At 33.1% G+C, this 72089-nt stretch overlaps 3 protein-coding genes across 8 annotated transcripts; 2 read left to right on the plus strand and 1 right to left on the minus strand.

Moving 5' to 3' along the window:
- The first annotated feature begins 10386 nt into the window (after positions 1 to 10386).
- Positions 10387 to 13976, plus strand: LOC18604376 (uncharacterized). Of its 2 annotated transcripts, XM_007036808.3 has the most exons (5): positions 10387 to 10594; positions 11697 to 11845; positions 12309 to 12395; positions 12756 to 12914; positions 13656 to 13976. In XM_007036808.3, the coding sequence occupies exons 1-5, from the start codon at positions 10480 to 10482 to the stop codon at positions 13752 to 13754; spliced, it is 609 nt and encodes a 202-aa protein (XP_007036870.3). In that variant the 5' UTR covers positions 10387 to 10479; the 3' UTR covers positions 13755 to 13976. The 2 variants fall into 2 exon arrangements, with proteins under 2 accessions (XP_007036870.3, XP_007036871.3); XM_007036809.3 differs by lacking the exon at positions 12309 to 12395.
- Positions 13977 to 14282: 306 nt separating this feature from the next.
- Positions 14283 to 25695, minus strand: LOC18604377 (Outer arm dynein light chain 1 protein). Of its 5 annotated transcripts, none has more exons than XM_007036810.3 (11): positions 24835 to 25687; positions 24336 to 24593; positions 22166 to 22408; positions 21849 to 21998; positions 20158 to 21641; positions 19543 to 19616; positions 19332 to 19413; positions 19124 to 19249; positions 18648 to 18754; positions 17602 to 17759; positions 14283 to 14789 (listed from the first exon to the last, which is right to left on the minus strand). In XM_007036810.3, exons 1-11 carry the CDS (start codon positions 25273 to 25275, stop codon positions 14544 to 14546), a joined length of 3369 nt encoding a protein of 1122 aa, XP_007036872.3. In that variant the 5' UTR covers positions 25276 to 25687; the 3' UTR covers positions 14283 to 14543. The 5 variants fall into 5 exon arrangements, 4 of the variants coding, with proteins under 4 accessions (XP_007036872.3, XP_017973309.2, XP_007036873.3 ...); XM_007036811.3 differs by having other exon boundaries at positions 14674 to 14827; positions 24835 to 25692; XM_018117819.2 differs by lacking the exon at positions 14283 to 14789 and adding an exon at positions 15797 to 15934 and having other exon boundaries at positions 24835 to 25692.
- A 20147-nt stretch (positions 25696 to 45842) lies between these two features.
- On the plus strand, positions 45843 to 46813 carry LOC148763543 (zinc finger BED domain-containing protein RICESLEEPER 1-like). Its single transcript, XM_088804575.1, has 3 exons — positions 45843 to 46172; positions 46285 to 46594; positions 46713 to 46813. Exons 1-3 carry the CDS (start codon positions 45843 to 45845, stop codon positions 46811 to 46813), a joined length of 741 nt encoding a protein of 246 aa, XP_088660701.1.
- Positions 46814 to 72089: the final 25276 nt, after the last annotated feature.

Genomic DNA, 72089 nt, shown 5'->3' on the forward strand with positions numbered 1-72089 from the left:
GCATAAGTTTATCCTTAGTATACCCTTTTAAGCATACTTTTCCTTTTCTTTGTTCAACACATAATTATTCACCCTTGCTTATTAATAATTTTCCAATTTTGCGTCCTTCACTCTTAAGTATATATATCATTTTAGGATTTCTATTGAGCTAAAAGTTGAAAAAGGAAAAAAGAGTGGAGTTGTTGAAAAAGTTCAAGAATTGTGTTAATATTCACCCCACTACTTACAAAAAGAAATAATTTTGGGGGTGTAAAATTGTGATGACAAAAAAAGAAGAAGAAAAAAAATAAATAAAGTGTTTGATAAAAGAAAAATTTGAAGTAAAAAAGAGGGTGTTACTTGGAGATGGAAATTTAAAGCTCTTTATGGGTCATAGAATGATTATGTACTTTGGGTGATTTGAGCCTTATAAATATCCTTTATCATACCTTGATCCTAGCAATACATTATAAACTTGATAAATACCTAATGATCTTTGACCTAATATTAGTTTATATTAGTGAGAAGATAGATGAAAAGTAAACCTGTGAAACTCTAGTACTAATGTGAATTTTGCATTAGCTTAAATTTATCCCTTTGGCATGATGTTCTTGGTAAAAAGATTGCACACATACATGGGAATCTATTCGAGAATGAGCTTGCACTTGAATTGTAATGTGAACTTAAATAATATTTATGTTACTCTTTAAGTTGAGAATATGCGATAACTTACGAGGCTATTAAATGTGATCATTGATTTGGTGCAACCTACTTCTAGTTAGTTGATTTTTTTCATTTATGTTTTTCATTTTATTTTAAATTTTGCTCGAGCATTAGCAAAATCTTAAGTTTAGGAGTGTGATAACTCTATTATGTAGAGTTATTTTTGCCATATTTTGGGGGCTTAAGTAGCTAAGTCTTTGAGATTTTAGGTTCAAAATTACGTATTTAAATTGTTTTCCTTAATTAAGTTTAATGCATGTTGAGTAGTTTAGATTAAGTTATTTTAGTTCAATTTTATGTTATATTGCTTTAAATTACTTTAAGTTTAGTTATTGTTAATCTTTTTTACTACTTTTAGAGGAAATTTTATGAAAAGGCCTCATTTGGTGATAATCCATGCAAGTCTGGTGATAGTTTTATTTGTACATGATGTAGTATTTTGAGCATAACTTTCACTACAGAAGTACAATTGATGTGATTCTTAAACCATTAGAAATCTAAGAGACTGGGTTACAACTTTCATGCTTACCACTTTGCCTAGTTTATCCTGAAAAAGGAGAAAATTATGTCACAAGAACAAGTAGTGTAGTAGAGACAACATAAGAAAAGACATCCCATACATTGACCCAAGATCAGGGCATCGTGGTGCCAAAAAGGCCAAGGCCGTGGCACCAAACATGCTTCCAAAACTTTTTTTTTATGGGAATTTTGAAACTAGGGTTTTTTAGGATGATTTAAAGAGTCTTTTTTAGAGGTTTCAAAAGGGAGATAGAGATTAATTAGTTTGGAAAAAAAAAAGGTCAAAAACAAAGCAAGAAAGTAAGAGAATTCAAAGAAGATTGGAGATTCAAAAACTTCAATTCTTTCGTTAATTTTTTTTTTCATTTACTTCCTTTGACTTGGATTAATGGTTAATTTTCTTTAGATGATGTTTTTAGTTAATATTATAAACTAATTTCCTTTTTCTAGGATTTTGATTGAACTCAACATGTAATTTAAATTTTTTATCAATCTTTTGCTTATTTTCAATAGAATGTGAGTTGTTTATTCCAGTTCTGTGTTCAATGCTTCTAATTGCTTGATCAACAATTAGATTGATTAAGACATCTAAATATAACTTGACTAAAGGTGTTTAGATTAGGCTAGGAATGGAATAGCAAGTGGTCAAATTCACTTAGTTGATTAGGTGATTTGATTTTCATATATAATAGAAATATACCTATGTGTCGCATGTAGCTAAGATTAGAGCACAAACTTAATGAATCTATCTTCAGTTGAATTTACATAGACATATAGTAAATTAATTGTGATAGATATTTTTATGAGCACCTCGACAAAGACTTTTAAATAACTTGGGACTCTATGTTAGCAACTCAATCCATTGAAATAATTCTAGAGAGAGAAAGAGGATTCAAATGAAGTGCTGAGGAATATCATAATCCTAGGCTTTTAATCAATTGTTTTTCTAGTGAATTCTGCCTTTCAAATATTAATTTTAGTTTGTTAGTTTAATTTTGGTTTTGATTAATTTTTTTAATTTGGAATACTTGGATAAAATTAGTTTGCCACAATTTTAGTTATTAGCTTAAATTGATGCAATTCCCTATGAAATTTGACACTCTATTTACCTCTATATTACTTGTTGCGATATGTGTACTTGCGTGAAAAAATTCAACAACATTACTCATGTTGGTTTTAAAAAGTTTACTTCTTGTCTTCAACCTTTGTTTAAGACAATTTCTAACAATACGATTAAAAAGGACATTTACAAGATTTATTGTTCAAAGAGGTCCCAGCTACAACATAGATTTGAGAAGTTAAAAAGTCAAATAGCAATCATGACGGATATATGAACTTCAATCAAACTAGAGGTTACATGCCCATCATTGCTCATTATGTTGATGATTCTTGGGAGTTGCAAAGATGTATCTTGAGGTAAACAATTTTTATTCTAATCCTTTAAATTGTGTTATGCTATACATTAATGGTTTGTGAAAAAAAAAATTAAGCAAATTCATTAATGTTATTTTGTTAACATGCAGTTTGTATATGTGCCAACAACTACACCATGGATGTTCTTGCTCAAGAAATGATGAATGCCTTGACTGAATGGTATATAGAAAGCAAATTCTCTACTCTCACCATGGATAATTGCAGCTTTAATGATGATAGGGTTTTTATCATAGTGAATAACTTGTGTTCTGAACGTTTACTTGATGGAAGAATTCTTCACATGAGATGTTGTGCACATATATTGAATCTTGTTGCTAGATATGGATAATTTGTGATAAAAGATGTAATTGAAAATATTCATAATACTGTAGTATATTAGTCAACTAGTCCATCTAGATTGAAAAAATTTGAAGCAGTGGCTTGTTAGGCTAATGTGTCATATTTTAAAAAGTTAAGTCTAGACTATAGAACCAGGTGGAATTCAACTTACGTGATACCTCAAAATGCTATAGGATACAAAGATCTTTTCCTTAAGCTGAAACTTAGAGATAAACATTACTCTTGTGTGCCTAGTAAGGAATATTGGAAGAGAGGAAAAAATATTACTTACAAGTTGAAAATGTTGTATGATCTCACTAAGTTGTTTTTTTTTTTCTTTTAGGATAGAGCATCTTACTACATATTGTTATTTTGTCAAAGTTTGTAAACTTTAAATTGAAATTGTGAATTGGATGTGCTCTGATGATGTGACAATTAGTGCAATGGCAAAGAAAATGTTTGACAAGTTTGAAAAATATTGAAAGGATATTCATATTGTGTTAGTTGTGGTGATTATATTGGATCTTAGGTATAAAATGAAGGTGGTTGGGTATTGTTTTCCTTATGAGATTAAACAAGTTAAGAAAACTTGTTATGATTTACTTCATGAATACTAGAGTAGATCCACTAATAAAAAATCAAAGTCTTCTCATAATTCATTAACAACAACATTTGATGAATCATTTGAAACAGAAGAATGTATGTTGTATGAATATCTTAGTTCTTCTAGTGATAGACATGTGAAGTCAAAATTGGATCACTATTTAGATGACAAAGTTTTGCCATTTTTTAAAGTTTTTGATATTTTGAGTTGGTGGAAGACAAATAGGATAAAGTATCTCACTTTGCAAATGATTGCCAAACACTTTCTTGCTATTCTTGCTTCTACAATTACATCTGAGTCAGCCCTTTGCATTAGTGGGAGAGTGGTGACTAACCATCAAAGTAGGCTTAATCCATACACTTTGGAGGTATGATGTGCACCCAAAATTCGTTGAGGAATGAAACAAAAGGTAAATAAACTCATTAAATATTTATTTCATTTATTTTATATAAAAATTATCTTTTATCTTAAGTGTTACATATATTATTATCTCTTTTATTTGTGTAGGATCATTTATAACAATTGAAGATTCAACTGCCACACTACTGACACTGACACTTAAGATGATTGAATTTTTCATGAGTTTTTGCCTTGTTGTGGAAATTAAATAATGGTTGTTGAAAACTTGTAATGTTGTTTAAGTAGTTGTTTAGATATTTGTTTTTAGTTATTGAAGTTGATATTTGAGATATTTGTTTTTGATTATTTAAATTTAAAATTTATTATTTGTGTGCTTATGTAAATTTAATTATTAGTTAATTATATGGAATATGGATGGGAAATATAATTTATTATTGTATATGAATATAGGTATAGATTCGGGTTCAAGTAATTGGATACCCATGAAGAGCACTTTCATAATTTTTTTATATAATCAAGTTTTAAATGGGTTCAAATAATTATCAAGTAGTGGGTATACATTAGGGTTTGGATTATGGTAGTAAATTTCAAAAATATCCAAATAGTTGTAGGGTTTGCATACCCTACTTAATAATAAGGTTTAGGTTTGAGTTCGAGTATCTCAAATTTAACAAGTGCCTTACCCATTTACAATTCCAACCCCGTATAAGATTCAAAGGTCTCACATTTAAATTTCAAATTGATTTAGTCCTTAGGATAAGGCTTTGCTACTATCTTTTTCAGATAGGGAATTTTAAGGTCAAACTCCAAGAATTTCATACTTTCATTATTTTTTTTCTAACATCCTTTGAAGTTCTTCTTTTGTAACAAAAGAAAACAAAATCAGCATTGGCTTGAGGGGTTCCAATATGGATCTTGTAAGTAATGGCATCTTTACCATGACTATCCTTCCCCAAATCAATGATAGCTAAATGTATATCCTTGTTCTAACCAAGCTTTGCAACCCATCTGGAAGGGAAGGTTGGCTTGAGGACATAGTGGACACATAAAGAAGAAGTTTAGTGAAGGTATCCATCATCTTTTTGTTATTCTCCTCAATCATCTTTTTAATGGTTTCTAATATCTTTTCTTAGGAAATTTGAAACATCCTCATCATCTCTCGTATATAAGGGGTTTTCTCTGTTGGTTCTTCGTTGAATCATACATGTCTCTTGGCCATGAATTTGAGGACGAGAGCATTTGAAGTGTGGGTATCTTTTCTTAACTTGCATTAACTAGTGTAATCACTTCTCCCTATTGGAATTGCTAAAATAATGGAACAAATAAGAAAGTAAAGGAAGAAATGGGCAATCTTTAAAAGTTTCAATACGGATGGCAAGTGACAACAAGGTTGATAAGGTAAGGGTAGTTAAGTGGTGGTGAGGAAAAGGGTGCTCCTTGATAAGATATGGATATTTTGGGAAAGGTGATAGGTAAAACTAAGGACAGAAGCTCTGATTGTGTAGATCTTCATTTCTTGAAAAATAGGTGCTTCTAATTATTGGGAGAGGCTAACTATTTATAATAATAGAGAACTTCCATGATTTAATGAGAAGGTGACAATTGAAAAGAAAGCAAAAGAAGTATATTTAAAAGTTTAAGCCATTATATGTCAATAATGCCACATGGAAGCTTTCTTAGAAGGGTTAAGGAATAATCTTAACGAGCCTCACTTTAAGTTTACCAAGTCAAAACTCTCAACATCTTAAGGAGGCTTTTGGTATTGCGGAAGTCCTTCGCATTCCTTGCAATTTAAATGAATGTAATCTTAGTATAAAGGAAGGGAATGTTATTACAATGAGTTAAGGGAATGTCATTTCTTTAACTCACGGAGGGAGGGAAAGTAACTTTCTCTCAACTGAAAGAAAGTTAAAATATTTTTTTTTTTCAAAATATCCTTGACATTCTCTCTTCTATTTATTATTATTATTATTATTATCCTTCTTCTTCTTCCTGCCGAGGCTGTTTTCCAAAATGAAATTAAGAAATTCAAGCAAGTCACACTTGAACCTTTTGAGCGTCAATGTGGGTGGCTACAGAATACCCAAGAAATAGAAAGCTGCACAATAATTTAGTAGGCGTTCTTTGAGGCAATGTTTGCTAGAAAAGATATGGAATCCTAGGTTAAAGTTGAGAAAATGACTCATCCATTTGCTATAATGTTTACCTTTCTTTGAGCCTATGTTTGCTAGAAGAGATGGGTGCAACGAGGAAGGTGAGAAAAAAAAAAGAAAATAAAGAAAAAGAAGAAGAAAAAAAAAAAGGAAAGTGGAGTTCTATGTGTTAAAAAAAATTAATTATATCTGTTGAATAAAATAAATAAATAAATTATATATAAATTTTAAAATAAAGAGCATATGAATTAATTAGAAATGACGATTGATTATATAAATGTGTGTTTAAATTAATTAATTAGTTAATTAAATTAAATTATTTATTTATTTATTTAGTTATAAAATAATTTAAATTAACTAATTTAATTTTTTAAAAACTTAACTAATTTATAAAAAAATAAATATTTAGTAATTTTACATATTTTAATATTAATTTTTTCATGATATTATTTATTGCTTTAAGAGATAAATTGAATAGTTCAAAATTTATATTAAAAAGAAGGTAAGTGTTTCCAAACCAAACACTATAACGTAATCTTCTCAACATTCCTTGCAATCATTACTTTTTCATATTATACCAAACATTGTAAAACTATTTTCCAGTCATATTATACCAAATGCTGCAAAATTATTTTTCAAAAATCACATACTCTACAATCACATTTTCAGTAAAATACCAAACACTACCTGAGTTTTTAAGTTTAACTTTAGAATTTTACTACATATCTTAGAGTTAAGTTCACATGATTATACAATTATTGCATGTAAATAAAACGTTAAAGTATAAAAAAAAATATAAGAATTCATTCACAAAACGTAAACACAATAATGAAATAATATGATAACAAAATAATGCATGTGCTAGAAGAAGTTAAAAGCCTCCTCCGTGGACCATACCAATGAGGGGTTCGAGAGAATTCTAGTCCTCATTCTCATAACCAGTAGCTTCAATAATTCCACCATAGTCATCTTGACCTGGCCTTTCAAGGAATTCTTGGACTGCATCTTTTACACCTAATATAGACTATTCACGATCCCCTACTCTAATTTAAATTCACTAGCATTATATTTATATATAAATCCGTCCACTTCCCATGCTTCTCAATTAAATGGTTGTTAATCATAAAGTCAATTTAATATGTGTAACTCTTTTGCCACCTATAGCTGTATGTGTCCTAAAGTGACGAGGACAATATTATCCAAGATGTTTTGGAGTTATGATATGCACATGTCCTAATAATAGGTACTCTCTATACTATGCTTTGCTATAATTATCTTTATGTTCAATACCACATGTTACTGCGGTTTGTATGAACTTTATAAATATGATAAGTTAATAATTACACATTTAAAACTTAAACTATAGTAAAATGTTAAATTTCATATTTGAAATTAAGTATTTAAATTTTATTTTTATTTATTAGTTTGCACACGAAATTAGCACCATTAATCAAATAAATGGCGTGTTCAAAAAGAATCAATAAAAACATCTCATGTGCCTAAAAAGGTCACATTATTTTTTTTATTTTGAATTTTTTCTATTTTTTAATTAAAATTTTGGAAAAATAAAAATAAATAAATTTAGACAAGTTATAGTTTTCATTAGCTCTTTTTTAACATATCACTAATTTTACTAATAAATTTCAAATACGTAATTATAATTTTTAAAGTATAGATATCAAATCGAGCATTTAATTATAATTCAAGCACCAAATGTGTAATAAGTTATTGTTATTATTATTTTTTTTTTTTTTGTGATCATCTCTGAGGCCCTATCAGGATTGTTAGCAATGGTTAAAGCCTCCAAGGATATTTCGGGTATTGAAATTTGTAGAGGAGGTTCGAACGTGACTCATTTACTTTTTGCGGATGATTGCATGCTTTTCGGGAAAGTTAAAAGGTCAGAGCTGATGGCTTTAAAAAACATTTTTTAGAGGTATGAATTAGCCTCTGGTCAAAAACTTAATTGTGATAAATCAGTAATTCTGTTTAGTAGAAACACTTTTGGAGTGGAAAAAGAGGTGGCTTGTCAAATGTTGGGCATCAAAAATGAACAATGGGAAGGTTTTTACCTTGGAATGCCATTAATCAGTGGAGGATCAAAGAGACAAATTTTTAGTTATGTGAAGGCAAGAGTCACGAAAAGAGTTCTGAACTGGAAAAATAAATTCTTGTCAGCTGCTGGTCGAGAAACGTTGATTAAGGCTGTAGCTCAAGCAGTGCCTAACTATGTAATGAGCTGTTTTAAACTCCCAAAGGCCATTTGCAAATATATAGATTCAGTGATAGCAAGGTTCTGGTGGAATGGTGATGATTCAAAACGAAAGGTACATTGGAAGAGCTGGAAATCGTTGTGTCTTTAAATTCTCTAGAGGATTGGGATTTAGAGATACTCGTTGCTTTAATTTAGCTTTGCTGGCAAAACAAGGGTGGAGATTACAAATGCAGCAGCCGACTCTTGCTTATAAAATTCTTAAAGCAAGATATTTTCCAAGGGTTCATTTTATGGATGCCCCTGTTGGGTCTAATCCCAGTTACCTATAGAGAAGCATCAAAGAAAGTCAGCAAATCCTTAAAAAAGGATTAGTTTGGAGAGTTGGCAACGGCAATGATATTCAGGTATTGGAGGACTCTTGGATCCCATATGAAACACCTCGGGTTGCAATGGCATATGAGGAAAATGTGAGTAACTCAATGATGGTGTCTGAACTTATCGATGCGAGAGGTGGGAAGTGGGATGAAGTGAAAGTTAAGCTGTGTTTTCCTCTTTATGAGAGTAATTTAATTTTGTCTATCCCTCTCAGTGTGAGGCTTCCTGTTGATAGACAGGTGTGGGTTGTCAGTAAGCATGGACAATATACGGTTAAGTTGGGTTATCGCTTGATTTCGTCTCTCCTGGATGATTCTGAACCTGGCTGTTCGTCCGATTCGTTCGATGGCTTTTGGAAGGAAGTTTGGAAGCTCTCTATTCCGCGTAAAATTATCTTCTTTATGTGCAAAGCCTTGAAAGGTGCTCTTCCAACCAAGAAAGCATTAAGCCATCGGAAAATTAATGTGGACAATATATGTGTTTTCTGCCAAGAGGATGAAGAAACTGATTTTCATATTTTATGCTACTGTCAATTTGCGAGAGCAACGTGGTTATCTTCAAAATGGGGATTTAGAGACATAGGCGCACATTCCACCTCTGTTTTTGATTGGATTTTCCAGGTAAGTTGTAATCTTGGCCCTAAATATGTTGGAGAAATAGCTTGCATATTGTGGGCTATATGGAAAGTAAGAAATTTAAGAATCTTTGGCAACCAGATTATGAATCCTGTTCAGGTTCTTGAGCTGGGACTTGACATGAATAATCAATATCATATGGCTATGGAGGTTAGTGCAACAGAGAATCGAGTATTGGAGAGAGAAAATAGAGGTTTTCGTTCGAGAGGACTAACCTTGCATTCAGATGTAGCAATGGACCAAGTTGATGGAACTACGAGAGTAGGTGCTGGATTTATCATAAGAAGACTGAATGGTGGTTTTTTTTGTGCTGTCGGAAGGAAAATACAGTATTGTGCAAGTGTGGAGGAAGTTGAGTTACGAGCTTTGGTTTGGGCGTTAAGTTATTGTGTTAAAGAACAAATTATGCTTGCTGATGTTTTTCTAGACAACCAAGTAGTTACGGGATGGATTAAAAAGCAGCAATTTACTGGAGCTTTGGAACATCTTATTGAGGATTGTACAATTTTGATGGAAAGAATAAACTGTCAAGCCATTGATTTTTGCTCAAGAGAGACCAACCGGACAGCACATTCAATTGCCCAGATTGCTAAAAGAATAATGGATGAAATGATAGAATGGAAGGACTCTTCACATCTACCAGTGTTGATTCAAGAAGCTGTTGATAATGATAGAGTTTTGTTCCTAAGACATGAAGGGTAATTTGAATTTGATTCCGAGATTGTTCTATCTCATGATTGATGAGTATTTTTTTTTTTATTATTATAGGTTTGTCCCACTAAGTTTACTATGATAAGGTTTTTAACGAAGCTCAAATCCATGGGGTGAGTAACAAATGGGTTGGGATGTTTGTTTTTCGGTCGAATATTGTTAATTCTCTATGATTTTTGACAATTGTGGTATTATTGAAATGTAATAAGTTGTTTTTAACAAAAAGAAAATAGCCAAAAAGAGCTGCAAATCAAAATCACGAGGCTTAAGGAGTACTTGGAAGAAGAATTCACGTGCCATGCACGTGCATCATGGAATGACGAATGGATTAAATAATAAATAGGGAAGGCGCTTAACTGCTAGCCACCCGCTTTCGATTCATCCAATTACTCACCTGAGCTGATTTCTCTTATTTTTTATTTGTTTTTTCCTCAGAAAAAGAACACTACGGAGATGTCTTCTCCTCTGCATGGACACCCAACTGTCAGTCCCACTTCTTTTCTGGGTGTTTCGGCTTTTCAGTTCTTGCAACCGCCAACACGATCAGCTGCTGTTTCTTTCTTACGGGGTAATTTCTTCTGTTGTCATGAGTCATTCATATGCAGGTTTTGCTTTCTATGTGTAACTTCTTTTGTTTTATTGAAGCAAACTTTTATTCTGTTCCCAGTAGCAACTTTATAATCATTGGCCTATCATAAATTGTTCGTTTCAATCATTCTTTGGGATTTTACCCCCAGGCATCCTCATGCTTGATTTGCCTAGCTGTTATTGGTGGATTCCTTCTTCGCATCTGAATTTTATGTCTTGAACAAGCTTGAGTACTGGTGAATTACGCTCCTGTTCTGTTGGTTAATGATATGTTTAAGTCATTATGTTTGTGCCATACAGGGGAAACAATTTTCATTTCTCTTTTAAGGTCAATTTCGTTATGTAATATTGTTCCACATTGATTAAGTTGGGAGTTTGCTGTGGCACTACAGTCAAGTTGCGCTTCTCCACCAATTACTATTTGCTTTTAAGTTGGAAGCTTAACCTGATATAGAAGCCTTGGTTGTTCATTTCCCCATTTCTTTTCGTGTTTTTCGCGATGTTTCTATGTTTCATTGGTTTTGTTGGACCTAATTTTACCCCAAATCCATTATATTTTAACTTCCTTCTGGCCTTGTATTCAAGTTAAGCTTCTCTACCTATTACCAATTGGTTTTATGTTAGATACTAACACATCTTTCAAACATGCTTTATTGAACCTTAGACTTGAATCCTTTTGTGAGACTGATAATTTGGATAAACAATTCAAAGCTTGTCCGCAAAAAAATTCTTTCTTGCAACGGTAACTCTGCTTGAAGTATTAGTTGATTTAACGCTTGTTTATCAGTTGATCGAAATTTGTTGACATTTCCTTCCAATTGTCATTCCTTAAGAGTATAGCTGCACCGTGAAACTGTGAAACATCAATGCTAAATTACTTCTTCTTCCATTGATTTTATAATGCACATACCAGTTTACTGGTGATTGTTTTGTAGGGAACATAAGAAGTCCCCTTTATTTTCTGGTGTTCTATTCAATGTCAATCAAAGAGCCTGCTATAGAACTTAAACTTCTATGCTTGGTATAGAAAACAACACCTAATGCCTTATTTGATTGTGCTTCTTTCTGCTCAAATTTCTCAGGTACAGCTATAGCTCAGATCTTGTATAAAAAGGGAACTTCTTTATATCTGCAAAACAGGTTGAACAACTCAAGGTCAAAGAAACTGATCTCTGTTGCTCCCAGATGTAGCCGTTCCTCAAACTCCAATGAAAGTAAAGATCAAAGCAAGGTACATACGCCATACTACTGCTAGCTCAACGCGTATCTTTTCCTATATCATGCATGTAAAGTTTGCCCTCTAGCTTCTTTTGCAAGAAAAGAGACAGGTTTATAAGATGTATTGAGATTAGGAATATATCAGGTCTTCTGTTTTTAGACCTTTTAGACCTACAAATGTTGGACGAGACATTGTTAGCTTACCTGAAATTGTACTAAAACTCGTTAGTTGAAACAATTAGCCCTCAAAAAGTTAAAAAAGGGAAGAAGCTCTTTGAACAATGTGTCAATTAGGCTAGTTTAACAAATCAGAAACACCTGATCACCGAACTTAAGGAAAAGGATTGCTCACTTTCTCCTTCTTCATTTAAATATGCTTAATCTAATGTATGGTTCCTTAAGTACCCTCAACTTTCATTATGGGTTCATATGGTTGGCTTGGATGGTGAAGTCATATCCTGCTTGTTCTTGGGCAGACACCTTTTGGATACACAAGGAAGGATGTTTTATTGATTGGTGTTGGAGTCACTGTTGCTGGGGTTGGCTTGAAAAGTGGATTGGAGGTATCTAGGTTCACTTGTAATATTTATTCTTACTTTTGGCTCTCAACTTTGGCTTCTTTTGCAAAATTCTATTCTTGAAATAAAATTAGACACTATTTATTCTACATGCATGCTTTTATTCTTTATTCTTGGAATAACATAATCCAATACGTTGTGACAGAGATGAGACATTATTTCAATTAATTCATTTATGGACGTCCTTACTCTTGTCTGTTTTATAACAAAATTAGGCTCCCTATTTTTGCTTTATCTTCTCAAGTTTTTCGTAGAACTTATAATATGATTGATGAGCACCTTGCACCAAGATGGTTTAGTGAGTAATTCCTTTCTGTAAGAATCCCTGTGATGATGGTTATGCAGTTTGCCGGAGTTGATCCTTTACAAGCAGGAAATGTAGTACAGTTGGTATTGGTTTTGGGCCTCACAGTTGGATGGATTTCAACATACATCTTTAGAGTCTCAAACAAGGAAATGACATATGCTCAACAATTACGTGACTATGAAGACAAAGTCATGCAGGTTTGCATCTCTACACTTTTCTCTTCCAATGTTTAGGACTAATATCTTCCAAATTGGTTCTCTACTCGTTGCCACATTGCTGTACTGTTTTTTAGGCATTTGGTTTCATCTTGCCGCAAAGAAGTTTTATTTCCTTATCATGCTTCAGAACCATGCAGCGTTTTGGCTATAGTAAAATTATCAACACAATAGCTCAGTAAAATACCTTATCTTAGATTGTTTGTTAATGGAGGATCTGCCTGTTTGAAGCAGATGCTATGAAATTGACATTTGAAATAGTTCCAATCTAGGTTGGAGGAATCTTGGGGCTATATTGGATTTATTCCTAATTGGTTGGACTAGATCAGTGATATTTCACTTGGAAACATTCTGAACTTTGTTTCTCATCACACGGCTACACAAGGGCAGTCTATTCAACAACTATCAATCTTCAGCAACATGTAAATTAGCAAAGCCTAGTAGTAGTGGCAATGAGACAGACTCGGAACCTTCACTGATACAGAATAACGGAAGATGGTATCATGGCTAGCCTATGACTTGGTCTAGGTAGTGAGAAGAAGAAGAAAAAGAAATGAGAAATTGGCTTTAGTTTCCAGTCATATCCCAATCAGCATGCATAACCTTTCCAGATCTCCTATGTGTTTTGTTCCATGAATCCCTTTGTTGTTGCAGTCGATTGAGTTTAGGATCCCAAAATCTGACTCCTTGACCCTAAACTTAATCTTATATACCGTTTTGCAGAAACGTCTAGAAGGTTTGACTGAAGCTGAGCTGGAAGCATTGCTAGAACAAGTCGACGAAGAGAAGAGGAGCCAAGCAAGTGGAGAGCAGGTTAACTGAAGCTCTTTATATTTTATATCCCATTAAATTTTGACAGGAATCAAGGTGAGAGGCTCATTGTAAATGGTAACTTTTGGAGGATGCTCTGAAGTTAGCCTCATTTGTTGTTAACTTTTGGGCAAAAGGAAAATGCTTGTGTATGTTATTTACGGAAACCCAGAATCAATCACTGGACAACGCCAAATAGTTTCAGGTCAACAAGGAATCATTTTTATGGCGAAATAGGTTTTTTTTCTTCTTGCTTTTGGGTGCATATGATAAAGCAACCTGGATTAAGGATAATCGAGTCTTTATCGAATCGGATTATCGGATTACTACACATATCGGGTCATTCTAAAACTCGAGCATTATGATTAAATTATTTTGGGTTCGATCTTAAATACCACTTAGACACAGCCAGACATAAACACATGAAAATCTCATTTATTTTCTGGATATAGGCACCATAATAATGGTGTATTATAATACAATCACTCTCCAAGGTCAAAGCAACTTGTACATCTTACCCTTGAGAAAACATCCGAAAAATGACTCAACATCAATGCATTTCTTTCTATACTGTACAATCTGTACATGGGAAAGTTTAACTTAAAACAGAATACAAATCAAAGAATACTGACACAAAGTTATCAACTTGCCACACCATGGTAGCCAACCAAACAAAATTGCAAATTTTAAAGCAAAAAAATTTTTTAAAAAAAAAGTTGAGAAAGAAACAAGCAAATGAAAGCCCCAAATCAAAAGAATGAAATGAATATGAAACGTGCAAAACCGAAAACTAGAAACTTTTCATGATACACATCTTACAAGCAAGGGAGATAAAGCCATCCCTAGATGGATTGCCTTCATCAAGGCCACAAACTGGAATAGACTCTCTTCTGAGAACCACTTCAGTTTCCACCTCCGAGCCCCTGCTACATTCTTTTCTTTCTTACTTGCAGCAACCTCCTTTTGCGCTTTGGTTGAGGAGCAGGCCCCTGATGTAGTGCACTCGAGAGCTAATGTCACACAATGGCTTTCCCTTCCCTCAATGACCTAAAAGTGGAAATCAGATTTTATTTCTTTTCCTGAATCTGATAGCACGTAAATCAAAACACAAAGAAAAACTGTGCATGTCAATGGCAGAGATAATCCACTTTCTATATAGACTGAAATTAAACCCCCCCCCCCCCCCCCCCCTTCAAAAAAAAAAAAGAGATGATGCTGTATATCCTGAATGGACATGAAGTATCCCTCTATAAGCCAAGATGAAAGTCAAGGAATAAAAACTAGAAAGAGATCTACTCTGCTCCTACTCATCTGGGAAACCAATCCCTGAATATGCTCACATACATGATGAGGTTCTCATTCTGGTCCACCACTGAATTCATATCTTATTTCTAGTCCAAATACGAAAGGAAAGTCTACATCATATCATAATAATTGACTTCTGTAAATCTAAAATTTCACATGACGTTTAAAAAAGACAATGGTGCAAGGACAGAGCAACCAGGTTCAAGAATAAGCTCCCAAATGAGGCAGAACCATTCTTAGAGCATTCAACTTCAAAACAAAACGTTACTACTCCTAACACCTCCAAAGACAGCCTCCATTAAATATGCTTGCATGATCAAAGGCCAATAAGTTACCTCAAACCTTAACTTTTACGAGTTATTATATCATAACTCCTAAAGTTACAGCTTCCAGAGAGTTGAAGATGGACAACTATAAGGAACAACCACAATTATATCTATTCACTAGCAGCTATGAGATTTTACAAGTGGTCAGTTTACCCAATGTGCTTTGTTCTATTTAAATGTACCTATTTGACCATGAGGAAGAACCCTCAAAATTTACAAGGGAGGTGATGCAGCACAAAATATGCTTACTGAAGGATTGGACTATTCAGATATCTGTTTAATTAAATTCAACATATTTTATAGATCAATGCAATTTTTAGTATTTAGGGAATGATTACAACCCTTATAGGATATTTGGCATTAATATTTTCATTAGGGCTTTGGACGAAGGCTATATTTGCGTTATTTTTAGATTTTGGCCGCTTTTGATTGTGGACTTTTGAGTTTCTCCCTTGGTTCCATCTCTTTCTTTCCCAATTTCCTCTATTTCTACTTCAATTTCTTCAACTTTCCCTCTAATTCTTTCTGATCTCCATTTCTCTCTCATTCCTTTCCCTAGTGCTGCATAAGGAGATGAGAAGGTAGAGAATACAATGAAATTAATAGAAAGGTTAAAAGAAATTCTCAGAGAAATACAGTAAAGTGGAGAAAGAAAAGACAGAACCAAGAGGGAAAATCTCAATAATCCATTATTAAAAGCTACCAGAAACTAAAAATATCATGATGGTATTAGACTAATCTGTAACCCTAACATAAACACAAAATACCAAATATAACCTAAATGCGGTAAAAATTCTCTGAACACTGAAAATTACAAAAACACCCAAAAAAATATATATTAATCTCTAATCATTCTCTCCCTAATTGATGCAAAACAAGGGCGGGGAAGAAGAGGCGAAGAGAGCTAGAGAAAAATAAGACATAAAGGGCAGAAACACCATTAAAAATAAATAATCTCTACATAATTTAATTCCAATAAGCATGATCTTGTTCTGCATCAGTCTCCCTAATCGATGCAAAACAAGGGAGAGGAAGGACAGACAAAGTAAGAATGAAAATTCTCAGAGAAATACAGAAAAGTGGAGAAAGAAAAGACAGAACCAAGAGGGAAAATCTAAATAATCCATTATTAAAAGCTACCAGAAACTAAAAATATCATAATAGATGGTATTAGACTAATCTGTAACCCTAACATAAACACAAAATACCAAATATAACCTAAATGCGGTAAAAATTCTCTAAATACTGAAAATTACAAATGCACCCAAAAAATATATATATCAATCTCTAATCATTCTTTCCCTAATTGATGCAAAACAGGGGTGGGGAAGAAGAGGCAGAGAGTGATAGAGAAAGATAAGACAAAGGGCAGAAACACCGTTAAAAATAAATAATCCCTACATAATTTAATTCCAATAAACATGATCTTGTTCTGCATCAGTCTCCCTAATTGATGCAAAACACGGGAGAGGAAGGACAGACAAAGTAAGAATGAAAAAAAAAAATTAGACACAAAGTGAGGAAACAGAGACACTTAGATGAGAAATAGAAGAAACAAGGGAGAGGAACTAAAGAAAACCAAGGGAAAGGGAAAAAATTTTCATTACTCAATGCATAATGTCCCAATAAACAAAAAGCTCCAATAAATAGGAATAACATAGACATATAGCATACTCCCTAAACGCTGACACAAACATAAAATATAATCCAACCATAAATGCCCTAATAATTCCTTAAATAGAAAAAATTACAACTGGACAAATAAAAAATATACAAAATTAATGAAACAAACCTCTACATGATTTTGTCCTTCAATGAGCATGACTTTATCTTGTATCATCTAAATTCTCATCCCTCTTTCTTATAATAAAGTTCTTATTCCCATGAATTTCAAGAGAGAGAAGAAAAATAACATAAAATGCAAATAACCCATCTGCATTGATGATATAAAGCAACAACAAAGAAAAACCACAATAGAAAAATAAATCTGATAATATTGCATATAAATAGACCTATCAATTGAAAAGTATCAATGACTTAACATGGAAAACAATTAGAGGAACCTCTTCATGATCTTCTAATAAAGAATCATTATTCTGCCAACATCAAACAAGTATGAACTGAGAAGTATGACCATCTACTGAAATGAGGACTATTAGAGCAACATGTTAAAAATAAAAATAATATAGAAGTTGCAGAATGCAAGACTAGAAAGCTAGGAAAGTTACCATCTCAGATATATCTGTGATGTTGCAGCATGAATCGAGTGAGAAATATGGAGGGGAGCTTGCATCATTTGGGAGAGAGCTGAACTGAATAATATCTTCAACACACACAAGCACATGTCCTCCGATAACAAACAGTGATCTTGAGTTCCATGATTCCTCTGTCCAGTTATGACATAAAAGAAGGTTAAGCATAACAAAGCACTGAGAATAAGATTTGTGTTTGCATGCTTGTGCACGCCCACACGAGTTGGTGTGCAAGGCAAGAACATGAATTTGCAAAGATCAAGCGGTGTCATATTATCCCAAAGTAAAAACACAAACTGCCGAACATAACCATACAACAAAACTTTCTCTTATGAAAGTATGTACACTCAGGAACACAGAAGTCAGCATCCACAACAACAATAGAATGCACAGCAAGCAAATTAAGGATAGTCGTGCAGACAAAATCTAAACATATTCTAATACTGTAAACTATCAAGATACTTTCTCGCTAATTAAAGGGATTTTACTTTTAGCTCTCAGAAAAGGTAAACTATAACATGTCCTACAAGTTAGTCAACAATTCTAGACTAACAAACATGCAAACGCACACACACACACACACAAACACATTCTACAACAAACAATATTCATTGGTAACCTCTGCATCCTTTTTAGACATATGTGCAAGCACACAAGGTTTATAAATTGTACACTACAAGCCTTATTACAGTAATAATAACAATAACAATAATAACAATAATATTGATGCCAGCCATACCTTATTCAAACATGACACAAAAGGGAAAAATTCAAATCCAACAGAGAAATTGGCAGGACATGGATTCTAAAAAAGTTTATCAGGAATTGAAAGCACAACAATTTTAACAATAAGCACAATTCACAATTGACTCTACATTATATTGCCACTTGTTTTTCTACCTTTCACATTTTCATTAGCATGCACCTTCCCAATTCCATCCACAATTATAAGAAACATGTGAATTATAACAAGCAAATTAAATATAACAAATGATAACCAAGGTGAAATTAGGTGAAACTACCTTCATTGCCACCTTGCTGAAAAAGCACCATGGAATACTGGAATATGCTTATTTTTGAACCTCCGCATATTTCATTCTCAAATAACTGAGCCTGCACCTTCTCCAAACTGCCATTTAAATTTCCAAAACCTCAATCTACCATCACAAAGAAAATAAATGATAAAGTTCAAAAGTAATAATGGTTATATTCCTCATTCCATTTGATATAAGATGGTTGACCTATAGTTGTTCTACGACCAGTGCATGCAACTTAACCACATTCACAGACATTGGGAAAAATCAGAGAGAGAGAGAGAGAGAGAAGAAGAAGAAGAAGAAAAAGAAGAAGCAGAAGAAAGATAAAGAAAACAAAACTAATATAAAATTCATTTTTGGAAGTTCAAGAAAGGTATTTATATCACATAAACTTAGATAGAGGAATACATATAATAAGTTAGGCAGTAGGTTTCATGTTTGAGAGAGAGTATTGAAATCACCTCCTTAAAGAAAATTTATTATTTGGCGCACATGAATCAAAAACTTTCAAAGTCTGAAGCAATTGAGTTGATTTCTCGATGCTACGTGTAATGAACAAGTAGGCTACACTCCCCTCAATGTATGCCCTAACCAACAATAGAAAGAAGAGACAGTTTTAGAGAAGCAATTAGTTTCTCAACTTATATAGAATTATCATAAATCACCAACCTCACAATCTGAAGACCCAGACCAACTAAAACCTCTCTTATATCTTCAACCTTATGGCAACCTAATAAATCCAGGATAGTATCTGCAAAGCCATTGTAAGTCAACACCACAATGATATTTGACAATCAGCAGAAGAAATTATTTCGAAAAATCACCACCAATACAATCAAGAATAGCATGCCTCATGCAAAAGACTACTTCATAATCCAACCTGATCCATCAAATGCAACACCAACAAGCAGCACATACAACTTTTCCTCACTGCTTAATAGTAGAGCTACTTCTCTGCAGATGGAAAGATATCAAAAAAAAAAGAAATTACTTAGAATGCCAAATTTTCCGTTTACAAGAAAGATACAGTTAGTGCAGGGTTATGAAAATCATAATCAATAATAAAAGAAAAACGTTAAAACAAAATCAAGCAATACAAGATCGAGGACTTCAGAAATGCCCAATTTAAATATTATAATTCACTACAGGCAATCAAGGAATAACACATGATACTACATCTATCCTGAATCACATATTAGAAAACCACGAAGATTAATACCAAAAAGAGAGTAAAATTTTTATTTAAAAATGACAAATTCATTAAAACACATTGGCAAGGGCAAAGACAACCACAAAAGAATAAAACAATGATAAATGATGGGTATAACTTCACATAAAACATTTCAGATAAAGATATTAACACAAAGTTCTCTTGTGAATCAAAACTCAATATCAATGGTTTTAATCTTATTCAAGTGATGGCATTTCGTATTCTCTAGCAGGAGACTGTAAAAGTCTCATTACAACAAATTATAACCTCCTTTTTAATGCCTACCTTTCTTTGCAGACAGACTGGTCAAGTATACAATTGCAACGCATATATAGCATACAAGTCTCATGAACTCTCAAATCTGCAACATTTTTATTGAAGTAGTCCTCAATAAAATCATTCTTCCCCTGAGAAGAGCATTTAGCATCAGAATATCTAGCAGCATCATCAAATAGAGGAGTTGAAATTGCATTTTTCCTCATCTGATTTTTATCAAAATCTTTCTGATCAATCCCATTTAAAAAGTGCTTCCCCTGCATGTCTTCAATATCAGCCCCACAAGCATCATTACCATTTGATTCTTGTGGCACCTGTTTACGGCCAACCATATTATTCTCTTCCAGCAATGAAATCACCCTTCTTTTTGTTTTCCTTCTGCTTTTTCTCTTCTCCAACCAATCAGCCTCTTGATTTGTAAACGAAGGTATGTCTAGATCATGAGAAACCATATCTAAGTCTTTAGACAATTGCAGGGGTTGGTTTGCAATTACAGTTTTAGAGGTGCTAAAGGTATGTTCAGCACATGAATCAATGAAGCAGATGCCATTTTCACTTCCATCTGAAACCTTGTTTCCTTTTTCATGGTAATTATCCTCAAAAAGATCCGATAGAGAATGCCCTTCAACACTCCTATTGAGATGTCCCAGGACTGGTAGCCCAACTTTACAGTAATCATCTTCACTACAGCTGGTATCACTATCAGATGATGCCATTGAATAGGAATCCGCAGATAACTGCAGAATTTCTTCCACCAAATTGTGGCGGCGATGCAAAAGGTCCTCTTGATAATGAGGCGGTGATCCAGGGTAAGCAGAGGAAGAATTAGACTCAGTTATATCATTAATTGTATTCAACTGTGATACACTGGCATTTTCAACCATCCTATTACTTCCTTGGACAGTAACAAAATTATGATGAGAACTCTCAGCTTGCATGGATCCACTGCTAGTCTCATCATGCAAGTAAGATTTCTGATACTCCTGTTTAAGATCCACTGTCCTCAAGCCTGGTAGAGAGACCCCACCAGTAATACCTGAGGGAACAATATGGTCAGAGTATTTGTGGGCATGCACACCAGTAGATGTATCTGCAAATGAATTATCAGATTCTAGGAAATTCATGCTACTTTCATCTCCTGAAGCTTGAACCGAGTCTGAAACATATCTTGAACTTTCGCTAAGTTGCCTCTCACTTTTCCCACTTTTCTTATAATTTTCTTTTCCAAGATGTAACCTAGCCCCACCATCATCTGCAAAATTCTCAGAAGCATGATCCATCCAGTCCTTGAACTCCCGCAACCAAAGAATGGAGCGCTCTTTCTTCAATTGTTCTACTCTGTTCATCAAATCAACTATTTCAGCTTCATCCTCAGATATTATATTCTCCTCTCTGCTTTGAATTTCATTATCACATGATACAGAATCCAGATCAGAACAAATATATGTGCTCTCTCGTTCACCCTCAATGCAAGCAAGTCGAGACACCTTTATCTGCAATAAGAAATAACCACCTATTAGCACTGATAAACAAGGTATAAAATATAAAGTACATTCACTACCAAAAATAACCATAAAAAATATGCTTTTAAAAGACTAACCAGGGTGCCAAAACCATTTCACCACAAGGAGAGAGGGAGGATGGATGACTGTAAAGTTAAAACAACATACAAGTTCAAGAATTGAGGAAACTTTACGCACCCTCTTTTTGTTGATACCCCCCTCTCCTTCAGCATCAACCTTTGCAGGAGAATAGAACCCAAAGCTGGAAGGTCGCTTCTGTCTACTGGCAACAATAATTTTTCTCTTCCAATACTCTCTGGTGCTGATTTCCTTGTCATCTAACTTCAACTAGTCAACAATACAACAGAACATCAGGAGAACTGTAACATTAGCAGAATAACAAGACAAAAAACAGAATTATGAAATGTATACAGAAAGGAGTATGATGTAAATTGAAAGATAGAAGTTCAACAACACAAACATGCCAACTGCTAAGGAATACCTATAAGACTTACATTTTCTGGATGACTGAAGTAGCTGAACACTTGTGCTCGATACCATCGGGCACCACATAGTGGATTCCCTTCCAACCACAAGCTTTGTAGAGATGGGAGGCTCGCAAGGAACTCCAACTCTGAAAAATTGGAAATAATATTGTAGGAAACATCAAGTCCTTCAAGTGACTTCAAAGTCTCAATCCCGCGCAATGTAGTTAGAGCATTGTTCCTCAAAACAAGTTTAACAATACGACAGGAGACCTGCATTTGTCCAACAACAATGATGTATAGATCCAAAGCCAATTCCTATATGAGAACGTTTGAGAAAGGCAAAACATTCCCGACATAGAGCATGTTACTTGAAACTTAAGCAAAGGAGATGTTTTCCCAGAAAAAATGCAAAATAAATGTCTGATAAGTAAAATTTTAAACAGAGAAATTGTGAAATTTTCCATTTTTTTACCTCAGTTAACTGGAAAGCCCCTTTGTTTAATGCTGGGCTCATTCTCTTTTAAGTTTAAGAAAAAAAAAACAGAAGTGCAAAGAAAAAAAACAAAAAGAGTCACAACCAAAGTACTCAAGGAGAACACAAGAAAACAACCAATGAACAAAAATACAAAAAAATTCCTATCATGTGAAGTCAGGTAAAAGAATCAAATTAGACCTTTGTCTTCTACTTAAAACCATATAACTTGAGTACGAGCACTAAGAGCAAGGTCTTTTTACGATACTTTCACATCTAATTTCCTCTCTCTCTCTCTCTCTCTCTCTCTCTCTCTCTCTCTTCCTTTCGATGTCTCAAATGTTCAAACCAACTTAGACGTGTCCATTATTTGTTCCCAATAGGTGCTACCATCACCTTTCCTAAATGCATGCAACTTTATCTAATCTACATTTTCTCATATATACACATATTCATCTCAAAAGCCTCATGCAGCTACCATCATTTTCTGCACATATTGACATTTAAGTACCCAACATTCAAGGCCACATTGCTTAAGTCATATTGTTAACATCTCCATAATAACTTCCATCTTTTTGGTGATGAAGCCAAGATACTGAAACCACTTACATTACAAAATAAGGCTCCATTTGGTTGTTGCTATTGTGCTTTGCTTATCGTTGCCTTCCTCAATAAGTTATTAAAAAGCGAAAGCAAATGGTATAAAAAAAATCACAATGCATCAAAAACGAACAAATGACTAAGATGTAATATGATAGAAAAAAAAAACATGATTTTGTTATCAAAACATTTTACATTTTTAGCAAAAGTAACAACTACATTATACCTGAAAAAAATTCAAAAAGGTAATCTATCTTTCAGTCTATTTCCCTCTGTCTTGGTAAAGTGAGCATAAAGGTTCAGCAATTCCTAGTACAATCTTCAACAACACTGCAGCTTGCTAATACTTTTTTCATATAAAATATCAAGCACTTGTGAACTAGAAGTTACAAGATTGTGAGAGATGACCACCCATGCAACATGGAGGACCAATAAAAATAAGTTGCATGACACTATCACACAACTTGGTACTAATAAGACAAGTGATAGGTTGACATAGAAAGGAAGTATCAAATCTTTGCTACTTGATAGTATCAAAACTTTACTGAATTCCAACCACTTGCTTGCAAATATTGCAGCACTCAACAGTTAAAATACACAACCCAAACTCATCCACACCAGAACAAAAGTATGAAATCCTAAACCCAGACCCTAACAGACAAGTCAAACCTGAAAAAAGAGGTACTGATATAAAATATCTTTTCTGAAATTCTCTTTTCGGAGAGTGAGAAAGACCATTGTCCTATAAACAAAACAGAGAAAGGACGTTGGAACAACATTCAGATGCCATCAACTCAGTTAGCTCAAGATACAACATCAGACTTTATACTAGAGCTCATTACTTCCTTATTGTGTTTCTTAATGAATAAAGCCTAATAAGCTTCTCTCATCTATAGCATGAAAAAACTTTAAAATTTGTTTTAAGCAAAACAACGACTGCTACTATGGAACTCTGACAAAATGTAGTACAGGCTATTGTACAATTACAAACAAAATGAAAATGGGCGAAATCAACAAAAGTATTCTGCAAACAACAAGCTATCTACAATTGAAAAATACAATACTAACATATGCCCTCATTTAAGACTTTTTGAATACAATACTAACAATTCCAGTGATTCCTACCTCACTAAAGGATGAAATGGTTTGCAGTTGATTGAATCCAAGGTCCAAGTGTTTCAACCTAGCACATTTCCGAAGATTATCCACCTTCGCAAATTTGTTTCGACTTAAATCAAGGGTTTCAACAGCAGGAAGAAGTTGCAAAGACTCATCCATTAGTACCAATCGATTACATGCACAGGAAACAAAGGACAACCGGTTCCATTGTGGAGAGCCCTTTATCTCAGCAATTCTACTCGCAAACACATGTCGCAAAGCATCCTACATAATTTCCGAGGACAATCATAATCCATAAAATCTTCTGAAGTTTCCAAAACTAATTCACCAACTGTTGATTAAATAAAAATTGAGGAAGAGAATTTGTTCACAGAACCCAGCCGTAATAGCATTAAATGGTACTTAGGACAAACAAAAGCGAATAATAAATTAATTATTATTTTGTTTGAAAGTAAATGCAAAACACCCAAGGAAATTCACATATTCAGCTTAAGAAGAGACTCACAGTTGAATTATGACAGATAATCTTCTCCAAAGTATGCCTCAACTCAAGTAATCCTTTGGCTGCTGACGTTGACAAATCGCACCCCCTGAGTTCCAGAACCTTAAGTCTTCCAAACGGCAGCAGCGAGAGCGGTGTGGGATCACGTGCAGGCGGGGGCAAGGCAGATACCACCTTAAGAGTCGTTAGGAGCCGTAGAATCCGGCGAAGCTGCTCGAGAGCACGGTGGTCCCCAAGATCCGACACGTAGGCACGTAGATAGTCAACCGGAGCTCCCGCGAGAAGTCTCTCGAGCTCCTGCAACGCCTCGAGCCGAGACTGCACGTAGTGGAGCCCCGCCGGGTTGAGCTTCAGCACCTTTGTCCCTTCGATCAAAGCCCCCGCTTCCTCGTCAACGAATTTGACCAGCTTCTCGAGGTAGCGATCCCCTGTGACAATCGCCATTGGGCAGCAGAATAAGGGTTTTTTTTTTAGAAACAGAAGAAAATCATCCGCCGGCTCATACCCAAGCTTACAAAAGAACAGCAATTCATATCCCCCGTGTACACATATGTGAAGAAATCAGAATTCTCCAACTGTTGATAAAAGAAGCTTATTTACAAAACAAAGTGCGAAAAGAGAAGGAAAAGTAAGTGGAAGGAAATTGCTTTGAAGATTGAAGGTGAAGTTTCAAAAGAAGAAATCGAATGGATAGGGAAGTGAGGGATGGAATTGTATTATAGGAGAGAGAAGGGAGGTTTAGGGGGAATAGGGGAGAGAGAGACGGCCATGGGCAGAGGATGGAGAGAAGACAGAGATTGAGAGGGATGTCGTGGGTTTTGTAAGTTTGTAGGGGTAGGGGTTGGATGTGGGGAGTCATTAATTGGGATCTAATCATTGGGTTAGACTTGTGCGTTCGTCAAGTGAAATTTGAGTTAGATTTATTTATCACACCTGGCGTACATGCACGCAACCTTGGGACCCCACCTACAGCGTGTTTCGCTTGTGTATAGCCTACGTGTGTTGGCTTTCGCCCACATTTCGGGTTTGGTTCCGGAACAACAGTTTGTATGTTGGTACAAACCGGGAAGTCCAATTAAATCTCGTAATGGGAAGGGGTGAGTACGGTTTGGTTTAATCGATTTTTAATTTGGTTTAATCGGTTTTTGGTTTCGTTTCGATAAAAATCAACTAAAAAGCTTTATTTTATAAATTGATTTAATCGAAATATATATGAGATCGATTTTGATTGGTTAAAATTGATTTCGATTCGATCGATTTTGGAGATAATTGTAATTTGGGTTTGTGAGAAATACTTTTAGACTAAAAAAACTCAACTTTGAATAAAAGGATTTTCTCAACATCATATAAAAGTAACATTGGCCTCTTCTTGGAGATGGTTGCAATTTGGGTTTTTGAGAAACCATGGGTCTTGAAAAAGATAAAGATATAGTCAAGCTTAATTGGGTTTCAAAGTAAACAATTTTAGAGGCATGCAAAGTAGATTCCAAAGACAACCAATAAGTATTAATGAGGTAAGAAACTGCAAAAGATTGTTGTTGATTTGAAGTGGTGGAGAATAATCTGAGAGATAACATCGATGGGTTCTTTTGAAGAATGCAAAAAAGTTTCAAAGTTTGAAGGGCTGTGATCTTGTCCCTCTTGTGAAGAAGAGTTTTGCTAATAAAACAAAACATGGGAATTGAAATTAAGGCAATGAGAGAACATAATCACTTGAGGCAAATCAGTTCTGAGATTGCTAAGGACCGAAGTTTTGAATTCCAACAGAGAAACTCACGTTAATCCACTTGGACTGAAGGGTTTTTCTTCGAGGTAAGACCAAAATGGCAGTGCTTTGATCCTTTGTTTGGATTTGTATTCTAGCCATACACGTGTAAGTTATAGCCTTGATAAGGCTTATGTGAGCTACTTAATGTAAACAAGATCAATAGCAGTGCTGACTTTCTTTAACACTCGAAAAAATGAAAAAAAAAAAAGAAAAGGGAGTCTATTGTTCGGTCAGTTCGGGGGGGAAAAAGTTCCCCCCAATGATCGAATCGATCGATCGACGAGGCCGATCATTGCAGTCGACAGTTGCAACAGCAACCATCAAGTCGAACCGTTGGTTGCAATTGATCATTGCTCACTACTAATTGGGTCAAATTTTATCATAATACAGCAAGTCCAAAGACACACATATATATATATATATATTAAGTGAAAGAAAATTTTGTTATGAAATATGAACATATCACACTATTTTTTTTTTTAAATGCAACATATCACACTATATTATATCAATTCAAATTAGAGTAAAATTGTTAAATGATAAATATATTATCCACATTCTAGATATTTCAAGATTCATTTACATGTGGATATTATCTAGGTAATGATGTAGGATTTATCAAGAAAATAATGTAATTTAGAGATGAATCTTAGTAGGAGATTGTGATAGCCATTGATCTGTAAAGGGCTTCAACTATAAAGAAGGAGTCACCCTACCCTCATAGCACGTTTGGTTCACGGAATAGACAGGAATAGAATATAATAGCTATTATGTGGTAATAAAATAAGGTGAGAATAGAATAAAATAGGTATTATATAGTTTGGTATAACGAATGGAATAGAATAAGAATAATTATTATGATTTATTGCAGTGTTTGGTTAGTAACAATAACTTTGAAATAAGAAAGGAATAAAAAATAAAAAGATAAAAATACCCTTTAATATATATATATATAATTATATATTTTTATTTTATTTTTTAAATATTAATAATTAATAATTTAAATATTAATATTTTAGTATAGTTTAATTATTAATATTTTATTTATAATTTATATTATTATGATTTAAATATTAATAATTTTTTATTTTTTATTTATCCTCATTAAAAATTTAATATATTAATAATTTAATAAATAAAACATTAATATTTTAAAATATTGATATTATAATATTTTAATCATATTAATATTAATAATTTTTAAATTATATATAATATTAATATTTTAAAATTTATAAATAATTTTTTCTTTTTTATTCTATTTTTTTCCTTTTTCCTTTCTTCTTCTCCATGGGTCGGCCATCGGAAAGGTGACCGGTGTAATGAAATGCTGATCTGGAGCACCATATGCCAGATCTGGCCACTTAGGCCCTAGATTTGTACTTCTCGCGACTGGATTTGGCCATAGAGTGCCAAATCCAGTCGCAGGATCTGGTCAAGAAGCACCAGATCCGGTTCTTCTTGTGGCCAGATCTGGTTGGATTTTCGTTGAATCTTGTCAAAAAGGACTATATCGACGCTTTTCGACCCTATTCGATCGTGAAATCGCTGTCGTCACTGTTGTCGCTACCGCCAATGTTATCTCCGGTGATGAGTGCAAGTTAAAGAGAGAATGAGAGAGGAAAAAACGTGAGAAGAGAGAGAAAAAAAAAGGGAAAATGAGAAAAAAAAGAAATATTTATAGGTCTAGGGTTATAATATTTTTAAGTTATAAGGGGTATTTTAATTTTATCACATTTTAAGGCTATTCCCTCAATCATGGAATAGCAAAACCCATGGGGAAGCTTGGGTGTAGTTAAACTTGAGTTTTTCCCTTGTCATAAGGAATAGCTATTACTAGATGATAGTTATTCCTTATGACATTGCTTACCAAATGGAGGTAAAGCAAACACATGGGAATAGACAAGGAAAAGCTAAGCTATTCCTTGAACCAAACGTGAAGTCATTGGTATCATAATTATTTTTCATTCCAAGCATTGCTACAGTAATCTATAAAGAGCATTCTCTCAATATCTCCCTTTTCTTCTTATTTCTATTATTTCTTTTACAACACATTATCAGCATGATCATTAAAAGTGGAAGTCATTTTCTTGGTTCTTCATTAATCAATTAGATTTTGATTTTGTATACCATCAAGTCGACCTGAAGCTGAAAACGAACTTATAGTATCCCTCGGGACCCTAAAGCGACAGTGGGCCTCCAAGAACCCCTATAGTTGTCATAATTAATTTATAGGTCTATTTTTTTTGTATTTAGAATTATGGTAAATATCGAAAAGCCCACGTTCCATATCTTGAAAGTGAGTTGAAGCAATTATCTAACTTGGTACCTTGATGTGAAGATGCATCTCCAAAGGCAAGGTCTTGCTAATGCAATTATTATAAATGAGAAAGCAAATGACAAAAATAAGGCAAATGCACTGATCTTTATTCATCATCATCTACATGAGAGCTTGAAGACTCAATGTTTATTCATCCGAGACCCTAAGATCCTATAGACGAGGTTGAGAAAGAGGTATGATTATACTAAGACAATTATCCTCCCTTAGGCACAGTATGATTAACAGAATCTTAGGCTGCAAGACTACAAATCAGTGTCCAACTACAACTCAATGTTATTTGATATTGTTTTTTGGTTGGAGTTATGCAGTGTTAAGCTCACTGAATCAGATCTATTAGAGAAAACTTTTTCCATCTTCCATGCTTCAAATATTGTAATACAACAACAATACTGGTAACGTCAATTTAAAACGTACTCAAAGTTGATTTCTGTTCTCTTGACTGTAGAGCAGACTAATGAACTACTGCTCAAGAATCATGATCTTAGACTTGTAGGCTTGAAAGCATTGCCTATTGCAAATGCTAGCTTTAATAAGAGTACAAATCGAATTAAGGGCCGTGAACGCAAGCAATGGCATAACCCATGTAGGGGTAGCGAAAGACTTAACCACCCTAAGCAATTGAACCTTAGCCCAAATCATGGGAAAGGAAAGCAGCCCGTAAAGAAGCATGATGAACATATCTACCACCACTATGGCATGGTTGGACATTGGTCACATACCTATCATATGCCGAAGCACTTTGCTAATATTTACCAAGCACCCTGAAGGATAAAGGCAATCGTGTTGAGACTCACGCCATTGAGAATTCTACTACCATGACCAACGTTGAAGCTAACAATGCCTTTGTTAAGATGACTCCCCATGCTCTTGCAGAAGCATGAACATCCTTGGAAGTCTTCGATTTCTTCGAGGACCTTGATAGCTAAGATAAGGCACCAAAATGATGAAGGATAGCCTAAACTTAGGATCTTAAGATTTTAGTATTTTCCTCATTTTTTCCTTTTTCTAAATGTATTACCCTTGGTTAATTATTCCCAAGGAAGAACAATATAGTCATTTAATAAAATTATTATGAAATTGAATCCATATTTATTATTTGAAATTTTTAGTCGCATGACTAATTTGTAAATTTTTATGTTACTTGACACCTGCAGCTGTCAATACAAGAGCAAATGGGAACCACCGAGAAAAATAAAGATGTTTGTTTGTTTGATAGTGTAATGACAAATACCATACTTTGTGGCAAGCACTTTTTCTTGAGTGTGACCTTGCGTGAGGCAAATGTTCGTACAATATCAAGTCTCGTTGAGATTATTGATAACTTTATGAATGCCACAATTGTTCTACCAAATGGCACCACCTTACATATCGAGGATCATTACAAAGTAGTAGATCAAAGAGGAATCTACTTAGCTTCCAAGATGTACATCGTAATGAGTACCAACTTAAGACATTTTATGAGTAAAATAAGGAATGTATCTACATCACCTCTTATAAGGAATGTATCTACAATTTTTAGAAAGTATGTTAATTTCATGGTTCTCTAATAAGCGAAATAGTGTAGCTCAATCCATAATCGAAACTGAATATTTTGTTGTTGTTAGTTGTTGTGCACAAATTCTATGGATGAAACAACAATTAGAAGATTATGAAATAACTTTTAAAAAGATTCACATAAAGTGTCATAACACTAGTGCTATAAATCTCTCCAAGAAACCAATACATCATTCTAGGACCAAGCATATAGAAATTAGGCACCATTTTAATAGAGATCATGTTCAAAAGGAAGACATAATTCTTGAATATGTGAATTCACATGATCAATAGGTTAACATATTCACAAAACCACTAGACCATGAAAAATTTGATAAGATTAGAGCTAAACTAGGATTAATGAATATGCCTTAGTCCTATCTCTTTGCTTGATGTTACGATTATTTGCATGGTTATACATATGATACTATATACTAAGTAAATTTGCTATGTTTTCTTATTTTATTGCTAAAACATAACCTAAAAATGCTTTTAAAATTTTCTTAAATGTTTTGACAGGGAAGCATAAATGTAGGGGGACTTGTTCATAAGCAAATTTAGCTCTTAGTTTTTCATATTAAAAAGGGGAGAGAATGTTAGCTTTAAAATTGAGCTTAGTTTTAAAATGACAAAATTGAATGATCTAAATATGCTTTAAAACTAAATGCAAACGTTTTGAACTTAAAGAACATTCCTTAAAGTGTTTTGAAGTTATAAGTGAAAAGAAAAATCTATTTAAACACTTTAAAATACAATTCCAACTATTATAATTGACTTCTCAAAGTGATGCATCTGTTCGTTGTATATTAGAAAGCAATATTTCTTCTCTAGAACAAGAAGAATCGACTTATTAGTAAGGAAACATCAATTCTTAATGAAATAAAAAGCTATTGGAAGAGGAAGAATAGATGTTTAAAGAAGAAAAGGTCGTTTCTTGTTAAGGCAAAAACATAATGAAAAGACACTAGAAAATAAGAATCGACTTCTCAAGTATCCAATGATCGATTCTTAGATCTGTAAAGAAGAAAGATTGGAAACTTGTTGAAGAAGCAAAAAGGAAGAATATTACAAGGATGGAGAGTGAAATATCAAATTTGAAATGTCAATTTAACACTCAACGAATAAGAAAAATCGACTTCTAGATAAGGCAATGATCGACTCTCACAAAACAAAATTCTCTAGACTTGAAGTGAGACAGGAATAATCGACTACTCAAAAATGCACTAATCGCATTCTTAGCACAATAATTGAACATGTTAAACTACATAAAACCACAACAACCATTCTATTCGAACTCTTTAACAACACAATCACAACAACAAACGCATCATACATATACCAACACAATAACTAAACAATATATTCCAATATCTAGACCTGACAATTTTGGACACGACATGTTAACATGACACGAGAAAACATGAGTTAAACAGGTTATGGATTTACCCTTAACGTGTTTCGTATCTAAATGTGTCTGACACGTTTACTTAATCGTGTTATCGTGTTTAAACGTGTACACGTAACACGTTTATTAACCTGTTAAGCATTAATAGTTAAAGACTATTTTAACCTTATATAAATAATTTTAAATAATTATTTTAAAAAGTTTTTTTTAATTTTATAAAGGATATTAAGGTAACTATACATCCTTTAACCCTAATTTTTCACCTTTGGTTTTTATTTTGGATTGCCTCAGCCTTCACGACTAATGCACGGCGTACCACCAGACCACAGCACCACGGCACCGCCAGACCACTAGACCACGACACCACTAGACCACTAGATCTTTCTTCTTCACCAGATCTTTCTTCTTCACCAAATCTTTCTTCTCTTCTTCAATTTCTTTTTCCCTTTTCACTTCAGCAGCTTTAGATTGGGACTTGGGAGTGTTGAGCGAGTTTCTTCAGCAGGTTTTTCCCTTTTCACTGAAACAGAGGTAAGTAGTTTATTTTTACATTTTATTTTTCTTTTATTGGATTAATTTAAGGAACACAATACATTAGATTTGGGAGTTTGAAAGTTCGGTTGCCCAAACATTCCCCTTGTAAATCAGTCCATTGGTCGCCAACATTCCCCCATATCTTGTAGCCTTCTTCCATTAACTGCTTTCGAATTTCAGACTTGAAAACCACTGCACTTTTCCCTTTGAAAGCTTGGGTCCTGTTTGAAAGAAAACCAAAAAGATTTTAAATTAGTAATGACACTCAAATGGTTGGAATCTGTATCTTGTAATTGACATTTGGATGTGTCTGATATAACTCCAAATTAAGATAAAGTCTTGTATTATGCATGTTGACTCTTTCTCACAAAATTTCACCCATCTAAGCAGTTGGCTTCATTTTTCGACCAAAGCGAAACCTTAGGTTATTTTGTAGTTTGTGATTTAAATGTTATAGTATCTGACAGATATTCAAATTAAAATTACATGAATCTAATTGACTCATTCTGATAAGGTTTCAGAGTAAGCTGAGTGTGTATTGATGAATGTTACTGACATTGTGCTATAAGAACTTCAGCTGTGATACTTCCTTTGGATTTTTCTATTGATATGAGTAGGTTGATTTAAACAGATGCCAAGCTTTATTATTTATTTTTTTTAATTTAATATGTATTTTTGTTGAACATTATAAAATTCGCCTAGATAACTACACTTAATTTTCAATGTTTTATTTCTTTTTTAGTGAGAGAAACATTGAATTTTTAAACTTACTCTTCATCAATCACGTGTTATGTGGCAATATTTTTGATGTTATTTATATTGTTGATGGTTGCAAATGGAATTTGATAATATCAATGTTTCTTTTGAATCAAATGTTCATTTTCTAGAGGAATCTGATGATTGTCTACAGATTGATCAATTGGGAGCAACAAATGAAAAGAAGCCATGCCAACCTAAAAAACGAAAGTTAACTTCAAAGCTTTGGACATTCTTTGAACGTTTGCCAGAAAAGAACTCAAGTGATGGAAAATCAAAAGTAAAGTGCAAGCTTTGTGGGTATATTTTGAATTATGAAAGTAAGTATGGGACAAGTAATTTGAAACGTCATAATGATAATTGTGTTAGGAAAGACACACGTGATATAGGTCAAATGATATTTTCTAAAGAACATAATTCAATGTTAATGAGGTCTTCAAAGTTTGATCCTAAAAAGTTTTGTGAATTAGTGGTAGCTGCAATTGTGATGCATAATTTGCCTTTATCATTTGTGGAGTATACTGGCATTAAGTCTATGTTGTCTTATTTGCGTGAAGATGTTGTTCTGATCTCCAGGAACACTGTTAAAGCTCATATAATTAAGATGCATAAAAGAGAAAAATGTAAGATACAATCCTTGCTTCAAGAATCACCTGGGAGGATTTGTTTGACTTTTGATTTGTGGACTTCTATTGTTATTGATGGGTATATGTGTCTTACTGCTCATTTTGTTGACAAAAATTAGGTTCTACAGAAAAGAAACTTGAATTTTTCCTTTATGCCACCTTCACACAGTGGTGTTGCTTTGAGTGAAAAGATTTATGCATTGTTAGTTGAATGGGAAATTGAAAGTAAATTGTTTTCAATAACATTGGATAATGCTTCTGCAAATGATACTTTTGTTGATTTGTTGAAAGTGCAATTGAATATGAGAAAGTAACTTTTAGGAGGAGGCAAGTTTTTTCATATAAGATGTTGTGCTCATATATTTAATTTGATTATGCAAGATGGTTTGAAATAAGTTAATAGTGCGATCCAAAAAGTGAGGGAAAGTATTAAGTATGTGAAAGGTTCTCAAGGGAGAAAACAAAAGTTTTTAGAGTGTGTGAGCCTAGTGAATTTGAATGCAAAAAGAGGCTTAAAACAAGATGTGCCAACTAGGTGGAACTCTACATTTCTCATGCTTGAAAGTGCACTTTATTTTCGCTTAGCCTTTTCTCATTTGGAAATTAGTGATTCAAATTTCAAGCATTATCCATCTAAAGATGAGTGGGATAGTGTAAAACCCAACCCTATAAATACATGTCATGACACACATGCACTGAGTAGCATGTTATTATGCTAGGGAAGCACCTAAGAAAAGACAAAATCCGGTATTGTACTTAACGGTACATTTGAGTTGATTTAACCTCAAACTAGTTCAAATAGGAATCATAGGATGAAATATAATATTTTACAATCTAGGAATGACTAAAAATGATTGTTCGGAGTTTGAGGGTTCATTAGGGGTAAAATTGAAAATTTTGATGTTTAGGGGTAAAATAGTCATTTTGCCACTTACGATAATAATTTGATAATGGAGTGAACTTTTTGACCAAGATTAACTATTTGGAGTATAATTTAATGATAGGAAGTGAAAAAGTTTAATTCTGGTGATTTCTGGAGTGTAGGGGCAAAATCGTAATTTTACCACTCGCGGACAAAATTTGAGATTTTGAGAGAATTTAGATCAAATTTGACAAATTGGAGATTGGTATGAGTCTAAGGGATGAAAAATATGTCTATGGACAATTTTTCAATTTTTTGGGTAAAAATGTAATTTTTCACTTTTACGGGGGCAATAGTGTAAATTTCAAAAATTACTCCACCGAGACTTTGGATAAGTCTGAGAATTTTATCTAAGCTATGGATATGTGGGACAAGTGTATGGTGAAAATTTGGAAACAAATGGATGAAATTTTAAAAATGGGCGAATGGGAAAGTGACACGTGTCATTTTTTAAAATGAAATAATATTATTTTAATGAAAAGTCAGCCCATTTAAAGCCCATTTTAAGTGCTGGCCGGCCATAAGGAAGAACAAGAGAGGAAATAGAGAGGAAAGGAAGAAAAAAAGAAAAACCAAAGAGAAACAAGAAAATTCAAAGGGGAATTCGCGGTTTTCGACCGTTTACGCGTCTAACGGTAAGATTTTTCGATTTTAGCTTGATTTCTACCTTTCCTATGCCTTTATTTCCATTTAGCATGCTTGAGGAGAGAGATCAAAAAGTGATATCAAGGGCTGGACGAAATTCTAGGGGAGAGAAATTGAAATTTTTAGGTTTTGCTTTTTAGTTAAATTGATAGTTTTAGTTAGTTAAATGTGTTTAGAAATTAAATTGGGCAAGAAATCATTAAATTTTCACAATACCCACTCTTGGCTGGATGCTCAATGCTGTACAATGATGATGAATTGATTTTATTCTAAGGGAAATGAAGAGAAAATGATGAAAAACGATTAAACGTGATAGAAAAACAAAGTAGAAAATTAACCGAGTTAATGTCTCATTTTTGGCTGAATTTTTCAAGGAAGGGAGTGAGCTGATTTTGTTGTTTTTAGAAGGTTATTGGCTGATATTTAATGATTAGAAATGTTGGAGAGAGAATGGGATGATTTAGAGCTAAAATGGAGCGCGTTAGCAATTTATCGGGCAATGTGCCAAAAATAGGTTAATACCGCGTTTAAGCCGTTTTAGGCTATTGCATTTCATACCATGCATTAGTATAGGATTTAAGTTAATTATATAGTGATTTAGCATCAATGTGATGAATTGTGTAAATTTTTGTAATGTGTCTAGGAGGAGAGCCTTCCGGAAAAGGCAAAGAAGTCGTACCCGATGAGTAGTGATCGGGGCGCTTAGAAAGCTTTTAGTTTGTACAAATGGTGAGTAAACTTATTATTATTGTAAATTATCTAGAGTTTATTTTTAAATGCCCTTTATGTATTTTATGAAATGAAAACGAGATTAAAACGGGATTTTTTGATGTTTTAGGAATAAATGTGACAAATAAAAATATATTGTATTGATTATGAAATTGAGTAATTGGAGGTTGCAAATTGACTTGAAAAATATATATTTTCCTAGGAATGACTTATGAGAAATGAGTATATGTGGCTATATTTTGTGAGTGCATTGGGAAATTTATGTAAGTTGTTTTTACTATGTAGGCTGGATAAATAAATAAAAGCCACGTTATACTGTCAAAATTTTATTAAAATTTGTGGGTTAGTCACTGCAGTGACGGGTTTCCGTGGACTGCCTATTAGAAGGGAACGGTAAACCCAGTTATATAGTTACTTTGATTGTAGAGGCGAGGAGGGTAACTCCCGGGGTAGTATTAGAGCTCACTTCACGTCGAACCCCCACGTGAATGTGTAACTCGGCCAACGCCAAAGGACGGCTTGTTTTAAAAATAAAAATGTGTTTCATGTGTGAATATTTTAACACCCTTGGCGGACTTAGTTAGATGCCTCGGCCAAGGTATCCCCGAGGATTAGTTTTGGCTTGAGCCTTGTTTTAATAAAAGACATAAGCCTTAACAACTGTTTTGGTAAATTACAAATATTTTATGGTTTAAGAAATAAATTGGAAACATTATGAAATTGGTTGAAATTTGTTGTTTAAACTTGCCTCCATTTTACTCGCCTTTAGATATTTATGATAATGTCTGTTTACTCATTGGGATTTTATAATCTCACCACCCTCATTTCCTCTCATTTCAGGTTTAGTATAGACTGTAGATAGCTGATCTCATCGAGGACTACCATTGGATCTGCATTTTCCAAACTGTAGGTTCACAGTCCTCTTTACTTTTGTTTATTCGGGGGCCCTCTTGTTATTGTAAATTAAATTAAATATTTTGGCTTACTATATTTTAGTATGTATAAATTTATTTAGCTTTTACGCTATAACAATTATTCACGTATAACTCTATAAATATTGTTTTATAAGAAAATAAAATATTTCCCTTAATATTTCTTTTATTTTCTTATTATATTCAAATAACCGTAATTTCGTTTTAAATGAAGATTTTAGACTTTTAAACTCATTTTGAATATGAATTATGTGTTTTGTACTTGTATATTACGTTTTACCCAATTTCGAAATTTTTGAGAAAAAAATGACCAAAATACCCCTGTGTGGCGAAAATTTTATTTTGATTACTTTTGATCTAAAATAGTGTATATTCTCTAAAAACTCGATATTTAACAACGATTGCTCACAGAAAAGGAAAGAAACTGATATGTAAGCCTTGTGGGGTTTCGGTTGGCATTCCGGATAATGAGTGTCAATCGGGACGTCGCGACGATTGTCATGGGCTTGAGGGAGGTTCCGGGTCGTGACAATTTGATTGGTATCAGAGCTTTTGGTTTTAAAGATAAGAGTTTTTTGTTTTAAAGTGATTTTAAAAATTTACAGTATCAGTGTGGCCCCGGATTAAGTTAGATTAAGTTGAATAGAATGTATGCATTTTCATATAGAGCCTAAGGTTCCCTAAGCTTGCTTGTTTTCTCTTATAGATTATTATGCCTCCTCGACGCGGACGCCCATCTCTCACTAGATCGGTTAGGAGGGAAAAAGGTCGTTCCCAACGTCGTCAGCTAGATGCAGTAGGGGAAGAATCGGCTGCGTCTACCATTCGGGCAGCACCTGCTGCTGAGCAGGCCGATAGTCCTCCACATCCTCCACCTCTTCCGCCACCTACTGGTATTCCCGCCATGCCTACTGAGGTAGCACAAGCATTGGCAGCTTTCTTTACCGCAATCGTTGGTGGAGCTCAGATTGGTCAAGTTCCACCTATAGTACCACCAGTTACTCCTTTAGTTTCACCACCGGTACAAGATGTATCCATTTCCAAGAAGCTAAAGGAGGCTAGACAGCTCGGTTGTGTGTCTTTCGCGGGTGAGTTGGATGCCACTGTGGCAAAGGACTGGATTAATCAGGTTTCAGAGACTCTCTCTGATATGAGATTAGACAACGACATGAAGCTGATGGTGGCTACGAGATTATTAGAGAAGAGGGCTCGTACTTGGTGGAATTCAGTGAAGTCCCGTTCCACTACTCCTCAGACGTGGTTCGATTTTCTCAAGGAATTCGATGGTCAGTATTTCACTTATTTTCATCAGAAAGAAAAGAAGAGAGAATTTCTGAGTTTGAAATAGGGAAATCTAACTGTAGAGGAGTACGAGACTCGTTTTAACGAGTTGATCTTATATGTGCCGGATTTGGTGAAATTTGAGCAAGATCAAGCCAATTATTTCGAAGAAGGGCTCCGTAATGAGATTAGAGAGCGGATGACAGTGACTAGTAGGGAGCCGCATAAGGAGGTGGTACAGATGGCTTTACGGGTTAAGAAGCTCGCGATTGAGAATAGGAGGATTCGGACTGAGTTTGCAAAAAGGAGGAATCTTGGTATGTCTTCTAGTCAGCCAGTAAAAAGAGGCAAGGACTCAGCGATTTCAGGGAGTACTACTTCTATTTTCGTGACATCTCCTCGACCTCCATTTCCACCATCACAACAGAGACCTTCAAGGTTTAGCATATCTGCTATGACTGGTTTTGGGAAGAGTTTTGGAGGTTCTGACCGATGCAAAAATTGTGGGAATTATCATAGTGGGCTATGTAGAGGGCCAACAAGATGTTTCCAATGTGGATAGACGAGTCATATTAGGAGTAATTGCCCACGGTTAGGACGAGCCACTGTAGTTGCATCATCTTCACCAGCTCACATTGATATGCAGATGAGAGATTCTTCTGGGTTGCCACCGAGACAGGGAGTGGTCATACGGTCCGGTGTGGAGAGTAATACCCCGGCACATCCATCTTCGAGACCACAGACTCGTACCTCGACAAGAGTTTTCGCAGTGACAAAAGATGAAGCACGGGTCTGACCTGAAGTAGTGACAGGTACTATGTCTTTATTTGATAAAGATATTTATGTTTTGATAGATTCTGGCTCAGATAAGTCTTATGTAAGCACCACATTTGCATCAATTGCTGATAGAAATCTGTCATCATTAGAGGAAGAAATTGTAATTCACACCCCTTTAGGAGAAAAATTAGTTAAAAATAGTTGTTATAGAGACTGTGAGGTAAGGGTAGGCGAGGAAGAATTTAGGGGTGACTTAATTCCTCTAGAGATCTTGGATTTTGATCTAATATTGGGTATGGACTGGTTAACTGCACATCGGGCGAACGCGGATTGTTTCCGAAAGGAAGTTGTTCTTCGAAATTCGGAGGGAGCAGAGATTGTGTTTGTAGGGGAACGCCGAGTATTACCGTCCTGTGTAATCTCAGCCATCAAAGCTTCGAAATTAGTACAGAAAGAGTATTCGGCTTATTTGGCATACGTGATTGATACTTCAAAGGGGGAACCTAAGTTAGAGGATGTCCCGATAGTAAGCGAGTTTACTGATGTATTTCCTGATGATTTACCGGGACTGCCTCCTGATCGAGAGCTTGAGTTCCCTATTGATTTACTTTCGGGTACCGCACCTATTTCTATCCCTCCATATAGAATGGCTCCGGTAGAGTTGAAGGAACTAAAAGTCCAGTTGCAAGATTTAATGGATAAAGGTTTCATTCGCCCTAGCATTTCTCCTTGGGGAGCACCAGTTCTATTTGTCAAGAAGAAGGATGGCACTCTTCGATTGTGTATTGATTACCGTCAACTGAACCCACTGACCATCAAGAATAAATATCTTTTACCCCGGATAGATGATCTGTTTGATCAATTATGAGGTGCTATGGTATTCTCTAAGATTGATTTGAGATCTGGGTACTATCAGTTGAGGATTAAGGAGCAGGATGTACCCAAGATTGCTTTCAGGACGCGTTATGGGCATTATGAGTTTCTGGTGATGCCATTTGGTTTGACTAATGCCTCGACAGTTTTTATGGATCTCATGAACAGGGTGTTCCATCCAAACTTGGATAAGTTTGTGATAGTATTCATAGCTGACATCCTGGTTTATTCGAAGAATGATGATGAACATGCTATCCATTTGCACATTGTGTTGCAAACTTTGTGCGAGAGACAACTCTATGCCAAGTTCTCTAAATGTGAATTCTGGTTAAAGGAAGTGGTTTTCTTGGGACATGTGGTGTCTGGAGCTGGAATTTATGTCGATCCCAAGAAGATTGAGGCAATCTTACAATGGGAGCAACCGAGAACGGTAACTGAGATTCGTAGTTTCCTTGGCTTAGCTGGTTATTACCGGAGATTTGTTCAGAGATTTTCTTTGATAGCAGCTCCTCTGACTCGTCTAACTCGTAAGGGAGCTAAGTTTGTGTGGGATGATGTTTGTGAGAATCGATTTCAGGAGCTAAAGAACCAGTTAACCTCCGCTCTCGTTTTAACACTTCCTGTTAATGGTAAGGGATTTGTAGTATATAGTGATGCCTTAAAGTTGGGGTTGAGGTGCGTATTGATGCAGGATGAAAAAGTTGTGGCTTATGCTTCTAGACAGTTAAAGAGGCATGAAGTAAATTACCCTACCCATGATTTAGAGTTAGCAGCAGTGGTGTTTGCTTTAAAAATCTAGAGGCATTACTTGTATGGTGAGCATTGTCTGATATTTACGGATCACAAGAGTTTAAAATATTTGCTCACCCAAAAAGAGCTTAATTTGAGGCAAAGGCGATGGTTTAAGTTGATAAAAGATTATGACTTGGTGATAGACTATCATCCGCGAAAGGCAAACGTTGTAGCTGATGCCTTAAGTCGTAAGTCTTCATCGTCTTTAGCAGCACTTCAGAGTTGTTATTTTCCAGCATTAATAGAGATGAAATCTCTTGGGGTCCAGTTGAGAAATGGTGAGGATGGATCCTTATTGGCAAACTTCATTGTGCGACCTTTGTTACTTAATCAGATCAAGGACATTCAGAGGTCTGATGATGAGTTAAGAAAAGAAATTCAAAAACTGACCGATGGGGGAGTTAGTGAGTTTAGATTTGGAGAGGATAACGTCTTGATGTTTAGAGATCGAGTTTGTGTTCCTAAGGGAAACCAGTTGAGACAGGCGATCATGGAAGAAGCCCATTCATCTGCCTATGCATTACATCCCGTAAGCACCAAGATGTATAGGACTATCAGGGAGAATTATTAGTGGCTGGGTATGAAACGAGACGTAGCAGAATTCGTAGCAAAGTGTCTCGTATGTCAGCAAGTTAAGGCGGAGCATCGGAGGCCAACAGGTACACTTTAATCTTTACCTATTCCCAAGTGGAAATGGGAGCATGCAACTATGGATTTTGTTTTGGGACTACCGCGGACACAGAGGGGAAAGGATGCAATTTGGGTGATCGTAGATCGGTTGACTAAGTCCGCTCACTTTTTAGCTGTCCATAGTACATACTCTATTGAGAAGCTGACTCAAATCTATATAGATGAGATTGTGAGGCTACATGGAGTTCCCGTTTCTATAGTGTCAGACCGAGATCCTCGATTCACTTCTCAATTTTGGCCAAAATTTCAGGAAGCTCTTGGAACTAAGTTGAGATTTAGTACTGCTTTTCACCCACAGACGGATGGTCAATCCGAAATGACCATTCAGACCTTGGAGGATATGTTACGGGCTTGTGTCATTGACTTTATTGGGAGTTGGGACAGACATTTGCCATTGGTGGAGTTCACGTATAATAACAGTTTTCAGTATAGTATTGGGATGGCACCATACGAGGCTTTGTATGGCAGGAAGTGCCGAACTTCGCTCTGTTGGGATGAAGTAGGTGAAAGGAAGTTAGTGAGCGTGGAATTGATCGATCTAACTAATGACAAGATCAAGGTTATACGAGAGAGGCTAAAGGTAGCCCAGGATAGGCAGAAGAGCTATGCAGATAAACGGAGAAAAGACTTGGAATTTGAGATCGATGATAAAGTTTTTCTTAAGGTTTCTCCTTGGAAAGGTAATAATTTGGATACTTTGAAGTATTAAATCTTATTGATTATACTATCATGATAAATTATGGTGTTTTATTGGATAATGAAAGGTGTGATCCGATTTGCAAAGCGAGGAAAGCTCAATCCGAGATACATCGGACCTTTTCGTATTATTGAAAGAATTGGGCCAGTGGCGTATAGACTAGAACTACCTCCAGAGTTAGATCAGATTCACAACGTTTTCCATGTCTCCATGCTTAAGAAATATGTACCAGATCCCTTTCACATCCTCGAAGCACCTCCGATCGAGTTGCATGACGATTTGAAGTTCGAGGTGCAACCTGTGAGTATCTTGGATCGAAAGGATCGAGTATTGAGGAACAAGAGTATTTCAATGGTCAAAGTGTTGTGAAAAAGTGCTCGAATGGAGGAAATGACATGGGAAGTAGAGCATCAAATGAGGAACCAATACCCGCATTTATTTGTCGAATCTGGTAAGTGAAATTTTGAGGTCAAAATTTTATTTTAAGGGGGGTAGAATTGTAAAACCCAACCCTATAAATACATGTCATGACATACATGCACTGAGTAGCATGTTATTATGCTAGAAAAATACCTAAGAAAAGACGAAACCTGGTATTGTACCTAACGGTACATTTGAGTTGATTTAACCTCGAACTAGTTCAAATAGGAATCATAGGATGAAATATAATATTTTACAGTCCAAGAATGACTAAAAATGATTGTTCAGAGTTCGAGGGTTCATTAGGGGTAAAATTGAAAATTTTGATGTTTAGGGGTAAAATCGTCATTTTGCCACTTACGATAATAATTTGATAATGGAGTGAAATTTTTGACCAAGATTAACTATTTGGAGTATAATTTAATGATAGGAAGTGAAAAAGTTTAATTTTGGTGATTTCTGGAGTGTAGGGGCAAAATCGTAATTTTACCACCCGCGGATAAAATTTGAGATTTTGAGAGAATTTAGATCAAATTTCACAAATTGGAGAATGGTATGAGTATAAGGGATGAAAAATATGTCTATGGGTAATTTTTCAGTTTTTTTGGCAAAAATGTAATTTTTCACTTTTACGGGGGTAAAAGTGTAAATTTCAAAAATTACTCCACCGAGACTTTGGATAAGCCTGAGAATTTTATCTAAGCTATGGATATGTGGAACAAGTTTATGGTGAAAATTTGGAAACAAATGGATGAAATTTTAAAAATGGGCCATTGGGAAAGTGACACGTGTCATTTTTTTAATGAAATAATATTATTTTAATGAAAAGTCAGTCCATTTAAAGCCCATTTTAAGTGCTGGCCGGCCATAAGGAAGAACAAGAGAGGAAATAGAGAGGAAAGGAAGAAAAAAAGAAAAACCAAAGAGAAACAAGAAAATTCAAAGGAGAATTCACGATTTTCGACCGTTTACGCGTCTAACGGTAAGATTTTTCAATTTTAGCTTGATTTCTACCTTTCCTATGCCTTTATTTCCATTTAGCATGCTTGAGGAGAGAGATCAAAAAGTGATATCAAGGGCTGGACGAAATTCTAGGGGAGAGAAATTGAAATTTTTAGGTTTTGATTTTTAGTTAAATTGATAGTTTTAGTTAGTTAAATGTGTTTAGAAATTAAATTGGGCAAGAAATCATTAAATTTTCACAATACCCACTCTTGGCTGGATGCTCAATGCTGTACAATGATGATGAATTGATTTTATTCTAAGGGAAATGAAGAGAAAATGATGAAAAACGGTTAAACGTGATAGAAAAACAAAGTAGAAAATTAACCGAGTTAATGTCCCATTTTTGGCCAAATTTTCCAAGGAAGGGAGTGAGCTGATTTTATTGTTTTTAGAAGGTTATTGGCTGATATTTAATGGTTAGAAATGTTGGAGAGAGAATGGGATGATTTAGAGCTAAAATGAAACGCGTTAGCAATTTATCGGGCAAAATGTCAAAAATAGGTTAATACCGCGTTTAAGCCGTTTTAGGCTATTGCATTTCATACCATGCTTTAGTATAGGATTTAAGTTAATTATATAGTGATTTAGCATCAATGTGATGAATTGTGTAAATTTTTGTAATGTGTCTAGGAGGAGAGCCTTCCGAAAAAGGCAAAGAAGTCGTACCCAACGAGTAGTGATCGGGACGCTTAGAAAGCTTTGAGTTTGTACAAACGATGAGTAAACTTATTATTATTGTAAATTATCTAGAGTTTATTTTTAAATGCCCTTTATGTATTTTATGAAATGAAAACGAGATTAAAACGGGATTTTTTGATGTTTTAGGAATAAATGTGACAAATAAAAATATATTGTATTGATTATGAAATTGAGTAATTGGAGGCTGCAAATTGACTTGAAAAATATATATTTTCCTAGGAATGGCTTATGAGAAATGAGTATATGTGGCTATATTTTGTGAGTGCATTGGTAAAATTTATGTAAGTTGTTTTTACTATGTAGGCTGGATAAATAAATAAAAGCCACGTTATACTGTCGAAATTTTATTAAAATTGGTGGGTTAGTCACTGCAGTGACGGGTTTCCGTGGACTGCCTATTAGAGGGGCACGGTAAACCCAGTTATATAGTTACTTTGGTTGTAGAGGCGATGAGGGCAACTCCCAGGGTAGTATTAGAGCTCACTTCACGTCGGATCCCCACATGAATGTGTAACTCGGCCAACGCCAAGGGACGACTTGTTTTAAAATTAAAAATGTGTTTCACGTGTGAATATTTTAACACCCTTGGCGGACTCGGTTAGATGCCTCGACCAAGGTATCCCCGAGGATTAGTTTTGGCTTGAACCTTATTTTAATAAAAGACATAAGCCTTAACAACTGTTTTGGTAAATTACAAATATTTTATGGTTTAAGAAATAAATTGGAAACATTATGAAATGGGTTGAAATTTGTTATTTAAACTTGCCTCCATTTTACTCGCCTTTAGATATTTATGATAATGTCTGTTTACTCATTGAGATTTTATAATCTCAGCACCCTCCTTTCCACCCATTTCAGGTTCAGTATAGACTGTAGATAGCTGATCTCATCGAGGACTACCATTGGATCTGTATTTTTCAAACCGTAGGTTCACAGTCCTCTTTACTTTTGTTTATTCGGGGGCCCTCTTGTTATTGTAAATTAAATTAAATTAAATATTTTGGCTTACTGTATTTCAGTATGTATAAATTTATTTAGCTTTTATGCTATAAAAATTATTCACGTATAACTCTATAAATATTGTTTTATAAGAAAATAGAATATTTCCCTTAATATTTCTTTTATTTTCTTATTATATTCAAATAACCGTAATTTCGTTTTAAATAAAGATTTTAGACTTTTAAACTCATTTTGAATATGAATTATGTGTTTTGTACTTGTATGTTACGTTTTACCCAATTTCAAAATTTTTGAGAAAAAAATGACCAAAATACCCCTGTGTGGCGAAAATTTTATTTTGATTGCTTTTGATCTAAAATAGTGTATATTCTCTAAAAACTCGATATTTAACAAAGATTGCTCATAGGAAAGGAAAGAAACTGATATGTAAGCCTTGCGGGGTTCCGGTTGGCATTCCGGATAATGAGTGTCAATCGGGACGTCGCGGCGAATGTCATGGGCCTGAGGGAGGTTCCGGGTCGTGACAGATAGAATTGAGAAACTTAGCAAGTTCTTAAGTGTATTTTACTTATGTGTTTTCTAGTACAAAGTATCCCACAACCGACTTGTACTTTCTTTTTATATTCATGGCATTCATGACCTTGGAAGAACATATGAGTGGAGATGATGTTTATTTGAAAAATATGGCTACTCAAATGTTTTTTAAGTTTGAGAAGTATCGGTCTGAATTTAGTTTGATTTTAGCTATAGTTGTGATATTTGATCCTCGGTACAAGATTCAATTTGTGGAATGGAGTTACACAAAGCTTTATGGGAGTGATTCAACTGAATTTAAAAAGGTTAAAGATCATTTATTTGCTCTTTATGATGAATATGCTGTCAAGGTTCCTAATACTCCATCTTCTTTAAATGACACACCTTGTGATGAGAAAAACGTGCACAAGGGAAAAAAACAAGTTCTTGAAGGTAATTCTTTTTATTTTTGAAGTATTATTTGTTATTGAATTTAATTTTCTATTGTTGTTTTTTATTTTAATATTTTTTAATTGTTTTGTTTTTATTAATTAGGAGTTTGACAATTTTCAACATGAGTTTGAGACTGCGAATAATAAATCTCAACTGAAGCAATATTTGGATGAACAAAGGATTGAAGCGACAATTGAATTAGATATTTTACAATTTTGGAAGACCAATCAGTTTCGTTATCCTGAGGTTTCTGCCATGGCTCGAGATATCTTGGCCATTCCTTTATCGACAGTGGCTTTCGAGTCTGCTTTTAGTGTTGGCGGTAAAGTTCTTGATCAATATCGGAGCTCACTTAAACCAGATGTTGTGGAGTCAATTTTATGTTGTAAGGATTGGCTATTTGGGGAAACTGGTATTACATTCTTTCATTTATTTTTGGCTATGTTTCTTTTGTTTAAATGCATGATTAGAGTAAGTTTGAGTTATTTAATTATTTTTAATAAATATTTTTTATATCGTAACATATGTAGAAATAGATATGAACAGTATTACCTCGAATGTCATAAATTTAGAAATTAGTAAGGAAGAAAAGTCATCAACCGAATGCTCTAATACTGTTGATGTCAATTAATCATCAATGAAAAGGTATGCTTTGAGCTAACTTTGACATTTTATTTAACTTTTTCTATATTGATTTAATTTTATTAGTATATTGTTTTCATTTTATTATTAGATTTTGTAATGTCGAAATGATGTGACATTGGAGCACTAGTTTTCAATTTTGATTTGTTCATGGTTGATGATGTGGTTAATGATGTGTTTTTAATTATGATTGAAAATTATGAATGATTTTTAATATTATTAGTGTTTGAAGGTTTGATGTGAAATTGTTAATGATGTATTTTATCATATTATATGATAATGAATTTTATGTATGTTATTTGTATTAATTTTTATTATATTTGATGTTATTATTATTTTTGTTTTGTTATAATTATTTTTATAATTATAGATTTTAAATTTAAATAATAAAATTATATTTAATTGTAAATATTTTTATTTAATCGTGTTAAACGTGTTAATCGTATTAAACATGTCATTAATCGTGTCGTGTCTTATATTGACACGTTTAATAAACGTGTTAATCGTGTCGTGTTGTGTTACACGTGTATTAAATATATACATATACGTGTTTTAAATTTAAGACACGAATATTAAACGTGTCGTGTCCTTATTTAGTCTTAACGTGTTTCGTGTCTAATCGTGTTTAACACGTTTACGACACGTTAACATGAATTGCTAAGTCTACCAATATCACAATGACTAAACATGGTTAATTACAAAAAATCACAACAACCATTCTCCTTGCGTTCTTCAACAACACAATCACATCAACAAACACACCATATATACCAACAAAATAGTCAAACAATATATTCCAATATCACAAGAACCAAACATGTTTAATTACACAAAATCACAACCATTCTATTCACATTCTCCAACAATAGATATCACAACAACAAATGCATAATAACAATTCATATGTAAATATATTAATGCAAATTAAGAACACATAACATTCTCATCGCATGTATGTCAGAAGGTAAGGAACCACTTATGTTTCATCACGCTTCCTTTATTCTTTTCAAGCGGTTTTCCTTGGCCTTTTGAGATTGACACTACCACTCATTGATGCCCCAAACATTATCAATGAGGGCATCCTAGACTTTTGTCGTGATCTAGGCTTGAGGCATCTCTTTCGTCTAGATGATGTTTTTAACGTTGACCTCATTTTGAGCTTTTTTACGCTCGTTCCCTAAAAGATCCTTCAAACGATCTTTACAAATTTTCTCTCATATTTTTTGATCCATTAAAGCATTTGTAAAGGCTCGCATAAAAGACTCATATGTAAAAAAATAAAGTATTAGTGTTAAAACCAATAAAATATATTTTTTTCAATAACAATTAATATTTTACTGAAAATATCACATGGTACCTCAAATTTTCTCCACATCTAATGCTTTACATCGTCTAGAACAACCTTCCAAGTATGTTAGGCACCACTGAAGTGACTCTTAATTATTCTCGTGATTGGTGGAGCCACTTCAATCTTTACAATCGTACTGTAATGTAATTATATGCATCATTAAAAGATATAGTCTAAATAATTAATAGTTGTATTTGTTTTAGAGTTATGAAATTACCTCTTTCTAACCAAAGTCAAATGTAAACGTTGCTTCGAATTGATAGGAGTGGGTAGCCGTATGTTACGATCCGAAACTCCCATCGAGTCCGTGACAACCGCCGTGACGTCTCGATTGACATTCATTACCCGAAATGTCAATCGGAACCCCGCAAAGCTTTAATATCAGCTTCTCATTTCCCCTGTGGGTAACTGTTTCCAAATACCACATTCTAAAAGATTTTAAACTGTTTCCAACTTAAACAAATAAAATAATGATTTTCGTCTCACAAGGGTATTGTGGTCATTAATCCCAAAAATCTCAAAATCATCTAAAAATATAGTATGTAAGTGGAAAACACATATTTCATAATTAAAAATAAATTTGGATGTCTAAAACATTCGTTTAAAATGGAATTATGACTGTTATAATAAAATAAAAATATTAAATAAAATATTCAATTTTCACATAAAACGATATTTTAAGAACGCTGCATAAATAATTTTTATAGCATAAAAGCAAAATAAATTCTTACATACCGTAATACAGATAACCAAAGTATAGAATTTAATTTACAGTGACACGTGGGCCCACGAATGACCAAAAGTATCAAAAGAAATGAACCTACAGTTTTTGGATGTGGCAAGTTCAACTGTAATCCTCGTCGATATCAGTTATCTACAATCTATTCTGAGCCTGAAATGGGTGGAAATGAGGGTGGTGAGATTATAAAATCCCAGTGAGTAAACAAACATCACTCAAAATATCTAAAGTCGAGTAAAAGGAGACTATTAAAACATTTCATCAAACTGTAATTTATCATCTTTCAACTTATTTCAACCAAATGAAATCAATTTATTTAAAGCAAGTAATCAGTATGGCTTATGAATTTCTTAAAAAGCTTGGCTCATGCCAAAAATTATTATCATACTTAGTTATCTGGGATACCTTGGTCGAGGGCTATCCCAACTGAGTCCACCAAGGCTATTAGAAAGTCATGTTTTTATTTTGAAAATATAGCCGTTCCTTGGCGTTGGTCGAGTTCTCGTTCACGTGGTGGTTTGGCGTGAAATGAACTTTAAAGTTATACCTCGGGAGTTACCCTACTCGCCTCTCCAACCGAGGTAAAAATATTATAGGATTCCGTGCCCCTCTAATAGGCTAGTCCACAGAACCCAGCCCACTGCAGCAGGTCAAACCCACCATATAATAAAATTTTGACAGCATGACAGGGCTAAGATATTACTACCCAGCCTGCAAAGGTAAAATAAAGCAATTCATACAATTCATAAAAAATACAGCCCAGCCAGTCATGCCAATACAATAACATAAGTCATTAATTCAATTTTAAATTTACAACATATCAGTGGTCTCCAATTACTCTATTTTCAAAATCGTTATTTCAATTCAAGACAATTTATAAAATATTTTCATTTAAACTCATTTTGTTTACAAAACATAAAAATTTACCATTTTAACTCATTTTCATAAAATTCACCAAAATCGAATAAAAACATACTTTAGATAATTAAAATTATGGTAAGGTTACTCACCGTGTCTAGAGTGGAAATTTTCGAAATACTCAGACTATTGGTCCTCGGGTGCAATTGCCTTGCCTTTATCGGAGGACTCACCACCTTGACACAGTACAAAATCGAGAAATTTACCACATTGGTACTAAATTGAAATTAAACTAATTTAGACTACTAATGCTTGATATGGAATGCAAAAATGTCTAAATTTTTGCCTAAACGCAATGTTAGCCTATTTCGATCTTTTACCTGATAAATCGATATACGTGTCCGTTTAAACTCCAAATTAATTTTTTTCATTTTCTATACCTCAATTTCACCCATATTGACTTAATGTCCCTCAGTGTGGTGCAAATTATCAGTCTCGATAGCAAATTACGAAAATACCCATAATGGGTAAAAATTTATATTTTTGCTCCGAAAATTCCCATTATTTTTCTAGGCTCATAATTCATCATTATTTATCATAATTCCTCAAATAAACATCAAGATCAGCAGTCAATATTCCCCTAGAAAATTCGGCATAATGGGTTTCAATGGAAGAAAATTATATCTCTAGCTTATTTTTGCTATATTTCAATATAACTTAACTAAAATCACTTAATTCAATTAAAATCAACCAAAAATCAAGCTCAAAACCCATCCATGGAGATTTGGCCAGCATGGGTGTCCATACCCACTTTCTAATTTTGCATGGAAATGAGAAAAAAATGCATGGGTAGTGAAAATCATAAGGAAAATCAATGAAATTTACCTTTTCAATGCTTGATTTCTTGATTTTTCTTGATTTTTCCCAAACTTTCAGGTAGGGTTCTTATTTTTTTTTCCCCTTTTTCTCCCCTGGTTTGGACGGCTGAAGAAGATGAGAATTCTGGAATTTTTACCTTTTTAAAGGCTAAAATAATATAATATTATTTTATTCATTTTTTAATGTTTTATTAATTCCTTAAATTCTAGCCATCCATTTGTTTCCAAATTTTCCCCATACACTTGTCCCACATATCCATAGATTAGATAAAATTCTCAGACTTATCCAAAGTCTTGGTGGAGTAATTTTTGAAATTTACACTTTCACCCCCGTAAAAATCAAAAATTACATTTTTGCCCCAAAAACTGAAAAATTGCCCATAGACATATTTTTCATCCCTTATACTCATACCATTCTCCAATTTGTCAAATTTGATCTAAATTCTCTCAAAATCTCAAATTTTGTCTGCGAGTGGCAAAATTATGATTTTGCCCCTACACTCTAGAAATCACTGGAATTAAACTTTTTCACTTCCAAACCCTCAAATTATACTCCAATAAGTCAAATGGGGCCAAAAAAAAAATTCTTTTCTAAAAATTCCCATCGTGTCCCTAGGTGGCAAATGACCATTTTGCCCTAAACAGTAAAAATTTCGGTTTGACTCCAAATTGATCATCGAACTCCAAATCACCATATTAAACCATTCTGGGACTTTAATATTCTTAATTTCATTTTAAATTCTCTATTTGATCTAGTTCGAGGCTTAAATTAACTTAATTATACCATTTGGTACATTGTCGTCTTTTAACGATTTTTCTTTCGGGGCTTTCCAAGTATGCAAGCATATTGTCAATCATATGAATGACATAGAAAGTATTTTATAAGGTCGGGCTTGACACCGTACATTAGGCCCTCTACCCCTAGGCTATGCTATTGAACAAGAGCCACCCTCACCTTTATCACAAGTAGAAGATGCACTAGCAGTGGGCATCAAAGCAGATGCAAGTGGGACTGCTACTGGTGGATCAACAAAAAAAGCAGTTGTTATAGTCGACGATGGAATCAGAGGTTCCACTGCCTGTGTCACGACCCGGAACTCCCATCGAGCCCGTGACAACCGCCGCGACGTCTCAATTTACATTCATTACCCGGAATGTCAACAGAGACCCCGCAAGGCTTTAATATCAGCTTCTCATTTCCCCTGTGGGTAACTGTTTCCAAATACCACATTTTAAAAGATTTTAAACTGTTTCCAACTTAAACAAATGAAATAATAATTTCCGTCTCACAGGGGTATTTTTGTCATTTATCCCAAAAATCTCAAAAATCATCTAAAAATATAGTATGTAAGTGGAAAACACATATTTCTTAATCAAAAATAATTTTGGATGTCTAAAACATTCGTTTAAAATGGAATTATGACTGTTATAATAAAATAAAAATATTCAATAAAATATTCAATTTTCACATAAAACGATATTTTAAGAACACTGCATAAATAATTTTTATAGTGTAAAAGCAAAATAAATTCTTACATACCGTAATACAGATAACCAAAGTATAGAATTTAATTTACAGTGACACGTGGGCCCACGAATGACCAAAAGTATCAAAAGAAATGAACCTACAGTCTTTGGATGTGGCAAGTTCAACTGTAATCCTTGCCGATATCAGTTATCTACAATCTATTCTGAACCTGAAATGGGTGGAAATGAGGGTGGTGAGATTATAAAATCCCAGTGAGTAAACAAACATCACTCAAAATATCTAAAGTCGAGTAAAAGGAGACTATTAAAACATTTCATCAAACTGTAATTTATCATCTTTCAACTTATTTCAACCAAATGAAATCAATTTATTTAAAGCAAGTAATCAGTATGGCTTATGAATTTCTTAAAAAGCTTGGCTCATGCCAAAAATTATTATCATACTCAGTTATTTGGGATACCTTGGCCGAGGGCTATCCCAACTGAGTCCGCCAAGGCTATTAGAAAGTCATGTTTTTATTTAGAAAACATAGCCATTCCTTGACGTTGGCCGAGTTCCCCTTCACGAGGTGGTTTGGCGTGAAGTGAACTCTAAAAGTTATACCTCAGGAGTTACCCTACTCGCCTCTCCAACCGAGGTAAAAATATAACAGGATTCCGTGCTCCTCTAATAGGCTAGTCCACAGAATCCAGCCCACTGTAGCAGGTCAAACCCACCATACAATAAAATTTTGACAGCATGACAGGGCTAATATATTACTACCCAGCCTGCAAGGGTAAAATAAAGCAATTCATATAATTCATAAAAACACAGCCCAGCCAGTCATGCCAATACAATAACATAAGCCATTAATTCAATTTTAAATTTACAACATATCAGTGGTCTCCAATTACTCTATTTTCAAAATCGTTATTTCGTTTCAAGACAATTTATAAAATATTTTCATTTAAACTCATTTTGTTTACAAAACATAAAAATTTACCATTTGAACTCATTTTCATAAAATTCACCAAAACCGAATAAAAACATACTTTAGATAATTAAAATGATGGTAAGGTTACTCACCGTGTCTAGAGTGAGGATTTTCGAAATACTCAGACTATTGGTCCTCGGGTGCAATTCCCTTGCCTTTATCAGAGGACTCACCACCTTGACACAGTACAAAATCGAGAAATTCACCACATTGGTACTAAATTGAAATTAAACTAATTTAGACTACGAATGCTTGATATGGAATGCAAAAATGTCTAAATTTTTGCCTAAATGCGGTGTTAGCCTATTTCGGTCTTTTACCCGATAAATTGATATACGCGTCCGTTTAAACTCCAAATTAATTTTTTTTCAGTTTCTACACCTCAATTGCACCCAAATTGACTTAATGTCCCTCAGTGTGGTGCAAATTATCAGTTTCGATAACAAATTACGAAAATACCCCTAGTGGGTAAAAATTTATATTTTTGCTCCGAAAATTTCCATTATTTTTCTAGGCTCATAATTCATCATTATTCATCATAATTCCTCAAATAACCATCAAGATAAGCAGCCAATATTCCCCTAGAAAATTCAGCATAATGGGTTTCAATGGGAGAAAATTATATTTCTAGCTTATTTTTGCTATATTTCAATATAACTTAACTAAAATCACTTAATTCAATTAAAATCAACCAAAAATCAAGCTCAAAACTCATCCATGGAGGTTTGGCCAGCATGGGTGTCCATACCCACTTTCTAATTTTGCATGGAAATGAGAAAAAAATGCATGGGTAGTGAAAATCACAAGGAAAATCAATGAAATTTACCTTTTTAATGCTTGATTTCTTGATTTCTCTTGATTTTCTCCAAATTTTTCAGGTAGGATTCTTGTTTTTTTTTTTCCCTTTTCTCCCCTGGTTTGGACAGCTGAAGAAGATGAGAATTCCGGAATTTTTACCTTTTTAAAGGCTAAAATAATATAATATTATTTTATTCATTTTTTTAATGTTTTATTAATTCCTTAAATTCTAGCCGTCCATTTGTTTCCAAATTTTCACCATACACTTGTCCCACATATCCATAGCTTAGGTAAAATTATCAGACTTATCCAAAGTCTTGGTGGAGTAATTTTTAAAATTTACACTTTTACCCCCGTAAAAGTCAAAAATTACATTTTTGCCCCAAAAATTGAAAAATTGCCCATAGACATATTTTTCATCCCTTATACTCATACCATTCTCCAATTTGTCAAATTTGATCTAAATTCTCTCAAAATCTCAAATTTTGTCCGCGAGTGGCAAAATTACGATTTTGCCCCTACACTCTAGAAATCACTGGAATTAAACTTTTTCACTGCCAAACCCTCAAATTATACTCCAATACTCAAATCATACTCCAATAAGTCAAATGGGGCTAAAAAAATTCTTTTCTAAAAATTCCCATTGTGTCCTTGGGTGGCAAATGACCATTTTGCCCCTGGACAGTAAAAATTCTAGTTTGACTTCAAATTGATCCTCGAACTCCAAATCACCATATTAAACCATTCTGGGACTTTAATATTCTTAATTTCATTTTAAATTCTCTATTTGATCTAGTTCGAGACTTAAATTAACTTAATTGTACCATTTGGTACATTGTCGTCTTTTAACGATTTTTCTTTCAGGGCTTTCCAAGTATGCAAGCATATTGTCAATCATATGAATGACATGGAAAGTATTTTATAAGGTCGGGCTTGACAGCCTGAGTAGTAGTCAGCATCAATGGTGGTTAAGGCAAAGGTTACTCAACTAAACTAGATGCAACAATCGACTATCTTCAACCCTCGGAATGCTTGAACTTAACTATAATTGATCAACTATCAACAAAGAAAAACAAATTATTAATTATTAATTTAACAGTTTTAATTAAAAATTTATATAATTAAATTACAAAAGTTATAATTTTGAACTAAACTAACACAAAATACACAACCAAATCTTTTATCAACACAAACAAATATATATATATATATAGCAAACACATATACACACATATATTATTAATTACAAAATTTTTAAGAAATTTAATAATATTACTTGTTAGTAATTTTTATGAAATTTAATAGTATTAGTTATTAATTTCCATGATTAAACTTATACTCAATTAAGTAATATTATAATGTAATTAATACAATTACTTACTAATTATGTAATAAGTAATTAGTAAATAAATTATTTAAGTATTTAATTAATTCCATATTTAAGAATATAATTATTCCATTATCGAGATAATTACTAAGACCTTAATTAAGTTACTATTAATTAATTAATATTAATTTTTAATTTATATTATTAATCATACTTTTTTAATTACATGTCATAGATTGCATTTATATTAAATTACACAAATAATTTATACAAAAATTTATTGAAAATCAATACAAATATATGTGTTAATGAAAATTTACAAATATATTTATACAAAACTTTTGAGTTTTTTTTTTTTGCATAATAAACATAGACAAATCACTATTTTTTTCAACACAATAACACTAATTAATCAATAACATAAATAACACAAATAATTAAACAATTCACCAATTTGTTTAACACAATAACTCAAATAGTCAACAACAAACATAACACAAATCACCATTTTTTTTTTACAAAAATCAAATAGCAATAACAAATACAAAATCATCAATCATTTTTATTTCATTTAAATGTGGTGTGTCCACATGGCATGCAACTGTGTTAATTATTTGTGGATAATTAACAAATATTTAATTAATTAATGTTAGATATTGTTATGATATTTATTAATTGAATCATTTAAAAAACATTTATAAGATAATTGGGATAAGATATAAATTTGAATTTAATTTGTTTAAATTTAAATAAGGATTATCAATGCAATAATCCATTGGGATAAAGTTCCAAGTTAATTAAGATACAAAGATATTGTATCTTTCTATCCCAATAGAATAGAGATATTATCTCTATATAATAAACAGACATATTGAAATTTTCTTGAGAGGAAGAAACGTCAATTTTTCATAAAGTCAAAAAAATACAAACACTTTCTCGCATTCTCTGTATTCTTAAAGCACCATTAACAAGACCTAAGGGTTTTGGATGAGTAATTAATTCTAGAGGTGTCAAACCCTGTCCTATAAAATAATTACAACGTCATTTACATGCTCAATAGAATGTTTGCATATTTAAAAAATTCGAAGAACCGTTAAAAGACGATATTGCCCCTAATAGTACCATTAAGTCGATTAAGCCTCGAACTAGTTCAAATAGGAATTTTAAGGTGAAACTAAGAGTTTCACAATCCAGAGATGACTCAAAATGGTGATTCAGAGTTTGAGGATCAATTTGGAGTCAAACCGAAATTTTCACTATCTAGGGGTAAAATGATCATTTGTCACCTGGGGTTAAAATGGAAATTTTAGAAAAGATTTTTTTTGGCCCTATTTGACTTATTGGAGTATAATTTGAGTATCTGAGTATGATTTGAGATTTAGAAGTGATAAATTTTAATTTTCGGTATAATTTGGAGTATAAGGGTAAAATGGTAATTTTACCACCCCAAGGGCAAAATTGTAATTCTCCACCACCAAAAAATTTGTCCAGCACGTGGTCTTCCCTTATCCTCATTTGACCTTTGACTAATCAAGTGGTGGAGATAAAAGGTTTAAAATTTTTAAAGTTTTAAAAATGGACCAATGAAAACATGTCATGTGTCAAGCTTAGGATATTTTATTATTTAACTTAAAAATCAGCATAAATCAGCCCATTCTTCTTCTCCATATTTGGCCAAGACAAAAGGAAAGAAAGGAAAAACAAGAACAAAACCTAGGTGGAGGATTTCAAGAGAAAAAGTGTGGAAAATCAAGGAAAACAAGTGAAAAATGTAGGATTTTTCAATTTAAACTTGAAATCTATTTTCCTTAAGCATTTCTCCTTATTTTTCATGGTTAATTACATGTTTTCATGGTGAATTCATGGCTGATCAAAATGGGTATGGAGAGAGAATGAAGTTGGAATTGCTTGATTTTAAGTTATGTTAGTGATTAAGGTTAGTTTAGCATATTTAGAAGCAAAACAACAAGAAAAGAATCCATTTTTCCCCATGAATCTTCATTGGCCGAATCTTCTTTGATGTGTGTGGGTGATGGATTGTTATTATTTCAAGAGAAATGGCTTAGAAAATGATGAATAATGGTAAGAAAATTAAGTAGGAAAAATCATTGTGTTAGTGCATTGTAATGGACGAATTTTTCCATGAAGAAATGGGAGGGTTTTGATGCTGAAATTGGTGTTATTTGAATAATGTTTAGTGAATTGAGGTACTAGAAATGAAATGGAGCAATTTGGAGCCAAATCGGACACAATTGTCATTTAATCGGTAGTAGGCCGAATTAGGTCAGCACCGCATTTAAGCGGTAGTCGGATAAGTTGCATATCATATCATGTATATACACCAAGCCTGAATTGATTTTATAATGGTCAAGTATTAATGTGGTGAATTATGTATTGTACATTGTGGATAGGTGGTGAGCAAATTACACTGGTAAAAGTACAGAGATTGTGCTTGAAGACTGAGATTAGGAGTACATCGACTCCTAGAACTGTGAGTGGACAATTTATCGTCTTAAATATCTAGAATAATTATACTTGTTTGATGCTTTTATTGAATGGTGAGTTTAAATTATGAAATATTATGTTTTCCAATTAAAATATTTTTTAATAAAAATGAGATTTATACTGATTTTGAAATCAAATATTGTTTTGGGAAAATTGGGTATATGGAGACTGTGTTGAAATTTATGATTTTATATGTTATTGAAATTGTGGCTTATGACACTATGGTAGCATGATGGCGAAATTTTTGGGGTTGGTATGAAATATATGAACAGTTTTGGATTGGTCTCGGTAGACTGGATTACATTTTATTCGCCATATTATGCTACTGAAAATTTTATGGGTCTGGTGGTATATTACACGATCACTGCAGTGGTGGGGGTTTTCGTTGACTGCCTATGAGAGGGGCATGGTAACCCAATTATATATTTACCTTCGGGGGGAGATGTTGGATGAACTATCTCCTGATGAAAGATTTGAGTGCACCTCACGTTTGGGCCACCACGTGAGAGTGAGACTCAGCCAACACCAAGGAACGGTTGTGTCTTAGATGTGAAAACATGTTTATGGGTATGGGACATTTAATAGCCTTGACGGTCTCAGTGGGATACCTTGACGAAGGTACTCGCGATAATGATTCTGGCAGGGGCCAAGTTTAAGAAACTCATAAGCTGGAGAAATTTTGACGAAAAGAAATTGTTTGGTATAGATTGAAACAAATTTTACGTTATGAACATTATTGAAATATAACGTTTTTATATTGTCTCCATCTACTCGGCTTTAGATGCTTTTGATGGTAATTGTTTACTCACTGGGATTATGTAATCTCACCCCTCTTCCTATCCATTTTTCAGGCTCAGGACAATTTGTTGATAGTTAATTAAGACGATAATTAATCTCGGAGTTACATCCTAGAAAGTAAGGGTTCGTAGCCCTACACCTTCTTGGTCAGTTGGGAGCCCATGTGTCATTGTAAAAGTAATTTTATACTTCAGTTATTTGATTTAAAAGTATGTATGAACATATTTAGCTTTTACACTATGTTTTTGGCGAGTTTCGATATTTTGAAAAAAAAATGACGAAAATGCCCCTGTGAGCCAAAAAATAATATTTTATTATTTTGATTTGGAAACGACTTATGATTTCTTGAAATGCGAGATTTAATAACTGTCGCTCACTGGGGAGATGCGAAAGCTGATGCTAAGCCTTGCGGGGTTTCGATCGGCATTTGGGGTAATGAGTGCCTATCGGGACGTCGCGATTGTTGTCACGGGCCCGATGAGAGTTCCGGGTCGTGACAAGAGGACTTTGGCAGCCATTTCATAACAACTAGAACGGAGAGGTTGTTGTGTAGCTGTTGTATGCATGTTTGAAACATAATGGAGAATTTGTAAAGTAAGCTTTTAGGTCAAAAGGAACAAAATTCAACCAAAAGATAAGCCCACCTCCCAACAGTGGTATTAGAGAAGATTTTGGCTTGCTTTCATCCTTTTAAATTCGTGTATTAAATATTTACATGCATTATTATGCTTGAATGCATGCTTAATTATTTAAGATAGCTCTAACATATTTTTTATTTGTAAATATTATGTCATAAAACTTTTGTCAAAATATTCCTCAAGATGCCTAGAACATGCCTCTAAGTTTGGTGTAACTTGATGAATTAAGTTTTAATATTTTGAACATACGTTTTGAATGATGGCCCAACATGATTGTTTTTAATTTTGATTATCAATACATGATTTATAATGAATAAATCTTAAATAGATATGTTCTATTCCATATTATCTTTTCAACGATATATTAAATGTATATTTTTCAATGTAGATATCATGAGAAATTAAGTACAAAAATATTGGATAGCAAATTTGTTTTGTTGAAACCAATAGGCTTTAATCCAGTGCAACAGATGCATTGAACAAGAACCATATGACGCCTTATAAATGGCAGTAAAATAAGATTAAAAATGGGGAAAAGAAATGTAAGTAGTAGGATTCAAACCTGCGTTGACAGTCATAAGAACTCTTAAATGCACCCTTTAACAACTAAACTAAAGGAGTGTTCCTATGATGAAAGTGCAGTATAGTATAGTAAAGACCAGAAGGGGCCGGATATAGCCATGAAAAGCTGATGTGGTAGTCGAAAGGTGATTGAGTGGCATTGCTGGATAAGTTTTCCATAAATACGAATTTTTGACCCTTTTTTATTTTTACATAATGTCTTTATAACTTTTTTGTATTAAAATTTGACCCAAAAAATTTGAATATTAATTTATTTTTTGAAAATGTTATTTATATTCTTGGTGTTTTATTTTGTTAAATTCACATGTGTTATATATCTATTTAATTAACCATAATCATAATTATATGTTTTATGATAGAAATTGATTTTCTGAAATATATATGATTTGAGTGAATGTAGCAAATGCATGTTAAATGAATTATTTTACATATGTTGTAAAATTATATATGTCTTACATTTCATTTGAGAATATTGTTTTATGATTGCAATATTTTACTTATTTTTTAAGTAAAATTATATACTAAAATTGATTTTTTATAAGTGCCCATTTTTGTGATTATTTTAATTATTTGTTAATTATTATTTATGTTTAATTATTTTTCAAGTGTTAATGTTCCAAAATAACAAATGCATATGAGCAAAAGTTGCATCTCTAATATTTATTAATAGATTGCTGAAGTAGGTTTCTCGTGATGTAATTTATTTTTTGAGTTGTATTAATTATTTATTGAGGCCATGTAAAGGGATATAATTTTGCGATTATTTTACGTATAATATTATTTTGGATATGAGCATTTATAAATGTTAATAGAGTTCTTCAGTAGAACTTAATATGTTATGTTATTTTGTATGTGGTAAGTGGGAGTTGTTCCCATAATCCGAGATTGAATTAAATTAGGCATTTAAATTAATGCTTATACTATTGGCGATGATTTCTAGTATGCAAGTAAAATTTTCAAACTAGTAATATAGGTAAAAATCAAATATGTCTAATATTAATTGATTAGAAAATTAGATGTCGACCTAATTAAATTCTATGCAATAATGTAATGATATGACTTCAAAACAAGTTATTGCCAATTTGATCAAAGGTGCCAAACTTGATGGCAAAAACTATGATATCTGGCATAAGAAAGTCTAGTATCTTTTTAATGAACAAGAGTTGCTCGATCATCTGACAAAAGAGATGAACCCATTTGAAGTTGGAAACACTACCTAGCATTGCCCTATGACACTTGGTATAAGAAAAACCATAGTGCATCCTTTGCCATATTAAGCTGCATGCACAATGATCTCATTAGGGAGTTTGTGAACTTCCCAACTACCGAACGATTGTGGGAACAACTGAAATTCGAGTATGGTGGAACTATATCTACGAGGCTTCATGCCATAACACTTAGGTTCAATCAATATGTGATGGACTCAAAGCACACCATGGTTGAGCACCTAAGGGCCATGTTAGCCATGATAAGAGAAATGAAAACAGCTGGCTATGATCTCACAGATGAGCAACAAGTCTTAGTTGTCATTTGGTTACTCCCTAAGTCCTCTTGGAGATATGTTAAACTTGTATTGACACATAATGAGGGGATAAAGACTTTTGATGATATTCCTCTCCATTTAGAGCTTGTGGTAGAGTGTAGAAAAGCTATACACAACACTACCATGATAACTCAAGCTAGAAATCGCAAAAGGTGTGTTCCTCAATGAAATAGACAACAAAAGAAGGGAAAGATTGGAAGTTTAAGGCCTAAAAGTGATGGAGTCACCAAGCGCTAGAGAGGCAAGTGTGGTGGGAAAAAAGATAAGTTCAGGTTGAAATGCTTTAATTGTGGTAAAAAGGAACGTTTTACTTAACAGTGCACTAAGCCTAAGAAGGTTTTCTTTTAAACCCCTTTAGAACTTATGTATGTTCTCAAATGAACTCCATGAACCCTAGAAAAATCAGATTTTTCTGGTCTTGATATTTCACCGTATCAAGTTCAAACTCGCATGAAATAATTCCAATTTTTGAACTCGATTCTTTCAACTTTTAAAACTTTGATTCAAATCAGTATTTAAATACTTAAAATCAAGTTTTAAATGATGATTAACTTGCTGGAATTGAATGTTAAATTTAATCAAAACAATTTTGACAATTATAGCATACATGTCGACTTGAATTAAGGTTTTGAGGCAAAACCGATTTCTTCATATTAGCAACAACTAAAGCATCATCCAATCAAAAGCAAATACAAGGTGGCTTTGATACCAATGCTAGATTTCGACCATGCTCAGAGAAAAGAACGAAATTCAAAAATTAACAATTAAAATTGAATAGTGTAGCAAAAATAAACATAGAAAATCGAAACCTCTATAAGATCACTTGTCTTGGTATTTGATTAGATTAACATTCATACATATAAGCAAATAATCAGAATCATACCTTTAGTAGTGATTTCAATAAATCACAACTTATGACCCTTTTTCTTGATTGCACACCCAAAGCTCGATTGTCGTAAACCAAAGCTATTCATGTGTCCATCCTTTAACGATGATCCACACAAATGACAGATGAAAGCCTTCTTCGAGGTAGGGATTCTGTATTGCCGTAAAGCGACGCTATGGGCCAAGATTTCATAAATCTCACTTTTCAAAGAATCAATTTTGGTAAAAAAGATGACAAAGAAAAACAATTCTTAGAACCCTCTTAAAAAAATGTTAGGCTCATGAAGCTTTTTCGATTTTCTATCAAGTGTTTCTGACCTCTAATTCTTCTTACATGGAGCAACATCCACATTTAAGTATTTATAATTAGGTTAAATTGCGGATCCAACTTTTGATTAATTACAATTTAACCTCTGTACTTACTTAAACCATTTAATTAAGTCCATATTAAAAATTCCAAATTTTCGATTGAGCACAAATCCCATTTTAATTTCACATTGTCACCTTATTGTGTGTGACCCATTAGGCCCCCAATATGTTGGCAATAAATATGAACTAATCCAATTACTTATTTTTTATAAATCATGAGGGATATCTTGCAATACATTATGACCACCAAAATGTCAAAATAGTCAATATGGTTTAACTAACCTTTCAGTGTACAGTATCTCAATGTAATTTGATCCTTTCATCAAATATTCTGGATATATGATAACTATATGATATAGAGTTATTTGAGCTTACTTTTGATACTAATTTAGCTTAGTTCTTGTAGTAACTCATAGAAATTAGTAGATTTTATTTAATTATTTTAAATTAGTTAATTTAGGTGAGTCAATCTAATCTTAGTTAATTTTATCCTTAATTTAATGTTAATGTGATTAAGATAGGTTATTATTGATTTATTTGTGCTTTTGTAAATGTTTGATGAAAGAAAAATTTTAATGAAAGAAGGAGAGCAATTTTGAGGTGCAAACCTCCACTACATATATTTTGGTATTTCAGTTATAACTCTCTCTACAGAGTTCCAAATGAGATGATTATTCTACCATTGGAAAGATAAGAGAAAGATTTACAACTTTCATGTTTACCACTCAATGCAGTTTGGCCTAGAAAGTGGTGAAAATGTTATCAAAGTTGATACATTGTAGCAGTCCTAGAACAATTACGATTTATACTATTTAAATGGTCCAGGCTGTGGCTTTGGAGGTAGTAGGCCATGGCCCACGTAGTCTGATGAGGAAATCTTGATTGAAATTGACTTCTTTCTTCACTCAACTTGGCCTAACTTCAAAACTCTATAAAAATAACCTTTCGGAAGACTTTTAAGAGAGAACAAAACACCAGATTAACAGCTGAGAGTCAAGCCACAAAGTCATTGAAGCTAAGAAGAATTTGAAGGATTTAAGGAGATTTGGAGATTAAGAATACAATTCTTGAGTTTTTCTATTTTTTTATTCTCTTATTCTTTTGGTTTTGTTTTTAATGTTCAAACTTTTTATCTAAGATTACGATTGAGCTCAATATGTAGTCTGATTTGTTTATCTCTCTTTTGCTTATGTTTGATGGATTTAAGTTATTTATTTTATTCTATTTTTAATGCTTCTAATTGCCTGATCACCAATTAGATTGAATTGGAAACCTAGGTTAAACCTTAACAAAGGAGATTTAGGTAGACTTTGAATAGAATAACGTATGATCGAATACACTTAGTTGATTAGGTGATTTGATTTGCATATAGGGTAAACATACACTTATAAGTCATACATAGCCAAAATTAGAGCACGAATTTAATGAATCTTTCTTCAATTTAATTTGCATAGATATAAAGTAAATTAATTTGAAGAGGTATTTTTATGAGAAACTAGACAGAGGCTTGTAAATAATTTAGAACTCTAGGTTAGTAACTTAATCCATTAAACTAAATTAAGAGAGAGAGACAATAATCAGATGAAGTATTGAGGGATAACATAATTTTAGATCTGGTAGTTAAATGAGTTTTATAAAACAAATTTACTATTTAATTTTAGTTTTAGTTTGTTAGTTTTATTTTTTTTAATAATTTTAAATTTAATTGTTTGGATAAGATTAAGGTGTTACAATTTTAGTAGTTAACAGTAAGAATTAATTTAGTTCTCTGTGAGATCGACACTCTACTCATTACTATATTATCTTTGTGATACGTACACTTGAGTGGATAGAAAATTAAACAATGATATGTCGTGAAGCATGGCATGGTGTCTACTTATGACATCCCATGTTAGTCCTAAAGCTTCATATTAACCTATCCAGATTTATCAAGATCACCTCGACCAAAGACTTTGATAATATAAGCTAAAAGCAAGTGAGATATGTCCCCTGCAAATCACTTGGGGGTAATGAATCCTTTCTAGACTACTCATTCATCTTCGCATGCTTCATGTCATACCTAAAAGCACCTTGTTTAGACATCTGGTCTCCTTCAGACCCGTAGGGGTGAAATCAAGGCATGACAATTCACATACAAGATGGCCTAACATCACAAGTCTAAGGATTACTTACACTATTGACACATGAAAGTGTTTCCATAGACACTTGAGTGAAATACCACATGGCACTCTCATAGCGAGTCATGTTCAATGAACTTGTTCCTTAACAAGCACCCACATGCTATCCCCAAGTATCTCACATGTTTCAACCTATGAGATCAGTTACTTACTTCCAAAATAAGAAGGCTTAGCATATACCAATCATTGAGCATTGTCAATGCCCTTATTGTTGACAATACAATGACCAGGAACATATTTAGGAACAAGACTTTGATGCATAAGAATCTCATAATTATAACCTTTATAATTTCTTTGTAAGGTCATTATGTTCTAAAGACTTTATCTACATAAGTCTCTCATAACTCTTTAAAGATAAACTCATGGATAAAAAAATACCTTATACATTATATACAATATTCATAATGTATTTAACATAAAATATGACTAATTAATATAATGTTTTACAAGCACAAAATTGATTAGCTTATAAGGCTTACACTAACAATCTCCCACATAAGAATCAATTATTGCTCTTTAAGGTATTGTTTCTTCTCAATTCCAATAACTTCTATTTTTCAAGAACTGACTTCTTTTCTCATAATTGATTCTTCATTGGTTCTGTGTGCTAAGAATTGATTTCTCCCATTTTCAGAATTGATTCTTCCTGTGATAAAGAAATAATTTTACTTTCTTCTTATTTAAGAATCAAATCTTTACATTTGAGAATTCAATTCTTAGGTTAGCACTTTGTGTTTGAAAACAAAAACTCTTTGAGAAAACTTAGAAGTATATCTTTAAGTTCAAGAGCATTATTGTTCACTTTCGAAACATATTCAATCAATCTCAGCATTTTAAGATATTTTTCTTTGTAAAACTAGCTTCAAAACATCCTTAAGGATTTTATTCAGATTCAAAAGCATCGCTTTCATTTATTTTCAAAGTTTATTTAGTTCAATTAATTTTGTCATTTCAAAATCAGGATAAAGCTAACACCAAGAATGACATAAAGTTGATTGTCACCACATAAAAGTGGTTGTCCTCCATTTTTGAGATGAAGGACACGGGACAAGCTGAATACATCTCTAGGGTTAAGATCTCAAGAAATCATTCTAAGAAGTTGTTAAGTTTGTCTCAAGAAAATTACATTCAAAGTGTTTTAGAATAGTTTCATATGTAAAACTCTAAACCCATAAACACTCTAATGGAGAAAAACCTATATCTCAACATGTAACAATGTCCTAAAACTAAAGAAGAAAATAAACAAATAGCGAACATAACATACATAATTGTTGTTGGATGTTTGATGTACATATTACGTGTACTCAACCAAACATATGTTTACTGTTGGTATGGTCAGTAGGTATTAAAGTAATCTTGGGATTGCCTATTAGGCTGCAGTTAAAAGGTTACTATGGTATCTAAGAGGAACCACTAATTTGACTTTGTGCTATCAAGGTGGAAGTTTAAAATTGGTCAGATATAGTGATGTAATCATGCTAGTGATAAATATGATCGAAAGTCTATTTCAAGATATACTTTTATACTTAGAAGCGGAACTATCTCTTGGAGTAGAAAGAAATAGCTTTATACTATTCTCTATACTATGGAAGCAAAGTATGTAGTATGTTGTGCAATACATAAGGTGATTTGATTAAGGAGATTCTTGTAAAACTTGAGCATTATTGGGCATCTTCGTTAAGCTATTGTACTTTTATTGTGACAACACAACTACCATATACAAAAGATCCTAAGTACCATGAAAAAGCCAAACACATTGATACTCACTATCACTACATTCATGACATCATTGCACAAGGTCTTGTTATGTTGAAGTACATCTCTACAACTGATATGTTAGCAAACCCATTCACTAAACCTATTACTAAAAATGCTTTTCAGAAGCATATAAGGGGTTTAGGTTTATTACATATTTGATATTTATGTACTATCTATGGTTTTTGAACAATTAATAAATTAAGTCTGTGTTGACTTATTTGATCAAATGTTGTTGATTAATTAAAGTACATATCTAATATAATTATTGTCACCTAACTTTATAGATTATTCCTTTCACATGAGATAATCGCCCTAATGCTGTAGTAATGAGTGGGATGAGACTTAAATGATCACAAGGTATTAAGCATTTTATGATCTCTTTATCACATGAGTTACAAGCAAAGATGTTAGCAATGTCACCTTGACCTAAAGTCAAGGTGAGGCTCATAAGAGTCGAACATGGAGACTACCCACACTCCATGAAGCTAGTCACAACAAAATTTGAATCTTAAGGGATTCAAGTCAATCCTTTTTATAGGGATGTGATCAAGATCCATATGGTAGTTTTGATGTGACAAACACTAAGTGGAAGATTCACCATAACATATATTTTATACTGTATGTGCTAGTAGTCTACTAATCAAAGGGAGTGATTGGATAGATCCCTGCTTCATCACTATGTAAGCCTTAAGGACTTATATAGTCCAAATCCCATGCACTTTGGGACTGGGATCAATTATATGAAGTTAAGATTTGGTGTTGCTACTTTATCACGACATACAAGGGTCAGAGATGATGCGATCTAGCAAAACATGACTATGAAAGCAATCTGATCTTAATGGATTGGCATAAGTATCCAAGGCAAAGTCATTAAACATCTCACATACCTGGTTTGTAACTCATTGCCCGGGCAATTATAAAACATTGGCTATTAGATATAACCATAAGTTTACACACATAAAGAGATTTTGCATAACTCGTATGTGTAGGAAGGATCAAAGATGCAAAACCTTTTATGATTAAGATGATTTGGGGTATGACAAGAATTCAAGCTATTTTATGTTAGTAAGATTGCTACTTAATATCTCACTACTCACTAGTACCTTTTGGTCGCACGTTCCATTTTCCCTATATGACAGTGGATGCAAAAGGAATTAGATCGAGAGTTGTACATGTTGATTCCAATTTGTACGAGTGGGAGATGTTGCATTTAGATGTGGTGTGCCTACATGGCATGCAACTATGTTAATTATTTGTGAATAATTAATAAATATTCAATTAATTAATGTTGGATATTGTTTTAATATTTATTAATTGAATAATTCAAAAAATGTTTATCGAATAATTGGAATAGGGTATAAATTTGAATTTAATTTAATTAAATAAAGATTATCTATATAATAATCCATTGAGGATAAAGTTCCCAAATCAGTTAAGATATAGAGATATTGTATCTTTCTATCCCAATATAATAGAAATATTATCTCTATATAATAAACAGACATATTGAAATTTTCCTGAGAGGAAGAAACGTCAATTTTTCAAGAAGTTAGTAAAACACAAATACTCTTTCTCAATTTCTCTATTCTTGAGGCACCATCAATAAGGGCTTAAGGGTTTTGGAATGTGTAATTAATCATGGAAGACTTTAGTAGCCACTCCACAATAACGAGAACAAAGGATTGTTGTGTAGTTGTTGTATACACGTTTGGAACACGAAGAAGGATTTCTTAAGCAAGCTTTTCAGTTAGGGAAAACAAAATTCAACCAAAAGGTAAGCCCACTTCCCAACAATTTTAATGAAATTTTGAGGTGTTTATGGGTACCAATAAAGACGAAGGAATGTCAAAAGGCGAAAAAAGGTGAAATGAGCCAAAAGAGATGAAATCTAGCCAACACATACCATATCAGTAGCAGGGTGGCCTTGGGTTGACGGTGGAGGGAGTGGGTTAGTGACAAGTTTCTTGAACGGTGGGACACAATATTGCCTAGGTGACACTGAGGAGCAAGGGGAAGAGATAAGATAGACAGAGAATAGATAAGGTAAAAATGGGCGAAAGCCTAATCAAGCCACTTAATTTTAAACTTATAGACGAAATTTTCATCTATAATTTCAAAACCTTAAAACGCAATTATCAATGGAATTTCCATCGATAATTCAGTTAGTATCTACACAGAATTATTGACCAAATATTCCATTAGTAATTTCATTGATATATTCAATCAATATTTTTGTCTATATATTCTGTCGATACTCACCATTATCTATAGATCGATTGGTCAACATTATTGGTGTTTTTCCTATTTATTTTGCATAAAATAATAAAATGATTACTGACGAAAATACTTCAGTCAATAAATTTCATCAGTATTTTATTGATAAACTACTCAACACCATTTAGTTGATAATCGATCGACAATCCTCAATATTTATCGACAGTGATCATTAGTAAATATCTTTTTTTGGTAGTGTAAATTAACTAAGTGCTACACCTCCTTTTCAACAAACGTAGTGTGACTTCGATCTCACCATCACATAATCCACAATTCATTATCAACCTGTTGGTATATACCTTGAAGTCAATTGGATTGATCAAGGGATATATTGTCATTTAATGCACACTTAATCGCATAATATTATGTGATAAAGGCTTTCCTTCATATTAGCATGATAATAAGGAGTTATTAAGTACTAATTGGATGAAGCCCATGGAACATAAAAGCCTTGCAAGAGAATTGTAAAGTTGTTATAATTATGAGATCTTTATGCATCAAAGCCAAGTTCCTAAAATAGTTCATGGTCATTGTATTGTTAAGACAAGGCATTGACAATGCTTAAAAACTGATACATGTTAAACCTCCTTACTTGGAAAGCGTGCGAAGATGGATGAGTGGTTAAGAAAGGATTCATCACCCAAAGTGATATGAGGAGAAGTATCTCACTTATTCTCATTTCATGATTAACTTGTATAAAGTCTTTGGCCAAAGCATGATGAATTTGAGGAAAGTTAATTTCCTAAATTCATAAGGTTATTTATGAATTATGAGAACTAATAGTGAATGTCATAAGTAAACACCAAGCCATGCTTTATGACATATTTGGGATATTTGATTAAAGAACCGTATTGCTCTGAGAGGCTTATCATTGAGGGGTTTTGTCAAATTCTTTAATTGACTCCCTAACATTTGGATGGTCATGATATACTGCTAAATACCACTCATGATCTATAAATATAAAACAGTTATCAAATTGATATTTGATTATGGCTTATATTTATTACCAGCATGTTAGAAGCCTAATGTATCACACACATTAAGTGACATGATTGAGATTAAATAAGGATAATCAATTAAGTTGGACTTAATTGAAATAGATCAAAAGAAAGTTGAAAAATTAATCAAGTTTACAAAGACTTAATTGAATAAAAATAAAAATGCTATATCTAGGGTTACAACTTAGTTTGGTTACATAAATATGTTATGTTAGCCAACTATAACTTTAAACCTTTGGCCACTGCTTAGCATTTAATAAAAATAAGAAAAGAAAAATAATTTTCTTTGTCTGATAGAAATAAGTTTTGGCAAAAACTTTTGGTAGTTTTTGTTTTAGAAACAAAACTTGCTAGCACAAGTAAAATCTTACATTTGATAAGGTTTTATTCGGTCATTGTGTGGATTACTGTTAAAAGCCATATACTTAGGTAGTCGAAGATTTGACAAATCCTAAAGGTAAAAAAAGCAAAAATTTCGACTGCAGGATCTTAGACTATCTTATTCTCTTTTTGGGTTTTTTATTTTATCAAAAGCCTTTTGGATTTAATTGACTCTTGATTACGATATCTAGAATAAGGTATGTAATACTTAAACTTATGAATGTTCATAATTAATTGAAAATTACATGAAAAATACAAACATTGATTATGTGAGATTTAACTGTTTCTTTGATTAAATACTTGTTTTATTTTTTCATTGTATTATACTTTTTTTTAATTATTTTTGTATTTGAACATAATGTCAAATCCCAGTACAACCACCGTAAAGTTTACTAAAAAACACTTTAATGACCCATGAATTGTCAATTTCTAATTGGTCGTATTAACTATGGCTTCTAACCTATATATATGACTTTGGCTAGTCATTGTGGGATATTTTGGCAAATTTACAAGCTCACTACAATATTCTCTTCACTTCTCTCTTCTCACAACTTTTTTCCTTTATTTTGTCTTAGGAGTGACAATTATTTACCCAAGTCTTTGGTCTAGGAGGTGTCTTGGAATTATGGAAGCTTTGTTCAAAGTATGCTCTTTTAGTTGTGTGCGTAAAATGGCTTGAAGAGCTCTGTATTTAAAATGTTATACGAGAAAATTTCATAAAAAGTTAAATCTCTTTAAATTATTTTTTATTTTAACTTAATTAAAGATAAATTTGATAATTTGTAGGTGAAACTTGATTGGCTAAACTATGAGTATGTTGTATTCAACTTGAATTGTCGACATCTTGTAATTGCTAGGAATCAAAGGTAGAAGGCAGAGGGGGCTAGTAAGGCCCCCCGCACCCTAGTAACTTTAAAATTTTTATAATTATCTTTACTTTTGGAAAATTTTATAATTTCACTCTTACAAAAAATTTAAAATTTTTTTAATTTGTTTTTATTTTTTAAAAAATTTATAATTTTCTTAATTTGTTTTTATTTTTTAAAAAATTTTATAATTTTATCTCTACAATAATTTTTTATTTGATAAGATGTCTCACAATAATTAATCAATAACTAATTTTAATAGAATTAAAAATAAAACCAATTACAATAGAATTATTCCCAAAACCACTTTTCCAAAACTTTACAACCACCACCTCTTGTTCTTTTTTCTTTTTATCAAATACTGTAAAAACAAAAAAAAAATCATTGTTTTTACACTTTTTTGGTTGTTAGCCTTCTCTATGCATAAAATTTCTAATCAGTAATTCAATTTTCATGTTATAATATTGATAAGTTTGATTTATTTACTTATTTTATTTTAATATTTTCAACTTTGAATTTTTTTTTTCATTTAATAATTTCTACTTGGTGATTTTGATTTAGGATTTACCATGTTAGCCATTATTTGTTGAAAGGAACAAAATAAGGATTTGATTAAACACCTAAAGTTAGTTATTATTTATTATTTAAAGATTGTTTGATTGCTTTCCTACAAATTATTTATGTTTTTTTTTAGATTCTCGTGAACAATTAAGTTTTTTATTCGAGCATTGCTTTCTCATTGAATTGTTTAATGATATTGTATTTAATTTTTGTGATTAATTTTAGAGAATTGCTTCTCAATTAAATTGCTTATTAATAGTCCCTAATATTTTTTAGAGGATTGCTTCCCATTGAGATTTTAGTTATTATATTTGTTAATTTTTGTTTGTTATAAAATTTAGAAATTAATATTATTGTTATTATTATATTATTTATAATTATACTAATTAATTATTTTAAGGAAATTATTACAACTAATTTTTTTAAATAGTTTTCAAGATTTATTTATATAATTTTCATACGAACTTTTTTCATCTAAGTTGTTATATATTTTTATCAAACATTTAACTTCTAATATAAC

The sequence above is a fragment of the Theobroma cacao genome, chromosome 3 (genome assembly GCF_053813885.1).
Source record: "Theobroma cacao isolate CCN51 chromosome 3, ASM5381388v1, whole genome shotgun sequence".
Taxonomy (NCBI): domain Eukaryota; kingdom Viridiplantae; phylum Streptophyta; class Magnoliopsida; order Malvales; family Malvaceae; genus Theobroma; species Theobroma cacao.

Bases quoted from the DNA above. Each gene is read 5' to 3' on its own strand.
- LOC148763543 (XM_088804575.1), top strand. From the start codon at position 45,843: ATGGCATTCATGACCTTGGAAGAACATATGAGTGGAGATGATGTTTAT. The intron at 46,173-46,284 runs GTTCTTGAAGGT...TTTATTAATTAG, and splicing joins TGCACAAGGGAAAAAAACAA to GAGTTTGACAATTTTCAACA. The intron at 46,595-46,712 runs GTATTACATTCT...TAACATATGTAG, and splicing joins TTGGCTATTTGGGGAAACTG to AAATAGATATGAACAGTATT.
- LOC18604376 (XM_007036808.3), top strand. From the start codon at position 10,480: ATGTCTTCTCCTCTGCATGGACACCCAACTGTCAGTCCCACTTCTTTT. The intron at 12,396-12,755 runs GTATCTAGGTTC...ATGGTTATGCAG, and splicing joins GCTTGAAAAGTGGATTGGAG to TTTGCCGGAGTTGATCCTTT. The intron at 12,915-13,655 runs GTTTGCATCTCT...ACCGTTTTGCAG, and splicing joins ATGAAGACAAAGTCATGCAG to AAACGTCTAGAAGGTTTGAC.
- LOC18604377 (XM_007036810.3), bottom strand. From the start codon at position 25,275: ATGGCGATTGTCACAGGGGATCGCTACCTCGAGAAGCTGGTCAAATTC. The intron at 22,409-24,335 runs GTAGGAATCACT...GGACAAATGCAG, and splicing joins CCATTTCATCCTTTAGTGAG to GTCTCCTGTCGTATTGTTAA. The intron at 21,642-21,848 runs GTGCGTAAAGTT...TTCTTATTGCAG, and splicing joins GGGGTATCAACAAAAAGAGG to ATAAAGGTGTCTCGACTTGC.